This window comes from Dendrobates tinctorius, unplaced genomic scaffold, assembly GCF_039654945.1.
Source record: "Dendrobates tinctorius isolate UK_male_01 unplaced genomic scaffold, ASM3965494v1 ptg000099l, whole genome shotgun sequence".
In the NCBI taxonomy this organism is placed as follows: Eukaryota; Metazoa; Chordata; class Amphibia; order Anura; family Dendrobatidae; genus Dendrobates; species Dendrobates tinctorius.
Genome location: NW_027361767.1, coordinates 6,163,890 through 6,235,978, shown reverse-complemented (window position 1 = coordinate 6,235,978; position 72,089 = coordinate 6,163,890). Strand labels below are relative to the sequence as shown.

At 48.4% G+C, this 72,089-nt stretch overlaps 1 protein-coding gene across 1 annotated transcript; it reads left to right on the top strand.

The window, feature by feature from the left end:
* The first annotated feature begins 50,078 nt into the window (after positions 1 to 50,078).
* On the top strand, positions 50,079 to 62,888 carry CALR (calreticulin). Its single transcript, XM_073587502.1, has 9 exons — positions 50,079 to 50,241; positions 55,554 to 55,655; positions 55,845 to 56,048; positions 56,709 to 56,803; positions 56,905 to 57,114; positions 57,206 to 57,319; positions 57,784 to 57,927; positions 58,006 to 58,098; positions 61,561 to 62,888. Exons 1-9 carry the CDS (start codon positions 50,148 to 50,150, stop codon positions 61,762 to 61,764), a joined length of 1,260 nt encoding a protein of 419 aa, XP_073443603.1. The 5' UTR covers positions 50,079 to 50,147; the 3' UTR covers positions 61,765 to 62,888.
* Positions 62,889 to 72,089: the final 9,201 nt, after the last annotated feature.

The window sequence follows — 72,089 nt, the reverse complement described above, 5'->3', positions numbered from 1 at the left end:
AGTCTCCTGGATGATGCCTATGTTCAGAGCCGTGTTCACTCCCTTATCCAGCTTCATCTAGACAGGGTTGACTTCTATGACAACATGACCGACTGGTGCGAGGACGTCAAGGAGGATATCAGATCCCTCTTAAAGAGACTGTCAGTTAATAAAGGGAGGAATAAGTACAGCCAGTACCTGAAGCTGCGCAAAGAATTGGAGTCACTGTATTCGGCGGGCGGGGATGACAAAGTGAAGATCGACCGGCTGAAATCTGAAATAAAGCAGTATCAGTATAGCAGGTATACCTCCCTGGTTCTTGAACGGGATTATGGGTCCTTAGGGGCCCCTGATCCCTTTGAGAATTGCAGGGAGAGGGTGGCCAAAAAAATGGTCACGGGTCTCATCGACTCCCAGGGTGTATTGCAGGATTCACGGGAGGGTATCCTGGAGGTGGTGAGATCTTACTATGCTGACTTGTTTCAGAGGAAAGTTTTGGATAAAGATAAGATGACTCAATTCTTGGAGGCAACTCCAGTGCCTGATACTAATGATCTGGAATTCTCTCCTTTGACAGCAGAAATAACGGTGGAGGAAGTTAAGGAGGCTATTGATAAGTTGCATCTGAAGAAGGCACCAGGTCCAGATGGTATAACGGCAGAATTTTATAAGAAATTGAGAGACCTCCTGGCTCCAATTCTCGTGGATGTGTATAGAAATTGTCTAGAAAATCACCTGATGCCTCCATCCATGAGAGTGTCCTCGTTAATTCTGCTGTCTAAAGGTAAAGAGCCGAGCGACATCAAGAACTGGAGGCCGATTTCCCTCTTGAATGTGGACAGGAAGATTCTAGCAAAGATCCTATTTTCTAGATTAGTCTGTTTGTCCCCGGCACTGTTGGCAGGCTCTCAGTTTGGCACAGTAAAAGGGCGGAACATCTCTGGAGCAGTCATCTCGATACGAGAGATGTTTGAGAGATGTAAAGCTCTGCGGTGTGGGAGATATGTTGTTAGTCTGGACCAGGCTAAAGCCTTTGACAGGGTTGATCACGACTATCTGTGGGCGACTTTGTCAAAGTACGGTATTCCGGGACAATTTGTGGATTGGCTGAAGACGTTGTACAGAGAGGCGGTGAGCTTTCCTCTGATTAATGGTTGGCAGGGTGACACTTTTGGAGTTGGGGCGGGGGTGAGACAGGGCTGTCCAATGAGTCCGCTCCTGTATGTTTTTGCCCTAGACCCGTTTCTGAGGTCACTGCAGAAGTGCGATTTTCAGGGGGTGCCGGTCCCCCACTGCCCGCCTCTGAATGTTGTTGCCTATGCGGACGATGTGACGCTGGTGATCTCCAATCCTCGTGAGGTGCAGATGTTATCTGCGTCCATCAGAAGCTACTCAGAGGCCTCCGGGTCTCTTGTCAGCCTTGAAAAGAGTCAAGCTCTGTGGACATTAGATACTGAGCCCAGCTTTGATCTGCCGCAGTTTTCCAAAGCCTCCACCCATATTAAGATCCTAGGGGTTAAATTTGGGAGGGATGATAATGCCACGCTAAATTGGGAGGAGAAATTGGAAACCGGAAATGCAAAGGTTCAGCGATGGAAGAACTGGAGGCTGACCTACAGAGAAAGGGTCACAATGTTGAAGACGTACCTGGTCCCCGTTTTCTTGTATGTCTCTGTCATTTTCCCTTTGCCAGAATCTTTCTCAGCGAGGCTCTTCAGCCTGTTCTTCCAGCTCTTGTGGGGGAATAGGTTGAACCTAATAAAGAGGGGAATAACGTACCTACGGCGGAGAGAGGGTGGGCTGGATATGTTGAATCCAAGGGTTTTCTTTGACTCCTTGTTTCTAAAGGTGAATTTTGGGAACATGGACTCAAACAGTAGCTCCCTGTTGGTAAATAGTATCAGGTACTGGATATTGCCTTTTGCAGAATCTTGGGTGCGAGGCGGCAGTCTCAAGAGGAGGAGATGGACAGGTGACCACCTCCCCCAGTATCTGGACTATGGACTGAAGTGTGTTAGGAGGTGGGGATTGGAGAGGTCTTACATTGAGAGCAATACCAGAAGAGACCTGTATGCTCGTGTATGTAGGACTTTCTTCTATTCTCCACTGGCCCTGAGAGATTGTGTCACCACCACCCTGCAGGAAAGCCTTAGGTTCCTAAACGGGAAGCGGCTACCTCCTAAACTGTTTGATGTCACTTGGCTTTCACTGCATAGTCGGCTCTTTGTCAGAGGGAACCTGAAACATCTGTGTGTCTCTGATCGGAATTGTCCCCTTGGTTGTCAGCAGGAGGAGACTATGGAGCACTTCATATGTGATTGCTGGGGAGGGAGGAAGATCTGGGAGGAAGTGTCAGATAATCTAAAAATCCCCAGACTGCGGACCCTAAAGTATCCCGACATTATCTATGGTGTCCCCTCCACTGTTACTAACATCAACAGAGAGACGATGTACATTATAATCAGTGTCATCAAATACTATCACTGGCACATGAGAACCCGGGTGTCACTACACAATGAGCTGTTCGATCACACCGCTGGAGCCAATCAGGTTATGTCAGAACTCCGGTGGATAAAATCACTGGAAGTTGGAAGGAGTCCAAGAAACACAACGTTATGGAGAAACGTAAAATTCAGTTAGAAAATATGATTTTTTTTTTTTTTTTTCTAACTTTCTTTTTCTATCCCCAGGTGTGGACACTTTAATTTATTTATGAATATGATCTGACTATGTAATGCTGTGTATATATTACCTAAGTGGTTTGTGTTTTGTAATACTGGATGATTTTTGTTTTATTATAATTGTATTTATGTTTGGTTTATAATAAAAATTGCCCCTATGTACAAGAATATAACTACTATAATACTGCTCCTATGTACAAGACTATAACTACTACAATACTGCCCCGTATGTACAAGAATATAACTACTATAATACTGCCCCCTATGTACAATATAACTACTATAATACTGCCCCCTATGAACAAGAATATAACTACTATAATACTGCCCCCTATGTACAAGAATGTAACTACTATAATACTGCCCCCTATGTACAAGAATGTAACTACTATAATACTGCTCCTATATACAAGAATATAACTACTATAATACTGCCCCCTATGTACAAGAATACAACTACTATAATACTGCCCCTATGTACAAGAATATAACTACTATAATACTGCCTCTATGTACAAGAATATAACTACTATAATACTGCCCCCTATATACAAGAATATAACTACTATGATACTGCCCCTATGTACAAGAATATAACTACTATAATACTGCCCTCTATGTACAAGACTATAGCTACTATAATACTGCCTCTATGTACAAGAATATAACTACTATAATACTGCCCCCTATGTACAAGAATATAACAACTATAATACTGCCCCCTATGTACAAGAATATAACAACTATAATACTGCCCCCTATGTACAAGAATATAACTACTATAATACTGCCTCTATGTACAATATAACTACTATAATACTGCTCCCTATGTACAAGAATATAACTACTATAATACTGCTCTCTATGTACAAGAATATAACTACTATAATACTGCTCTCTATGTACAAGAATATAACTACTATAATACTGCTCTCTATGTACAAGAATATAACTACTATAATACTGCCTCTATGTACAAGAACATAACTACTATAATACTGCCCTCTATGTACAAGAATATAACTACTATAATACTGCCCCTATGTACAAGAATATAACTACTATAATACTGCCCCTATGTACAAGGGGGGCTTGGCACCTTCTGACAACAAACAGTGGACTCTCGACGGAGCGTCAGCATTGCTATGCAGTTTCCCTGGCCTATGCTCTACATGGAAGTTAAAATCCTGATGTGCTAGGAACCACCTGGTCACTGGGCATTGTTCCCTTTTTTTTTCTCTCATCCACCTCAGTGGTGCATGGTCTGACACCAGCCTAAACTTCCTGCCCAAGAGGTAGTACCTTAGAGTGTCCAATGCCCACTTGATGGCTAAATATTCCTTCTTCACTATGGAGTAATTTTTCTCGCAGGTAGACCACCTCTGGCTGAGATACATTATGGGGTGCTCTTCGCTGTTCACCTCTTGAGATAGGACAGCACATTGCCCGACATCCAACGCATCCGTCTGGACCACAAACTCCCTGGAGAAATCAGGTGCTACCAACACCGGCTGTTTGCACAGGGCCAGCTTCAGTTCCTGGAAGGCCGTCTCAGCCTCTGGAGACCACTTAGCCATAGCCGACTTAGTCCCTTTAAGGAGATCTGGGGCTTTATTTCATCCCTGCCTACAACATAGCCCATGTATCTCGCTTCCTCCATTCCCAAGGCACACTTCTTCGGGTTTATGGAAAACCTCGCCTTCAAATACTGCCTGGACCTTGCTCAGATGGCTTCCCCAATCCTGGCTGAATATCACAATATTGTCCAAATATGCTGCTGCATACCTCTTGTGGGGAGCTAGGATAAAGTCCATGGCTCGCTGGAACGTTGCTGGAGCGCCTTATAACCCAAACTGCATTCTAGTGTATTGGAAGCATCCATCTGGTGTTGAGAACGCGGTCTTCTCTTTGGCGCCCTGGGACATGGGGATTTGACCATATCCCTTTGTGAGGTCAAGGGTAGTAATGTACCGAGCCGGCCCTAGCCTCTCAATTAATTAAAAAACCCGGGGCATTGGGTAGACATCGGTCTTAGAAACCTCGTTCAGCTTCCAATAGTCATTGCAAAATAGCTATTCCCCATCTGGTTTCGGCACTAGGACTATTGGGCTGGACCAGCCACTCTTGGATTCCTCTATGACTCCCAGGCTCAGCATCTGCTTCACCTCCTTGGAGATCACCTCTTGGCGTGCTTCGGGAATCCGGTATGGCTTCAAGTTGACCCGGACATGAGGCTCCGTCAGGATGTCATGCTCTATGACCTTCATACAACCTGGAAGATCTGAGAACAGGTCTCTGTTACACTGCAGCAATTCTTAGGATTGCTGCTTCTGCAAGCAAGACATGGTGTCGGCCACCTTACCATCCTCTGCAACGACATCGGGCTTGGCCATCAGACAAGGAGCTTCCACGCGTTCTCTGTCCTGTCACGGTTTGATTACGTTCACGTGGTACACCTGGTAGGGCTTCCGCTTCGCCGGCTTGAGGACTTTGTAATTGACCTCACCAACTTTCTCCACCATCTCATAGGATCTCTGCCACTTGGCCAGAAATTTGGTCTCCACTGTGGGCACCAGCACAAGTACTCGATCCTCTGGGTTGAACTGTCTTACCCTGGCTGACCCATTATACACCCTGGACAGGGCTTCCTGAGCATTGAGGAGGTGCTCCTTCACAATGGACATAACGTTGGCAATCCTATCTTGCATCACTGTAACATGCTCTACCATGCATTTATAGGGGGTGGTTTCAGCCTCCCAGGATTCCTTTGCCACATCCAGGAGGCCTCGATGGTGTCGTCCATAGAGCAGCTCAAATGGGGAGAAGCCAGTGGAAGCTTGGGGAACTTCGCGGATGGAGAACAACAGGTAAGGAAGCAGACAGTCCCAGTCTCTGCTGTCCTTCTCCACTGCTTTCTTCAGAATAGCCTTTAAGGTTTTTATTAAACTTCTCCACCAGCCCATCAGTCTGGGGATGGTACACTGAGGTCCCTCTAGACCTTGGACATGAAGGGGGTCCCTTGGTCCATCAGTTTCTCCTCAGCAGCGCAGTTCGGGAGACTATATGGATCAGCTCCTTAGAGATACATTTAGCAGAAGCATTTCTTAAGGGTACCGCCTCTGGATACCGGGTAGCATAATCCAGGACCACCAGTATGTATTGATGCCTTCTTGCAGATATTACCAGGGGTCCCACCAGGTCCATCACTATCTGTTCGAATGGGACCTCGGTACCAGAGGACTGTGGTACCAGATAGGCAACGGTACCAGAGGACTGCGGAAGTGGGCCACTGGGGAGGTCAGCGGGCACGTGGGGGAGGGAAAACAGTAGTTCAGGAGTTCTCTGTAACACCCAGGCCAGTAGAACCTCTGCACAATGCACAGATGGGCCTTATCTGCCCCCAGGTTACCAGCCAACACATGGGAATGAGCCACATCTAACACCCTGCGTCAATAGGGCCCTGGCACTGTGAAGTACAGTATTCAGATGTACAAGATATCTTGTTCTTAAAGACTCCATTTTTGTGCTTGTGACGCCATTTTGTTGATTACCAGATACATTTTGTAACTTAACTAGGGAAAAGTTCACGGTTGTTATAAAACCAGACTGTTCCAGCTTGTACAAGATATGAGACCCTGAAGAATGTGCTATTGTTCTATTCTCTATGCCACGTAATTAGGGACATATTCCGATTTTCTTGCAATACTATTGGCTTATAAAGTAAATGTGTCACGACGATGCTATTGGTAGCTGAGTGCTTTGCATAACTAAGCAAAATACTATAAAAAAGGTGACATAATAAACAGGGTTAGTGATCTGCCTTGATCCTCCCATACAGAGGCACACGTCTCCGTCTGGTCATTCTCAGTTGCTAGCAACGCCTTTTGGATTAATTTGGAAATCACTTGGTCAACCGTGAAGGGTTAATTTAGCCCTCCCCACCAGTAACTGTTCTATCACCTCACCCCTTGGCTTGGTTATTCTATAAAGCAGTTCCCCAATTACAGCAAAATGAGGGAACCGATTGTCAGCCCCCGGCTCCTGAGGCACACCATTTAATACAGTAACATCCTCAAATGCCCCTTTACGAGTTAGGTCCCCGAGTTGGGCGGTTCAAAAATTTCCCCCCGGACACCTCCAGCTCAGGGACGTTGGCCTCAGTGGATGCTGCCTCATCTTCATCGCCAACAAGTACACAAAATGGAAACCTGTCATCCGCAGCCTGGGACGAGGTTTCTTCTGGAGCAACCTGGCTGTTGCCCGGACAACCAAACGTCCCCCCCTTATCCTTGCAAGTCTAAAAATAATACAAAGTCCCGCCCTATTATAATAGGGTGTAACAGGTCCTTGACTCCGCCGACGTCATGGGACTCCGTGCCAGTTTGTGTTGATGACCTCTTGGGCCACAGGATAGTCCTTAGCGTCGCCATGGATACAGCGGACGCCCACCCTTTTTCCAGGAAGAAGCCGATGGGGAATTGTGGCCCTCACGATGGTTACCAAACTCCCTGAGTCCAGCAGACCAGTCACATGCACCCCGTTTACTGTTACGGGACATGCTTGCGGCCCCTCTCTTGTTTGAGGGACAGCACTGCAGGCAGGGTATGCAAAATATGAGCAGTGCTGTCCTGTGCTGCAGTCCATTGGCTCGGTGGTCATGGGACAACGGGCGGTTATGTGGCCAGGGGTATGACACCTCCAACACATTATACTGTGGGAAGGGACCTTGGACACTAACTCCGGTGCTCTTGGCCGCCCCCCAGGTGTGGCTCTAGCTCCCCTCTTTTAGGTGTCAGCACCGCTTTGGGAACCCCAGCATGGGGATGCTACAACCCCTTGCTTCTCCATGGAACTCTCGACCGCCTGGTACCTCTCCACCAGATTCCCTAGGTCATAAGCATTATGGAGATCTCCCTGGGCAACCCAGGATTGCACTGGCCTCGGTAGGGAGTGTATTAATCTGTCCATAATGACACTCTCCACCACCTGTGCTGGTGAGGAAGATTCATGTTGCAACCATTTTTGGACCAGGTGTAGGAGGTCAAACGTTTGGAACCAGGTAAGTTTGTCACTGCGATAGGCCCACTGTTGCACCCTGACAGAGTCACTCCTAAGCGTGCCAATAGCTCAGCTTTAAATATGGCATACTCTGTAGCGTACTGCAAGGCCAGGCCATATTAGGTCTTCTGCGGTTCACTTGGTAAATATGGCGCCAGTACCTCCACTCACTGCTCCGGAGGCAATTTCTTCCGTTCCACCACCCTCTCGAAAACCGTCAGGAAGGCCTCAACGTCATCCCCCAGGGTCATCTTTTGCAACGCTCTTCTTACTGTCTGTCTGGCGTACAAGTCGTCACCTGGAGTTGGGGAGGAGACCTACGGCCTCCCACCAGCTGCTGCTGACTGGTCAGCTGTTGCACCTGAACCAAATGCTTTACAAGCTCCTCCATGCTGTCAGATTTCCCTCCTGCAGCCGCTTTCACCCAGGACATGCGGTATCGGCAGTCACACTGAATCTTGGGATTTGTGCCTGTGCTTCTAACACCAATTGTAGGAATCTATACTCTCTCGGCTGCGGATGAGGTAGGAGCAGGAAGCGGTATTGTTGAAATGTCCAGGCAAGTTTATTAACACTTCATAACCTGCTCTGGATAGCCAAAACAAACGAACAGCCTTTTGTCTTTAGTACACACACACTGAAGGTCTCCGCACCTCCAGCAACAGACACTGAATGAGGCAATTGGCCTCCATTTTATTAGCCAAACCATGCCTCTGGGGTGGGGATATGTGAGCGGTCATTCCCACCCATCTCTTACAACTACTTGTAAAACCCGGCCCTGGAATGGCCAAATAACTCTCTAAGCACAATAACGTGCTGGGGCATACTTCCAAGCTCACATCACCTCAGCTAATAGCCGCGATGACACGTATCTTACAATAGCTACTATAATACTGCCCCTATGTACAAGAATATAACTACTAAAATACTGCCCCCTATGTACAAGAATATAACTACTATAATACTGCCCCCTATGTACAAGAATATAACTACTATAATACTGCCCCTATGTACAAGAATATAACTACTATAATACTGCCCCTATGTACAAGAATATAACTACTATAATACTGCCCCCTATGTACAAGAATATAACTACTATAATACTGCTGCTGTGTACAAGAATATAACTACTATAATACTACCCCTATGTACAAGAATATAGCTACTATAATACTGCCCCCTACGTACAAGAATATAACTACTATAATACTGCCCCCTATGTACAAGAATATTACTAATACTGCCCCCTATGTACAAGAATATAACTACTATAATACTGCCCCTATGTACAAGAATATAACTACTATAATACTGCTCCCTATGTACAAGAATATAACTACTATAATACTGCTCCCTATGTACAAGAATATAACTACTATAATACTGTCCCCTATGTACAAGAATATAACTACTATAACTCTGCCCCTATGTAAAAGAATATAACTACTATAATACTGCCCCTATGTACAAGAATATAACTACTATAATACTGCCCTATGTACAAGAATATAACTACTATAACACTGCCCCTATGTACAAGAGTATAACTACTATAATACTGCCCCCTATGTACAAGAATATGACTACTATAATACTGCTCCTATGTACAAGAATATAACTACTATAATACTGCTCCTATGTACAAGAATATAGCTACTATAATACTGCCCCCTATGTAGAAGAATATAGCTACTATAATACTGTCCCCTATGTAGAAGAATATAACTACTATAACTCTGCCCCTATGTACAAGAATATAACTACTATAATACTGCCCTATGTACAAGAATATAACTACTATAACACTGCCCCTATGTACAAGAGTATAACTACTATAATACTGCCCCCTATGTACAAGAATATGACTACTATAATACTGCCACTATGTACAAGAATATAACTACTATAATACTGCCCTATGTACAAGAATATAACTACTATAATACTGCTCCCTATGTACAAGAATATAACTACTATAATACTGTCCCCTATGTACAAGAATATAACTACTATAACTCTGCCCCTATGTAAAAGAATATAACTACTATAATACTGCCCCTATGTACAAGAATATAACTACTATAATACTGCCCTATGTACAAGAATATAACTACTATAACACTGCCCCTATGTACAAGAGTATAACTACTATAATACTGCCCCCTATGTACAAGAATATGACTACTATAATACTGCTCCTATGTACAAGAATATAACTACTATAATACTGCTCCTATGTACAAGAATATAGCTACTATAATACTGCCCCCTATGTAGAAGAATATAGCTACTATAATACTGCACCCTATGTAGAAGAATATAACTACTATAACTCTGCCCCTATGTACAAGAATATAACTACTATAATACTGCCCTATGTACAAGAATATAACTACTATAACACTGCCCCTATGTACAAGAGTATAACTACTATAATACTGCCCCCTATGTACAAGAATATGACTACTATAATACTGCCACTATGTACAAGAATATAACTACTATAATACTGCTCCCCATGTACAAGAATATAACTACTATAATACTGCCCCCCTATGTACAAGAATATAACTACTATAATACTGCTCCCTATGTACAAGACTATAACTTCTATTTGACTATAACTTCTATTCTTTTGACTCTGCAAAAACTCTTACTGTTTCTCTTATTCATTCTCGTCTCGACTATTGTAACTCTCTTCTAATCGGTCTCCCTTTTACCAAACTCTCCCCTCTCCAATCTGTCTTGAATGCTGCAGCCAGGATCATATTCCTCACCAATCGTTACACCGATGCCTCTACCTTGTGCCAGTCATTACACTGGCTACCCATCCACTCCAGAATTCAGTATAAACTTATTACCCTCACCCACAAAGCCCTCCATGGCTCAGCACCACCGTACATCTCCTCCCTTGTTTCAGTATACCATCCTACCCACACCCTCCGTTCTGCTGATGACCTGAGGTTAGTATCCTCAATAGTCAGAACCTCCCACTCCCGTCTCCAAGACTTTACACGTGCCTCGCCAATTCTTTGGAATGCACTTCCCAGGTCAATACGATTAGTCCCCAATCCCCACAATTTTAAGCGTGTCCTGAAAACACATTTATTCAGACTGGCCTATCGCCTCAACACATTAACCTAATCTATCCTTGTGTGGCACAGCCAAAAGTTTTACCATAACCAGATTTCCCGCATCATGTTTGTGACGAACAGCCCACCGCCGTTCGTCTACTTACGGGCGACACTAACGGGAGTCCCGCTGCCACCAAAACGCGACGGACAGCGGACCCTGTGTCACCACTATGTCACAGTCCCACCACTGACACGGGTGTATCAGCGGACGGAGGGGCGTGACACAATGCCGGCACACGGCTATCACAGGCACCGTTGGGGCTTATCTTAGTTATCCCACCACTGGCACCATGTGACCAAAAATATCCAGCAAGCTAATCTCGCTCTACAATTTGCCGCAAGGGGAGTTTAATTTGGATGCCCCACCACTGCTATCAATCTTCCAAGTACTGCGGGGATTTATGTATATCCCACTTTCTCAGTTCCACTTTGGAACTCGCAGCTCTCCGGCGCCCCCCTTACCCTCAGGTCAGTCAGGGAACTGCACCTAGGATAATTGGTCGCCGGACGGGCTGCCTGTTGTGAACTGGCAATTAGGCTTCTGCAGTAAGGGAATTATCAATGCTGTGGCCGCAGCCCCCTTACTCAGCAATGTAAGACCCTTCTAGACTGCCAGCAAGCCGCAATAGCCGTGCACAACGCGCTGCCACCAGTCACGGTTACTTAATTCACAGTGTTAAATTAAGAGGGTCCGTGGCAAACCCCTCGAATTAGTAGCGATTATCTAACAAAGGCGTATAGTTCGAGTCTTAGAGCATAGAGACAGATCTAAATAATTATTTCATTTATTTTCCGAAAGAGGACAGTGATTACAGATAAAAGTTGCTATAAAATTGAGACATAAAATATGTACAGTACAGGTATAAAATAAAAGTGGAGAAAACAAAGAGATTACACTCACAGTTCCATATTGTTCCTTAGGCAGACCATGTGGCTTTAAGGTGGGTGGAGGCGGAGCTGCACTTCTCCGCTCATCTGAGTTCTTGTCAGCACGGACTCTGCAGCTGTTCTGAGCTGGTTTGCCCAGGAAATGCCTTATAGACTTTCCTATGTGACATCACAGAGAGGTGCATTCTGGGTTGATCCCACCTCTCTTATCCAAGTTATGTTTTGGCTACAAAACTTAGATTAGCTATAACTTTATGGGAGAAGCTGGTATGGACTCATCAGTGGTATCATGTTTCCCAGCGTAATGAGCCCATCAAGAAAACATCAAACATCTATGCGATATGACCGTCCATTTGGGCGCAAATCCTATCTCATGTTCTGGACAGGGTAGAACTTCGAAACATACGCGGTCTCGAAGCTGGGACCGCTCAGGTTACAAAAATATGATTTTCATATCTCTAGGGTATTTGGTTCTTATGGTATAGGCTCTCATAGTTTTATTCGTTTCAAACAAAGAAGTTTTTCCCGCACTTTTTTTCTTCTCTTTCAGCCGAGGCACATGAGAAGCCAAATGGGGTGACAGGAAATTGGTTTATGGCACTCGGGGGAAGGGAAGCTGCTGTAGTGTGCAATGTAACTGAGACACTGGCAGGCAGCTTCTCAAAAGAAAATGGAGGGTTTGTTAGCACATTGCAACAGAAAACATATCTTGCAGACATTGTACATCACACCTCCCCCCTTAAGAGGGCGCTAAGGAGGCATTACCTCTCGGTAATCGGCCATGCGCACCTCAGCGGGTTCGCCCCGGCGGGACAACCCATCGGCATTGCCGTTTTCACTGCCCTTCCTGTGTTTTACAGTAAAATCGTACTGTTGAAGGGCAAGGCTCCAGCGGAGCAATCTTCCATTGGTTCCGGACACTGTGTGCAACCAGCTCAGAGGGTTGTGGTCAGTTACCACCGTGAAGGCGCGCCCGTACAGGTAGGGCTGCAAACGCTGCAGTGCCCACACCATGGCCAGACACTCCTTCTCGATGGTCGAGTATGCCACTTCCCTCGGCAAAAGTTTCCGGCTCAGGTACAACACGGGGTGCTCTTGGTCCCCCGAGTCGACCTGGCTAAGCACAGCACCGAGGCCAAACTCGCTGGCGTCGGTCTGTACCAGAAACGGGCGACTGCTGTCGACTGCTCTCAACACTGGAGAGTTGCACAGGGCTGCTTTCAAAGCTTGGAAAGCCGCCTCACAGTCATCTGTCCAGTTGACTGTTTGGGGTAGCCTCTGCTTGGTGAGGTCAGTCAAGGGTTTGGCAAGGGCGCTATAGTCCTGTACGAACCGCCTATAGTACCCTGCAGTGCCCAAGAAGGACTTCACCTGTTTCTTGGTCCTGGGGGTGGGCCAGGACACGATTGCGTCCACTTTTTCTGGCTCCGGGCTCATGGAACCCCCGCCTACCCGGTGCCCCAGGTAGTGGACCTTGCGCATGCCTATCTGGCACTTCCCCGGCTTGATGGTCAGGCCTGCCTGGTGAAGACGCTTGAGCACCTCCTGGAGGTGCTGAAGGTGTTCCTCCCAGGTGGAACTGAAGACGGCAATATCGTCTAAGTACGCCACTGCGTACTCCTCCAGTCCCCGAAGCAGGTGGTTGACCATCCGCTGGAAAATGGCAGGGGCATTCTTCATGCCGAAGGGCATGACCGTGGACTCGTACAGTCCAAAGGGGGTGATAAAGGCGGATTTCTCCTGCGCCTCAGGGCTCAGGGGAATCTGCCAGTATCCCCGACTCAAATCCATGATGGATATGTAGTTGGCATTGGCAACCGCTCGAGCAGATCCTCGATGCGCGGCATTGGGTGGGCATCAGAGGTTGTGATGGCGTTGAGCCCCCTGTAGTCCACGCAGAACCGGGTGGTTCGATCCTTTTTAGGCACGAGGACTACAGGTGAAGCCCACGCGCTTTGTGACCGTCGAATCACCCCCAGCCTTAACATCTCATCGATCTCTTGGCGCATGACTTGTTGCACCGTCTCAGAGATCCGATAGGGTGTTCGCCGTAATGGGGCGTGATTCCCGGTGTCCACCTCATGAACTGCTAACTCCGTCCTCCCAGGACGGTTGGTGAACACGGGCCAGTAGAGTTCCAGGGTGGCCATCAACTGCAACCGCTGGGACACGGTGAGCGAACCACTTATCTCCATGTCCTCAATGGACCCATTGGCCTTGGCCTGGGCCAGCATGTCCAGGAGGGAATCTTCCTCCCCATCCTCTGGCAGATTGCAGACCGGTAGGATGCAAGCTTCACGTTCGTAGTGCGCCTTCAGCATGTTGACGTGAAAGGCCTTGCGCCTACCCCGAGCATGGTCAAGCGTGACCACGTAGGTGACCGGGTTGAGCTGTTGGTGGACGACGTACGGGCCTTCCCAGGCTGCCTGAAGCTTATCCGTTGGTACAGGGACCAGCGCCCACACCTTTTGGCCCACCTGGTAGGTCCGCTCCCGGGCGTTCTGGTCGTACCAGTGCTTCTGGTCAGCCTGAGCCTGCGTCATGTTGTCATGCACCAACTGCGTCAAGGTCTGCATCTTGTCACGGAAGCGCATGACATAATCCATGATGGACACTTCTGTGGGGTTTGGCTCATCTTCCCAGGATTCTCTTATCAACCCAAGGGGTCCCCGGACTCGCCTGCCATACAGGAGCTCGAAGGGGGAGAACCCGGTCGAGGCCTGCGGAACTTCTCTGTAAGCAAACAGCAGGTGTGGGAGGTACCGCTCCCAGTCGCGCCCTTGGGTCTCAACCAGTATGCGGAGCATCTGTTTGAGGGTACCGTTGAAGCGTTCACACAAACCATTAGTCTGTGGGTGATACGGACTCGATACCAGGTGCGACACCTGCATTTTCTCACAGAGAGCCTCCATTAGGCGAGACATGAATTGGGGCCCTTGATCGGTAAGCATCTCCCTGGGAAATCCTACCCTTGAAAAGATGGTCACCAGTGCGTCAGCCACCTTATCTGCCCTGGTTGAAGACAGAGCTACTGCCTCTGGGTACCGGGTAGCGTAGTCTACCACGGTGAGAATGTATCGCTTTCCGGAGCTGCTGGGGACGGACAGCGGTCCTACAATGTCCACCGCGATTCTCTGGAAAGGCTCCTCTATCACCGGCAAAGGAATAAGGGGAGCCTTAAGAGCAGGCCCCGCCTTACCCACTTTTTGACAGGTGGCGCAGGAGCGGCAGTAGTGTGTTACATCTGTCCCCATCTTGGGCCAATAGAAGTGTTGAGACAGCCGTGCCTTTGTTTTGCTGATCCCCAAGTGTCCAGCGAGTGGAATCTCATGGGCAATCCGCAACAACTCGGTTCTGAACCGATAGGGGACGACCAGCTGTCTTTCCCTCAACCACTCCTTTTTAGGATCTCCGGGTACTGTCTCCCGGTACAACCTTCCTCGTTCCCAGAACACCCTCTCCTTATCAGGCTTGGAGGTGGGCGTCTCGGCGAGACCTCTCAATTTCTCCAGGCTGGCATCTGAGTGCAGAGCAGCCTGGAACTCCATGCTGGAGGCTGCCAGAAGTGACGTCAGGGTACCTCCTTTACTGGGACCCTCTGGAACCGGCTCTGGGTTCACCTCTGGTTCAGTCTCTCCTGTAGCAGCAGAGGGTCCAGAAGACAGTGCGTTACCTGCGATCTGGGCACTCTGACTGCGTGTGACAGCTGCTATGTATGCTGTCTCCCTGGGGATTTCTACAGACCCACCAGCCGGTGCTGCCCTGGGCTCTCCCTCCCCATCCACCCCCAACACTTTAGGAGCAGTGCTACTTATGGGCCAGTTACCTTCCTCGGTGGCACTGGTCAGCTGCATGGCATTACCTTCCTCATGGTCCCCATGCACCTCCCCATTCTCTTGAGCACCGTTGCTTGCTCCTGCCAGGGGTTCCTCAGCCGTCTCACTCCGCAGAGTGACGGGGCTGAGCACCTCGGTACCTGTGGACACATTTACCGTTTCAAAGAAAGGGTTAACGGGTTCAGTCGGCACAGATACATCAACATCATCATTCCTAGGAAAAGAATGGTTATCAGTTTGCTTTGGTAAATTCACATCAGCATCATACCTTGGGAAAGAATGGTTGTTAGTTGCATCATTACTCATCAAGGCATTAGCAGGTAACACATTCGGTTTCCCATCATCAACATCATCAGGGTTAACGTTACCCTTATTATCAGTTTGGGGAAGGGTGTCAGGGACATAGTATGCAACCATCCTCCCCAAGTCAGTCCCCAATAAAACATCAGTGGGCAAATTTTCAGACACTCCCACCTCCCTCAACCCGCTCCCGGCACCCCAATCAAGAAAAACTCGTGCCACTGGCAAGGGACAACGGGTGCCTCCAATCCCGGTGACAGTCAGGGTTTTCCCCTCAACAAACTCTTCAGGGGCCGCCAGTCCAGGACGGATGAGGGTTCGTTCAGCCCCGGTGTCCTTGAGGCCTGTAGCAAGACGGGCCCCCACCTGAACAGGTTGAACGTTGTCGTCAGCCCTCCCAACCACACCTCCCACCAAAAGAACAGAGGCGTTGGGCCCGGGGGCCTTGGCTGGGGGGTTCTTCGGCCTATCCGGACAGGTGTAAGAGAAGTGACCAGGCCGCTTGCAGTGGTGACACAGGCGACTGTCAGTAGCCGGCCTGTTGTTGGCAACAGGGACAGGGCCTCCGGAGGGACGGCTAGCTGGGGCATTGGGGTTGGTTGCTGGCTTACCCCCTTTCCAGCTGGTGGCGACTGGCCTCCGCGTCTCGGGCTTCCGGTTGGCCTCGTGGTTGTCGGCGATCTGCGCCGCTTTGTCCGCGTTCGTTGGTTCGCGGTCCAGGATGAACTGTCGGACCTCAGCTGGGCAGAGATGCAGGAACTGGTCTTTGATCATCAGGTCCCGTAGCTGCTCAAAGGTTTCAACGGACAGTCCATGGATCCACTGGTCAAAGTGGGTCCTGAGTCCTTGCACCACATCACTGTAGCTATCATGTGGGCCACGTTGGAGGTGCCGGAACTTCTTTCGGTATACCTCAGGTGTCAGCCGGTATTTGGCGATCAGCGCCTGCTTTATGGCGACATAGTCGTCATCGGCTTCTGGCGGAAGAGAAGCAAATGCCTCCAGGGCTTTGCCTTTTAGCCCTGGGGTCAAGTACCTTGCCCATTGGTCTCTAGGCAGCTGGTACTGTCTGCAGGCTTTCTCAAAGGCTCGCAGGAACGTGTCCAAGTCCCCATCCTTTTCCATCACGGGAAAATGCTCTGGCCGGGGTTTAGGAGTCTGGACGCTGCTGGGCTCACGGCTTCGGGCTGTGGGGGCATTCCACCCCCGCTGGAGCATCTCCAGCTCATGGGCCCTCTGAGCTTCAGCTTGGCGCTCACGTTCGGCTTGGGCCTCCTGCCGATATTGCTGGATCAGCCTCACCCGCCCATCCCTGTCTTCGGCGGGGAGTTCGTCCAAGGCCATTTGCAGATAGGGGTCCACCCCGTTCTGGTTGGATGTGGGGCCAGCGCTCAGGAGTGGAGCCTCTGCTGCAGCCCCATTGCAACTTGGGCCAACTTCTGCGCTCGCTGGATTCTGGTCGTTGTCCAGCTGCACTAGAGCCGCGATCATTTGAGCTCTGTTTTTGTTCGTGGCGTCAAGGCCTTGGTACGTGCATAACGCAGCAAGAACTTCCTTTGTCTGCCGGTTGTACCAAAGTTCTCCTTTTGCCGCCATGGTTGCCAAATAAAAGATAGAAAAAGAAAAACGAAGAAACGGGAGGGGGATACTTGCAAGTACACACTAATGTCTCAGGACTAGTAACCACTGAGTCTGTTCTCCAAAACCTATGATGCAGGATTCCCGCAGGAACCGTGCAGGTTTTCAGTGAGAGGAATGATTGCTCAAACCAAATCACTAATGCTCTAGGATTATCCCACCGCTCTGCCACCAATATGTGACGAACAGCCCACCGCCGTTCGTCTACTTACGGGCGACACTAACGGGAGTCCCGCTGCCACCAAAACGCGACGGACAGCGGACCCTGTGTCACCACTATGTCACAGTCCCACCACTGACACGGGTGTATCAGCGGACGGAGGGGCGTGACACAATGCCGGCACACGGCTATCACAGGCACCGTTGGGGCTTATCTTAGTTATCCCACCACTGGCACCATGTGACCAAAAATATCCAGCAAGCTAATCTCGCTCTACAATTTGCCGCAAGGGGAGTTTAATTTGGATGCCCCACCACTGCTATCAATCTTCCAAGTACTGCGGGGATTTATGTATATCCCACTTTCTCAGTTCCACTTTGGAACTCGCAGCTCTCCGGCGCCCCCCTTACCCTCAGGTCAGTCAGGGAACTGCACCTAGGATAATTGGTCGCCGGACGGGCTGCCTGTTGTGAACTGGCAATTAGGCTTCTGCAGTAAGGGAATTATCAATGCTGTGGCCGCAGCCCCCTTACTCAGCAATGTAAGACCCTTCTAGACTGCCAGCAAGCCGCAATAGCCGTGCACAACGCGCTGCCACCAGTCACGGTTACTTAATTCACAGTGTTAAATTAAGAGGGTCCGTGGCAAACCCCTCGAATTAGTAGCGATTATCTAACAAAGGCGTATAGTTCGAGTCTTAGAGCATAGAGACAGATCTAAATAATTATTTCATTTATTTTCCGAAAGAGGACAGTGATTACAGATAAAAGTTGCTATAAAATTGAGACATAAAATATGTACAGTACAGGTATAAAATAAAAGTGGAGAAAACAAAGAGATTACACTCACAGTTCCATATTGTTCCTTAGGCAGACCATGTGGCTTTAAGGTGGGTGGAGGCGGAGCTGCACTTCTCCGCTCATCTGAGTTCTTGTCAGCACGGACTCTGCAGCTGTTCTGAGCTGGTTTGCCCAGGAAATGCCTTATAGACTTTCCTATGTGACATCACAGAGAGGTGCATTCTGGGTTGATCCCACCTCTCTTATCCAAGTTATGTTTTGGCTACAAAACTTAGATTAGCTATAACTTTATGGGAGAAGCTGGTATGGACTCATCAGTGGTATCATGTTTCCCAGCGTAATGAGCCCATCAAGAAAACATCAAACATCTATGCGATATGACCGTCCATTTGGGCGCAAATCCTATCTCATGTTCTGGACAGGGTAGAACTTCGAAACATACGCGGTCTCGAAGCTGGGACCGCTCAGGTTACAAAAATATGATTTTCATATCTCTAGGGTATTTGGTTCTTATGGTATAGGCTCTCATAGTTTTATTCGTTTCAAACAAAGAAGTTTTTCCCGCACTTTTTTTCTTCTCTTTCAGCCGAGGCACATGAGAAGCCAAATGGGGTGACAGGAAATTGGTTTATGGCACTCGGGGGAAGGGAAGCTGCTGTAGTGTGCAATGTAACTGAGACACTGGCAGGCAGCTTCTCAAAAGAAAATGGAGGGTTTGTTAGCACATTGCAACAGAAAACATATCTTGCAGACATTGTACATCACACCTCCCCCCTTAAGAGGGCGCTAAGGAGGCATTACCTCTCGGTAATCGGCCATGCGCACCTCAGCGGGTTCGCCCCGGCGGGACAACCCATCGGCATTGCCGTTTTCACTGCCCTTCCTGTGTTTTACAGTAAAATCGTACTGTTGAAGGGCAAGGCTCCAGTGGAGCAATCTTCCATTGGTTCCGGACACTGTGTGCAACCAGCTCAGAGGGTTGTGGTCAGTTACCACCGTGAAGGCGCGCCCGTACAGGTAGGGCTGCAAACGCTGCAGTGCCCACACCATGGCCAGACACTCCTTCTCGATGGTCGAGTATGCCACTTCCCTCGGCAAAAGTTTCCGGCTCAGGTACAACACGGGGTGCTCTTGGTCCCCCGAGTCGACCTGGCTAAGCACAGCACCGAGGCCAAACTCGCTGGCGTCGGTCTGTACCAGAAACGGGCGACTGCTGTCGACTGCTCTCAACACTGGAGAGTTGCACAGGGCTGCTTTCAAAGCTTGGAAAGCCGCCTCACAGTCATCTGTCCAGTTGACTGTTTGGGGTAGCCTCTGCTTGGTGAGGTCAGTCAAGGGTTTGGCAAGGGCGCTATAGTCCTGTACGAACCGCCTATAGTACCCTGCAGTGCCCAAGAAGGACTTCACCTGTTTCTTGGTCCTGGGGGTGGGCCAGGACACGATTGCGTCCACTTTTTCTGGCTCCGGGCTCATGGAACCCCCGCCTACCCGGTGCCCCAGGTAGTGGACCTTGCGCATGCCTATCTGGCACTTCCCCGGCTTGATGGTCAGGCCTGCCTGGTGAAGACGCTTGAGCACCTCCTGGAGGTGCTGAAGGTGTTCCTCCCAGGTGGAACTGAAGACGGCAATATCGTCTAAGTACGCCACTGCGTACTCCTCCAGTCCCCGAAGCAGGTGGTTGACCATCCGCTGGAAAATGGCAGGGGCATTCTTCATGCCGAAGGGCATGACCGTGGACTCGTACAGTCCAAAGGGGGTGATAAAGGCGGATTTCTCCTGCGCCTCAGGGCTCAGGGGAATCTGCCAGTATCCCCGACTCAAATCCATGATGGATATGTAGTTGGCATTGGCAACCGCTCGAGCAGATCCTCGATGCGCGGCATTGGGTGGGCATCAGAGGTTGTGATGGCGTTGAGCCCCCTGTAGTCCACGCAGAACCGGGTGGTTCGATCCTTTTTAGGCACGAGGACTACAGGTGAAGCCCACGCGCTTTGTGACCGTCGAATCACCCCCAGCCTTAACATCTCATCGATCTCTTGGCGCATGACTTGTTGCACCGTCTCAGAGATCCGATAGGGTGTTCGCCGTAATGGGGCGTGATTCCCGGTGTCCACCTCATGAACTGCTAACTCCGTCCTCCCAGGACGGTTGGTGAACACGGGCCAGTAGAGTTCCAGGGTGGCCATCAACTGCAACCGCTGGGACACGGTGAGCGAACCACTTATCTCCATGTCCTCAATGGACCCATTGGCCTTGGCCTGGGCCAGCATGTCCAGGAGGGAATCTTCCTCCCCATCCTCTGGCAGATTGCAGACCGGTAGGATGCAAGCTTCACGTTCGTAGTGCGCCTTCAGCATGTTGACGTGAAAGGCCTTGCGCCTACCCCGAGCATGGTCAAGCGTGACCACGTAGGTGACCGGGTTGAGCTGTTGGTGGACGACGTACGGGCCTTCCCAGGCTGCCTGAAGCTTATCCGTTGGTACAGGGACCAGCGCCCACACCTTTTGGCCCACCTGGTAGGTCCGCTCCCGGGCGTTCTGGTCGTACCAGTGCTTCTGGTCAGCCTGAGCCTGCGTCATGTTGTCATGCACCAACTGCGTCAAGGTCTGCATCTTGTCACGGAAGCGCATGACATAATCCATGATGGACACTTCTGTGGGGTTTGGCTCATCTTCCCAGGATTCTCTTATCAACCCAAGGGGTCCCCGGACTCGCCTGCCATACAGGAGCTCGAAGGGGGAGAACCCGGTCGAGGCCTGCGGAACTTCTCTGTAAGCGAACAGCAGGTGTGGGAGGTACCGCTCCCAGTCGCGCCCTTGGGTCTCAACCAGTATGCGGAGCATCTGTTTGAGGGTACCGTTGAAGCGTTCACACAAACCATTAGTCTGTGGGTGATACGGACTCGATACCAGGTGCGACACCTGCATTTTCTCACAGAGAGCCTCCATTAGGCGAGACATGAATTGGGGCCCTTGATCGGTAAGCATCTCCCTGGGAAATCCTACCCTTGAAAAGATGGTCACCAGTGCGTCAGCCACCTTATCTGCCCTGGTTGAAGACAGAGCTACTGCCTCTGGGTACCGGGTAGCGTAGTCTACCACGGTGAGAATGTATCGCTTTCCGGAGCTGCTGGGGACGGACAGCGGTCCTACAATGTCCACCGCGATTCTCTGGAAAGGCTCCTCTATCACCGGCAAAGGAATAAGGGGAGCCTTAAGAGCAGGCCCCGCCTTACCCACTTTTTGACAGGTGGCGCAGGAGCGGCAGTAGTGTGTTACATCTGTCCCCATCTTGGGCCAATAGAAGTGTTGAGACAGCCGTGCCTTTGTTTTGCTGATCCCCAAGTGTCCAGCGAGTGGAATCTCATGGGCAATCCGCAACAACTCGGTTCTGAACCGATAGGGGACGACCAGCTGTCTTTCCCTCAACCACTCCTTTTTAGGATCTCCGGGTACTGTCTCCCGGTACAACCTTCCTCGTTCCCAGAACACCCTCTCCTTATCAGGCTTGGAGGTGGGCGTCTCGGCGAGACCTCTCAATTTCTCCAGGCTGGCATCTGAGTGCAGAGCAGCCTGGAACTCCATGCTGGAGGCTGCCAGAAGTGACGTCAGGGTACCTCCTTTACTGGGACCCTCTGGAACCGGCTCTGGGTTCACCTCTGGTTCAGTCTCTCCTGTAGCAGCAGAGGGTCCAGAAGACAGTGCGTTACCTGCGATCTGGGCACTCTGACTGCGTGTGACAGCTGCTATGTATGCTGTCTCCCTGGGGATTTCTACAGACCCACCAGCCGGTGCTGCCCTGGGCTCTCCCTCCCCATCCACCCCCAACACTTTAGGAGCAGTGCTACTTATGGGCCAGTTACCTTCCTCGGTGGCACTGGTCAGCTGCATGGCATTACCTTCCTCATGGTCCCCATGCACCTCCCCATTCTCTTGAGCACCGTTGCTTGCTCCTGCCAGGGGTTCCTCAGCCGTCTCACTCCGCAGAGTGACGGGGCTGAGCACCTCGGTACCTGTGGACACATTTACCGTTTCAAAGAAAGGGTTAACGGGTTCAGTCGGCACAGATACATCAACATCATCATTCCTAGGAAAAGAATGGTTATCAGTTTGCTTTGGTAAATTCACATCAGCATCATACCTTGGGAAAGAATGGTTGTTAGTTGCATCATTACTCATCAAGGCATTAGCAGGTAACACATTCGGTTTCCCATCATCAACATCATCAGGGTTAACGTTACCCTTATTATCAGTTTGGGGAAGGGTGTCAGGGACATAGTATGCAACCATCCTCCCCAAGTCAGTCCCCAATAAAACATCAGTGGGCAAATTTTCAGACACTCCCACCTCCCTCAACCCGCTCCCGGCACCCCAATCAAGAAAAACTCGTGCCACTGGCAAGGGACAACGGGTGCCTCCAATCCCGGTGACAGTCAGGGTTTTCCCCTCAACAAACTCTTCAGGGGCCGCCAGTCCAGGACGGATGAGGGTTCGTTCAGCCCCGGTGTCCTTGAGGCCTGTAGCAAGACGGGCCCCCACCTGAACAGGTTGAACGTTGTCGTCAGCCCTCCCAACCACACCTCCCACCAAAAGAACAGAGGCGTTGGGCCCGGGGGCCTTGGCTGGGGGGTTCTTCGGCCTATCCGGACAGGTGTAAGAGAAGTGACCAGGCCGCTTGCAGTGGTGACACAGGCGACTGTCAGTAGCCGGCCTGTTGTTGGCAACAGGGACAGGGCCTCCGGAGGGACGGCTAGCTGGGGCATTGGGGTTGGTTGCTGGCTTACCCCCTTTCCAGCTGGTGGCGACTGGCCTCCGCGTCTCGGGCTTCCGGTTGGCCTCGTGGTTGTCGGCGATCTGCGCCGCTTTGTCCGCGTTCGTTGGTTCGCGGTCCAGGATGAACTGTCGGACCTCAGCTGGGCAGAGATGCAGGAACTGGTCTTTGATCATCAGGTCCCGTAGCTGCTCAAAGGTTTCAACGGACAGTCCATGGATCCACTGGTCAAAGTGGGTCCTGAGTCCTTGCACCACATCACTGTAGCTATCATGTGGGCCACGTTGGAGGTGCCGGAACTTCTTTCGGTATACCTCAGGTGTCAGCCGGTATTTGGCGATCAGCGCCTGCTTTATGGCGACATAGTCGTCATCGGCTTCTGGCGGAAGAGAAGCAAATGCCTCCAGGGCTTTGCCTTTTAGCCCTGGGGTCAAGTACCTTGCCCATTGGTCTCTAGGCAGCTGGTACTGTCTGCAGGCTTTCTCAAAGGCTCGCAGGAACGTGTCCAAGTCCCCATCCTTTTCCATCACGGGAAAATGCTCTGGCCGGGGTTTAGGAGTCTGGACGCTGCTGGGCTCACGGCTTCGGGCTGTGGGGGCATTCCACCCCCGCTGGAGCATCTCCAGCTCATGGGCCCTCTGAGCTTCAGCTTGGCGCTCACGTTCGGCTTGGGCCTCCTGCCGATATTGCTGGATCAGCCTCACCCGCCCATCCCTGTCTTCGGCGGGGAGTTCGTCCAAGGCCATTTGCAGATAGGGGTCCACCCCGTTCTGGTTGGATGTGGGGCCAGCGCTCAGGAGTGGAGCCTCTGCTGCAGCCCCATTGCAACTTGGGCCAACTTCTGCGCTCGCTGGATTCTGGTCGTTGTCCAGCTGCACTAGAGCCGCGATCATTTGAGCTCTGTTTTTGTTCGTGGCGTCAAGGCCTTGGTACGTGCATAACGCAGCAAGAACTTCCTTTGTCTGCCGGTTGTACCAAAGTTCTCCTTTTGCCGCCATGGTTGCCAAATAAAAGATAGAAAAAGAAAAACGAAGAAACGGGAGGGGGATACTTGCAAGTACACACTAATGTCTCAGGACTAGTAACCACTGAGTCTGTTCTCCAAAACCTATGATGCAGGATTCCCGCAGGAACCGTGCAGGTTTTCAGTGAGAGGAATGATTGCTCAAACCAAATCACTAATGCTCTAGGATTATCCCACCGCTCTGCCACCAATATGTGACGAACAGCCCACCGCCGTTCGTCTACTTACGGGCGACACTAACGGGAGTCCCGCTGCCACCAAAACGCGACGGACAGCGGACCCTGTGTCACCACTATGTCACAGTCCCACCACTGACACGGGTGTATCAGCGGACGGAGGGGCGTGACACAATGCCGGCACACGGCTATCACAGGCACCGTTGGGGCTTATCTTAGTTATCCCACCACTGGCACCATGTGACCAAAAATATCCAGCAAGCTAATCTCGCTCTACAATTTGCCGCAAGGGGAGTTTAATTTGGATGCCCCACCACTGCTATCAATCTTCCAAGTACTGCGGGGATTTATGTATATCCCACTTTCTCAGTTCCACTTTGGAACTCGCAGCTCTCCGGCGCCCCCCTTACCCTCAGGTCAGTCAGGGAACTGCACCTAGGATAATTGGTCGCCGGACGGGCTGCCTGTTGTGAACTGGCAATTAGGCTTCTGCAGTAAGGGAATTATCAATGCTGTGGCCGCAGCCCCCTTACTCAGCAATGTAAGACCCTTCTAGACTGCCAGCAAGCCGCAATAGCCGTGCACAACGCGCTGCCACCAGTCACGGTTACTTAATTCACAGTGTTAAATTAAGAGGGTCCGTGGCAAACCCCTCGAATTAGTAGCGATTATCTAACAAAGGCGTATAGTTCGAGTCTTAGAGCATAGAGACAGATCTAAATAATTATTTCATTTATTTTCCGAAAGAGGACAGTGATTACAGATAAAAGTTGCTATAAAATTGAGACATAAAATATGTACAGTACAGGTATAAAATAAAAGTGGAGAAAACAAAGAGATTACACTCACAGTTCCATATTGTTCCTTAGGCAGACCATGTGGCTTTAAGGTGGGTGGAGGCGGAGCTGCACTTCTCCGCTCATCTGAGTTCTTGTCAGCACGGACTCTGCAGCTGTTCTGAGCTGGTTTGCCCAGGAAATGCCTTATAGACTTTCCTATGTGACATCACAGAGAGGTGCATTCTGGGTTGATCCCACCTCTCTTATCCAAGTTATGTTTTGGCTACAAAACTTAGATTAGCTATAACTTTATGGGAGAAGCTGGTATGGACTCATCAGTGGTATCATGTTTCCCAGCGTAATGAGCCCATCAAGAAAACATCAAACATCTATGCGATATGACCGTCCATTTGGGCGCAAATCCTATCTCATGTTCTGGACAGGGTAGAACTTCGAAACATACGCGGTCTCGAAGCTGGGACCGCTCAGGTTACAAAAATATGATTTTCATATCTCTAGGGTATTTGGTTCTTATGGTATAGGCTCTCATAGTTTTATTCGTTTCAAACAAAGAAGTTTTTCCCGCACTTTTTTTCTTCTCTTTCAGCCGAGGCACATGAGAAGCCAAATGGGGTGACAGGAAATTGGTTTATGGCACTCGGGGGAAGGGAAGCTGCTGTAGTGTGCAATGTAACTGAGACACTGGCAGGCAGCTTCTCAAAAGAAAATGGAGGGTTTGTTAGCACATTGCAACAGAAAACATATCTTGCAGACATTGTACATCACAATGTTCCCACATGCTTTATGCATCCATTAGCCCTCTGTGTCTGTACTGTTACACACTTAACATTATGGCTGGTCCATACAATCAGGGCAACTGTTACCACCCACCTTTCATGTCTACCTCTTTCCTCATAGACTGTAAGCTTGCGAGCAGGGCCCTCATTCCTCTTGGAATTTGTTATAATCTACTGTATGTGATTATTGTTATGCTGTAATGTCTATTGTCTGTACAAATCCCCTCTGAAATGTAAAGTGCTGCGGAATATGTCGGCGCTATAGAAATAAAATTTATTATTATTATTCTATAATACTGCTCCTATGTACAAGAATATAACTACTAATACTGCCCCCTATGTACAAGAATATAACTACTATAATACTGCCCCCTATGTACAAGAATATAACTACTATAATACTGGCCCCTATGTACAGGAATATAGCTACTATAATACTGCCCCCTATGTACAAGAATATAACTACTATAATACTGCCCCCTATGTACAAGAATATAACTACTATAATACTGCCCCTATGTACAAGAATATAACTTCTATAATACTGCTGCTATGTACAAGACTATAACTACTATAATACTGCCCCCTATGTACAAGAATATAACTACTATAATACTGCCCCCTATGTACAAGAATATAACTACTATAATACTGCCCCTATGTACAAGAATATAATTACTATAATATTGCCCCCTATGTACAAGACTATAACTACTATAATACTGCCCCCTATGTACAAGAATATAACTACTATAATACTGCCCCTATGTACAAGAATATAACTACTATAATACTGCTCCTATGTAGAGTTGAGCGACTTTGGCAAAAAAAAGTCCGAGTTTCGTCCGAAACCCAACCCCAAAGCAAGTCAATGGGGAATAAATGTCGGCATTGAGTGGATGAATGCCGACTTTTATTTCCCATTGACTTGCATTGGGGTTGGGTTTCGGACGAAACTCCGACTTTTTTTGGCCATAGTCGGACCAGTTTCATCCGACTCAAATTTTGTTTCATTCGGGTTTCACGAAACCCGATCAGACCAAAGTCGCTAAACTCTACTCCTATGTACTAGAATATAATTACTACTAGCTATGAACCCGTTCTGCGCCCGGGTGGCGAGCATTTTAATTGGTATATGGTCTCCCATCCTGCTATGTTCTGCCACCCTCCTATCCTGGTACGCATGGCACCCCTCATCCCCCCATCCTGGTATGCATGTCACCCCATTCTTCATCCTGGTATGCATGGTCCCCTCACCCCCCTTTCGTGGTATGCATAGTCCCCTCACCCCCCAATCCTGGTATGCATGCTCCTCTCACACCCCTATCCTGGTATGCATGGTCCTCTGTCCTCTCACCCCCCCCTTTCCTGGTATGCATGGTCCCCTCACCCCCCAATCCTGGTATGCATGGCACCCCATTCTTCATCCAGGTATGCATGGTCCCCTCACCCCCCTTTCGTGGTATGCATGGCCCCCTCACCCCCCAATCCTGGTATGCATGGTCCTCTCACCCACCTATCCTGGTATGCATGGTCCTCTGTCCTCTCACCCCCCCAATCCTGGTATGCATGGTCCTCTGACCCCCCCAATCCTGGTATGCATGGTCCCCTCACCCCCTATCCGGGCATACATGGTCCTTTCACCCCCCCATCCTGGTATGCATGGTCCCCTCACCCCCTATCCTGGTATGCATGGTACCCCTTATCACCCAATCTGGTATGCATGGTACTCCCTCATCCCTATCCTGGTATGTATGGTCCCCTCACCCCCTATCCTGGTATGCATGGTACTCCTCATCCCTCAATCCTGGTATGCATGGTCCCCTCACCCCCTATCCTGGTATGCATGGTACTCCTCATCCCTCAATCCTGGCATGCATGGTACCCCTCATCCCCCAATCCTGGTATGCACTATAATACTGCCCCTATGTACAAGAATATAACTACTATAATACTGCCCCCTATGTACAAGAATATAACTACTATAATACTGCTCCTATGTATAAGAATATAATTACTATAATACTGCTCCCTATGTACAAGAATATAACTACTATAATACTGCCCCTATGTACAAGAATATAACTACTATAATACTGCTCCCTATGTACAAGAATATAACTACTATAATACTGCTCCCTATGTATAAGAATATAATTACTATAATACTGCCTCCTATGTATAAGAATATAATTACTATAATACTGCCCCCTATGTAACAAGAATATAGCTACTATAATACTTCCCCCTATGTAACAAGAATATAGCTACTATAATACTGCTCCTATGTACAAGAATATAACTACTATAATACTGCCCCCTATGTACAAGAATATAACTACTATAATACTGCCCCCTATGTACAAGAATATAACTACTATAATACTGCTCCTATGTATAAGAATATAATTACTATAATACTGCTCCCTATGTACAAGAATATAACTACTATAATACTGCCCCTATGTACAAGAATATAACTACTATAATACTGCTCCCTATGTACAAGAATATAACTACTATAATACTGCTCCTATGTATAAGAATATAATTACTATAATACTGCCCCCTATGTAACAAGAATATAGCTACTATAATACTTCCCCCTATGTAACAAGAATATAGCTACTATAATACTGCTCCTATGTACAATATAACTACTATAATACTGCCCCCTATGTACAAGAATATAACTACTATAATAGTGCCCCCTATATACAAGAATATAACTACTATAATACTTCCCCGTGTACAAGAATATAACTACTATAATACTGCTCCTATGTACAAGAATATAACTACTATAATACTGCCTCCTATGTAACAAGACTATAACTACTATAATACTGCTTCTATGTACAAGAATATAACTACTATAATACTGCCCCTATGTACAAGAATATAACTACTATAATACTGCTCCTATGTACAAGAATATAACTACTATAATACTGCTCCTATGTATAAGAATATAATTACTATAATACTGCCTCCTATGTAACAAGAATATAACTACTATAATACTGCTTCTATGTACAAGAATATAACTACTATAATACTGCCCCTATGTACAAGAATATAACTACTATAATACTGGCCCCTATGTACAGGAATATAGCTACTATAATACTGCCCCCTATGTACAAGAATATAATTACTATAATACTGCCCCCTATGTACAAGACTATAACTACTATAATACTGCCCCTATGTACAAGAATATAACTACTGTAATACTGCCCCCTATGTACAAGAATATAACTACTATAATACTGCCCCTATGTACAAGAATATAAGTACTGTAATACTGCCCCCTATGTACAAGAATATAACTACTATAATACTGCTCCTATGTACAAGAATATAACTACTAATACTGCCCCTATGTACAAGAATATAACTACTATAATACTGCCCCCTATGTACAAGAATATAACTACTATAATACTGCCCCCTATGTACAAGAATATAACTACTATTATACTGCCCCCTATGTACAAGAATATAACTACTATAATACTGCCCTCTATGTACAAGAATATAGCTACTATAATACTGGCCCCTATGCACAAGAATATAACTACTATAATACTGCCCTCTATGTACAAGAATATAGCTACTATAATACTGCCCCTTATGTACAAGAATATAACTACTATAATACTGCTCCCTATGTACAAGAATATAACTACTATAATACTGCCCCTATGTACAAGAATATAACTACTATAATACTGCCCCCTATGTACAAGAATATAACTACTATAACACTGCTCCCTAAGTACAAGAATATAGCTACTATAATACTGCTCCCTATGTACAAGAATATAACTACTATAATACTGCTCCTATATACAAGAATATAACTACTATAATACTGTCCCCTATGTACAAGAATATAACTACTATAATACTGGCCCCTATGTACAGGAATATAGCTACTATAATAGTGCCCCCTATGTACAAGAATATAATTACTATAATACTGCCCCCTATGTACAAGAATATAACTACTATAATACTGCTCCTGTGTAGAGTTGAGCGACTTTGGCAAAAAAAAGTCCGAGTTTCGTCCGAAACCCAACCCCAAAGCAAGTCAATGGGGAATAAATGTCGGCATTGAGTGGATGAATGCCGACTTTTATTTCCCATTGACTTGCATTGGGGTTGGGTTTCGGACGAAACTCCGACTTTTTTTGGCCATAGTCGGACCAGTTTCATCCGACTCAAATTTTGTTTCATTCGGGTTTCACGAAACCCGATCAGACCAAAGTCGCTAAACTCTACTCCTATGTACTAGAATATAATTACTACTAGCTATGAACCCGTTCTGCGCCCGGGTGGCGAGCATTTTAATTGGTATATGGTCTCCCATCCTGCTATGTTCTGCCACCCTCCTATCCTGGTACGCATGGCACCCCTCATCCCCCCATCCTGGTATGCATGTCACCCCATTCTTCATCCTGGTATGCATGGTCCCCTCACCCCCCTTTCGTGGTATGCATAGTCCCCTCACCCCCCAATCCTGGTATGCATGCTCCTCTCACACCCCTATCCTGGTATGCATGGTCCTCTGTCCTCTCACCCCCCCCTTTCCTGGTATGCATGGTCCCCTCACCCCCCAATCCTGGTATGCATGGCACCCCATTCTTCATCCAGGTATGCATGGTCCCCTCACCCCCCTTTCGTGGTATGCATGGCCCCCTCACCCCCCAATCCTGGTATGCATGGTCCTCTCACCCACCTATCCTGGTATGCATGGTCCTCTGTCCTCTCACCCCCCCAATCCTGGTATGCATGGTCCTCTGACCCCCCCAATCCTGGTATGCATGGTCCCCTCACCCCCTATCCGGGCATACATGGTCCTTTCACCCCCCCATCCTGGTATGCATGGTCCCCTCACCCCCTATCCTGGTATGCATGGTACCCCTTATCACCCAATCTGGTATGCATGGTACTCCCTCATCCCTATCCTGGTATGTATGGTCCCCTCACCCCCTATCCTGGTATGCATGGTACTCCTCATCCCTCAATCCTGGTATGCATGGTCCCCTCACCCCCTATCCTGGTATGCATGGTACTCCTCATCCCTCAATCCTGGCATGCATGGTACCCCTCATCCCCCAATCCTGGTATGCACTATAATACTGCCCCTATGTACAAGAATATAACTACTATAATACTGCCCCCTATGTACAAGAATATAACTACTATAATACTGCTCCTATGTATAAGAATATAATTACTATAATACTGCTCCCTATGTACAAGAATATAACTACTATAATACTGCCCCTATGTACAAGAATATAACTACTATAATACTGCTCCCTATGTACAAGAATATAACTACTATAATACTGCTCCCTATGTATAAGAATATAATTACTATAATACTGCCTCCTATGTATAAGAATATAATTACTATAATACTGCCCCCTATGTAACAAGAATATAGCTACTATAATACTTCCCCCTATGTAACAAGAATATAGCTACTATAATACTGCTCCTATGTACAAGAATATAACTACTATAATACTGCCCCCTATGTACAAGAATATAACTACTATAATACTGCCCCCTATGTACAAGAATATAACTACTATAATACTGCTCCTATGTATAAGAATATAATTACTATAATACTGCTCCCTATGTACAAGAATATAACTACTATAATACTGCCCCTATGTACAAGAATATAACTACTATAATACTGCTCCCTATGTACAAGAATATAACTACTATAATACTGCTCCTATGTATAAGAATATAATTACTATAATACTGCCCCCTATGTAACAAGAATATAGCTACTATAATACTTCCCCCTATGTAACAAGAATATAGCTACTATAATACTGCTCCTATGTACAATATAACTACTATAATACTGCCCCCTATGTACAAGAATATAACTACTATAATAGTGCCCCCTATATACAAGAATATAACTACTATAATACTTCCCCGTGTACAAGAATATAACTACTATAATACTGCTCCTATGTACAAGAATATAACTACTATAATACTGCCTCCTATGTAACAAGACTATAACTACTATAATACTGCTTCTATGTACAAGAATATAACTACTATAATACTGCCCCTATGTACAAGAATATAACTACTATAATACTGCTCCTATGTACAAGAATATAACTACTATAATACTGCTCCTATGTATAAGAATATAATTACTATAATACTGCCTCCTATGTAACAAGAATATAACTACTATAATACTGCTTCTATGTACAAGAATATAACTACTATAATACTGCCCCTATGTACAAGAATATAACTACTATAATACTGGCCCCTATGTACAGGAATATAGCTACTATAATACTGCCCCCTATGTACAAGAATATAATTACTATAATACTGCCCCCTATGTACAAGACTATAACTACTATAATACTGCCCCTATGTACAAGAATATAACTACTGTAATACTGCCCCCTATGTACAAGAATATAACTACTATAATACTGCCCCTATGTACAAGAATATAAGTACTGTAATACTGCCCCCTATGTACAAGAATATAACTACTATAATACTGCTCCTATGTACAAGAATATAACTACTAATACTGCCCCTATGTACAAGAATATAACTACTATAATACTGCCCCCTATGTACAAGAATATAACTACTATAATACTGCCCCCTATGTACAAGAATATAACTACTATTATACTGCCCCCTATGTACAAGAATATAACTACTATAATACTGCCCTCTATGTACAAGAATATAGCTACTATAATACTGGCCCCTATGCACAAGAATATAACTACTATAATACTGCCCTCTATGTACAAGAATATAGCTACTATAATACTGCCCCTTATGTACAAGAATATAACTACTATAATACTGCTCCCTATGTACAAGAATATAACTACTATAATACTGCCCCTATGTACAAGAATATAACTACTATAATACTGCCCCCTATGTACAAGAATATAACTACTATAACACTGCTCCCTAAGTACAAGAATATAGCTACTATAATACTGCTCCCTATGTACAAGAATATAACTACTATAATACTGCTCCTATATACAAGAATATAACTACTATAATACTGTCCCCTATGTACAAGAATATAACTACTATAATACTGGCCCCTATGTACAGGAATATAGCTACTATAATAGTGCCCCCTATGTACAAGAATATAATTACTATAATACTGCCCCCTATGTACAAGAATATAACTACTATAATACTGCTCCTGTGTAGAGTTGAGCGACTTTGGCAAAAAAAGTCGGAGTTTCGTCCGAAACCCAACCCCAAAGCAAGTCAATGGGGAATAAAAGTCGGCATTGGGTGGATGAATGCCGACTTTTATTTCCCATTGACTTGCAATGGGGTTGGGTTTCGGACGAAACTCCGACTTTTTTTGCCATAGTCGGACCAGTTTCATCCGACTCAAATTTTGTTTCATTCGGGTTTCACGAAACCCGATCAGACCAAAGTCGCTCAACTCTACTCCTATGTACAAGAATGTAATTACTACTAGCTATGAACCCGTTCTACGCCCGGGTGGCGAGCATTTTAATTGGTATATGGTCTCCCATCCTGCTATGTTCTGCCACCCTCCTATCCTGGTACGCATGGCACCCCTCATCCCCCAATCCTGGTATGCATGTCACCCCATTCTTCATCCTGGTATGCATGGTCCCCTCACCCCCCTTTCGTGGTATGCATAGTCCCCTCATCCCCCCTATCCTGGTATGCATGGCCCCCTCACCCCCCAATCCTGGTATGCATGGTCCTCTCACCCACCTATCCTGGTATGCATGGTCCTCTGTCCTCTCACCCCCCCTTTCCTGGTATGTATGATCCCCTCACCCCCTATCCTGGTATGCATGGTCCTCTCACCCTCCCAATCCTGGTATGCATAGCACCCCATTCTTCATCCAGGTATGCATGGTCCCCTCACCCCCCTTTCGTGGTATGCATAGTCCCCTCATCCCCCCCTATCCTGGTATGCATGGCCCCCTCACCCCCCAATCCTGGTATGCATGGTCCTCTCACCCACCTATCCTGGTATGCATGGTCCTCTGTCCTCTCACCCCCCCAATCCTGCTATGCATGGTCCTCTGACCCCCCCAATCCTGGTATGCATGGTCCCCTCACCCCCTATTCGGGTATACATGGTCCTTTCACCCCCCAATCCTGGTATGCATGGTACCCCTTATCACCCAATCTGGTATGCATGGTACTCCCCCATCCCTATCCTGGTATGTATGGTCCCCTCACCCCCTATCCTGGTATGCATGGTCCCCTCACCCCCAATCCTCGTATGCATGGTACTCCTCATCCCTCAATCCTGGTATACATGGTCCCCTCACCCCCTATCCTGGCATGCATGGTACCCCTCATCCCCCAATCCTGGTATGCACTATAATACTGCCCCTATGTACAAGAATATAACTACTATAATACTGCCCTCTATGTACAAGAATATAACTACTATAATACTGCTCCCTATGTACAAGAATATAACTACTATAATACTGCCTCCTATGTACAAGAATATAACTACTATAATACTGCCCCTATGTACAAGAATATACCTACTATATTACTGCTCCTATGTATAAGAATATAACTACTATAATACTGCCCCTATGTACAAGAATATAACTACTATAATACTGCCACTATGTACAAGAATATAACTACTATAATACTGCTCCCTAGGTACAAGAATATAACTACTATAATACTGCCCCTACGTACAAGAATATAACTACTATAATACTGCTCCCTATGTACAAGAATATAACTACTATGATACCGGCCCCTGTGTACAAAAATATAACTACTATAATACTGCTCCTATGTACAAGAATATAACTACTATAATACTGCCCCCTATGTACAAGAATATAACTACTATAATACTGCTCCTATGTACAAGAATATAACTACTATAATACTGCTCCTATGTACAAGAATATAACTACTATAATACTGCTCCCTATGTACAAGAATATAACTACTATAATACTGCCCCTATGTACAAGAATATAACTACTATAATACTGCCCCCTATGTACAAGAATATAACTACTATAATACTGCTCCTATGTACAAGAATATAACTACTATAATACTGCTCCTATGTACAAGAATATAACTACTATAATACTGCTCCCTATGTACAAGAATATAACTACTATAATACTGCCCCTATGTACAAGAATATAACTACTATAATACTGCCCCCTATGTACAAGAATATAACTACTATAATACTGCCACTATGTACAAGAATATAACTACTATAATACTGCTCCCTATGTACAAGAATATAACTACTATAATACTGCCCCTATGTACAAGAATATAACTACTATAATACTGCCCCTATGTACAAGAATATAACTACTATAATACTGCTCCTATGTATAAGAATATAATTACTATAATACTGCCCCTGTGTATAAGAATATAACTACTATAATAATGCCAACTATGTACAAGAATATAACTACTATGATACTGCCCCTATGTACAAGAATATAACTACTATAATACTGCCCCCGTGTACAAGAATATACAGTAACTACTATAATACTGCCCCAATTGCAAAAAGTATTAAGGAACTGAATATATCGCATTTAGAGCTGTATAAATGTGTCAGGATAGAAGCTGAGGACTCCCTCGGTGGCGGTTCTGCATGGCTGACCATCTGCTCCCCAGCTCCTCACCTCACACACATGTAGTCACTCATGTATGACAAGTATTGTTCAGGTTCTGAGTTCCTGTCCCGTATCCGCATTGAGAGCAGTATGTGCCCCCGCCATCTGTATACTTTTGTCCTATTATAGAGAAAAGAAGTTGGCAAATATTTCATACTGGGAACATTATATCAGACTCGTGAACATCACTAAAGGGGGATTTCTGTTATAAGAAGTTATCAGTGACAGGATAGGTGATCAATGGGGTCCAACCTGTGAGATTGCCACTAATCTAAGAGCATTAGGAATACCCCACAAGACCCACCATATACCAGGAACACCCCACAAGACCTGCCATATACCGGGAACACCCCACAAGACCTGCCATATACCGGGAACACCCCACAAGACCTGCCATATACCGGGAACACCTCACAAGACCTGCCATATATCAGGAACACCCCACAAGACCCACCATATACCGGGAACACCCCACAAGACCCACCATATACCGGGAACACCACACAAGACCCACCATATACAGGGAAAACTGCTCCTATGTACAAGAATAAAACTACTATAATACTGCCCCTACATACAAGAATAAAACTACTATACTACTGCTCGTATGTACAAGAATATAACTACTATACTACTGCTCGTATGTACAAGAATATAACTACTATAATACTGCTCCTATGTACAAGAATATAACTACTATAATACTGCCACTATGTACAAGAATATAACTACTATAATACTGACCCCTATGTACAAGAATATAACTACTATAATACTGCTCCTATGTACAAGAATATAACTACTATAATACTGCCACTATGTACAAGAATATAACTACTATAATACTGCTCCCTATGTACAAGAATATACAGTAACTACTATAATACTGCCCCCTATGTACTATAATACTGCCCCATATATACAAGAATATAACTGCTATAATACTGCTCCTATGTACAAGAATATAACTACTATAATACTGCTACCTATGTGCAAGAATATAACTACTATATATACCGGGAACACCCCACAAGACCCACCAAATACCGGTAATACCCCACAAGACCTGCCATATATCAGGAACACCACAGAAGACCCACCATATACCGGGAATACCACACAAGACCAACCAAATACCGGGAATACCCCACAAGAACTGCCATATACCGGGAACACCCCACAAGACCTGCCATATATCAGGAACACCCCACAAGACCCACCAAATACCGGGAATACCCCACAAGACCCACCATATACCAGGAACACCCCACAAGACCCGCTGTATACCAGGAACACCCCACAAGACCTAACATATACTGAGAACACCCCACAAGACCTGCCCTATACCAGGAACACCCCACAAGACCTGCCCTATACCAGGAACATCCCACAAGACCTGCCACGTACCGAGAACACCCCACAAGACCTGCAATATACTGGGAACACCCCACAAGACTCACCATATACCGAGAACACCCCACAAGACCTGCCATATACCGGGAACATCCCACAAGACCTGCCATATACCGAGAACACCCCACAAGACCCGCCATATACCGGGAACACCCCACAAGACCCGCCATATACCGGGAACACCCCACAAGACCCGCCATATACCGGGAACACCCCACAAGACCCGCCATATACCAGGAACACCCTACAAGACCCACCAAATACCGGTAATACCCCACAAGACCCACCATATATCAGGAACACCACACAAGACTCACCATATACCGGGAATACCCCACAAGACCCATCAAATACCCCACAAGACCTGCCATATACCGGGAATACCCCACAAGACCTGCCATATACCGGGAACACCTCACAAGACCCGCTGTATACCAGGAACACCCCACAAGACCTAACATATACTGAGAACACCCCACAAGACCTGCCATATACCAGGAACACCCCACAAGACCTGCCCTATACCAGGAACATCCCACAAGACCTGCCACGTACCGAGAACACCCCACAAGACCTGCAATATACTGGGAACACCCCACAAGACTCACCATATACCGAGAACAGCCCACAAGACCTGCCATATACCGGGAACATCCCACAAGACCTGCCATATACCGAGAACACCCCACAAGACCCGCCATATACCGGGAACACCCCACAAGACCCACCATATACCAGGAACACTCTACAAGACCCACCAAATACCGGTAATACCCCACAAGACCTGCCATATATCAGGAACACCACACAAGACTCACCATATACCGGGAATACTCCACAAGACCCCCCAAATACCCCACAAGACCTGCCATATATCAGAAACACCCCACAAGACCCACCAAATACCGGGAATACCCCACAAGACCTTCCATATACCAGGAACACCCCACAAGACCCGCTGTATACCAGGAACACAGCCTGCTTCATTATAACAGTTTTCATCCTGCACATGTTCGTGATGGTATACCTAAAGGACAATTTTATAGGATTAAGAGAAATTGTAGTGAGCAGAGTCAATTTCTACAAGCAGCCAGATCTTTATCCACTCGCTTTAAGGAAAGGGGCTATCCAAGACGGGTCATTGCACAAGCCTTCCAGGCATCTGAACGTAAGGAACGCAAGGAACTTTTGGAACCAAGACAGCGAAAGGAATTCTCCAGTACCAACATAATTACCACCTACAATAATCGTTGGACGGAAATTTGACATTCTTTATAAGAATTGGAACATTTTATTGAGCGAGTCGAAAGTTATTCCATTTGTTGGCGAACACCCTAGGTTGATTGCCAAGCGAGCTAGGAATTTGAGGGACTCCTTGTGTGTCAGCCATTTTAAACATCCTACAGAATCACTAGGGAGGGGCATAAAAACAATTGGGACATACCCCTGTGGGGGTTGCACAATCTGCCCTTATGTTGTTGCTAACAATGTACTGAATTTGTCAATTTTTCCGGGTTGTATTCGTACTACTTTTTATTCTAATTGTCGTACTCGAAATGTTATTTATATCATGGTGTGCAGTTGCCCAAAAATGTATCATGGTCAAACGAGCCAGGAGCTCCGCCGTCGTATTCAACATCATTTTCCAAACATTGCTTGTGCACGCAGGGACCATGGTTTGGGTAAACCCATTACCTCAGTGGCTAATCATTACTTATTGTGTCATAATGGCTCTCTAGGGCAAACCCGTATCATAGTTGTTGATAAGGTGGAGTCATCAATAAGGGGAGGTCGTTGTACTGAGGCCCTTTTGAGAAAGGAGTCCAGGTGGATCTTTGATTTAAAAAGTCTGGCACCAGCAGGTCTCAATGAAGAGTGGCTTTTCACTGGTTTTTACAAGAAATAAATTTCATGTCCAGTGACCCACTTAATGTACATTGTCCTTCTTTTTCTTTCAGGTCATGTGAGAGAAGGAATAAACTATTAAATTAATTTTTGTTATGACTGTCCGTGTCCCGGGGTATGGTGGTCATTTGTCCATTGACTGGTGACCACATGCCACTTGGACGGGGGAATTCATTATGGGGTCATAAAGGAGAACATGGTTCAACACACTAATAGAACCAGGGTTCTAAAAGAGCCATCTGGTTCAAGTGTACTAGGTGCAGGGAACATAGTTTGATATATATATTTATTTATTTTTTTTTCATTTATTATAGGACCATTGTGTTGTCTGTGCTTTTTGCACAGACACATTATTCCACTGTACAATTTTCATGTGTGTGGTTTTTCAAATATGTTAGTAGATGATGGTTTACCATCCCCCTTTGCTCTTATGGGGGCATCCTTTTCTTCCTTGTCCTCACTTTTTTGATAGGAATTGTTCTCTACTGAATAATTATATGTTTTTGTCAAGAACAAATTATTTACATAAAATATTTATCAGGCTTTGTGTGTTGCCTTGCTTTGTGTATATGACATTTACCATTCATTTTTATTTTTGCGCTATACATTTTGAATATTTCAATCTCGACTGTATGGTGTTATACAAATAATTTGTCATTTTTGCGCATAAGCATGTTTTTATGGTCTCTTTGATCTTTATCAACTATTATGCCTGTGCTACATTCTATTTTGAAGTCGTCATTGTGATTTTTTTCTTAATGCAGGGGCATCAGCTCTCTATATATGCTGGCTTTATTCTTCCCTTCCTTGAGCCTGCGCAGTAGCGTTCTTCTAATATTTGTTTTCAGCACGCCTGCGCTGACTTTCAGTCTCTAAGTTTCGGTTTCGATATCATCATAGCGCTTGCGCAGTAGCTATTTCCGGACGCTGACCTTATGCCCGCCGAACCATTTCACTATCTGTAAGTAGTTTATGATAATTTTGAGATATATAAAAGGGGCGCCGTTTGTGATAATGACTTACCTCCATTTCCCCTGAGGAAGCCACGCTAGAGGTGGCGATACGCGTGGGGTAATACCCCCCCTCCCATTTTAATTACATCTTGTGGGCATTTGACTTTATTATGATATTTCCATCTCACCCTCATGGGTGTGCAGCCTTTAGGTACTTAGAGGATTGGCATGTCTCTTATTGTGGAGACCTAACAAGCTTTTTGTTGAGGCCATAGCTTTCTATTGTGTGGTATATCTACACCCATGGCAACTGCATTTGTTCTTTTGACAATTGTCATATTCTCAGATATTTGATTCATTATTACCCTTATGGGTTCATAGCCTTTAGGTATTTAGAGTATTGGTATATTTTCTAACACAGATCATTAACAGGTTGTTTTTGAAGTCATGGTGTTCTATTGTGTGGTGTATTTATATATTTTGGGCAACTGCAACCATGCTCTATGGCTATTTATGATTATTGTACCTTGTTACATCATACTTATTGTGTTTTTTGTACTACATGTTTTTGGATAGACTGAGAGCTGCAAATTACGCATTGAGGTTTATATCTTGGTCTGCGTATACATGTATATATTATACCATTTTATAAGTCTCTGCCCACATTTATTGGAGGGGGCATGTATCAGGTTTTCATTTAAAGACCTGTTATTCTGGAGTGTCATTACAGGCCAAACCCCCTTTTTTGGCCTTTTTAATTGTTTTTAATCACTTGTGTGTCCTTTCTATATGTTTTCAATAAAAATTGATTATTAGTATATAATTTGCATTTATTTTGGGTTTTTTGCGTCCATATTGCACACTTCTTTCCCCTTTTTTTGTATACCAGGAACACCCCACAAGACCTGCCATATACCGGGAACACCCCAGAAGACCCACCAAATACTGGGAATACCCCACAAGACCTGCCATAAACCAGGAACACCCCACAAGACCCGCTGTATACCAGGAACATCCCACAAGACCCACCATATACCGGGAATACCCCACAAGACCCGCCATATACCAGGAACACCCCACAAAACCTGCAATATACCAGGAACACCCCACAAAACCTGCAATATACCAGGAACATCCCACAAGACCTGCCATATACCGGGAACACCCCACAAGACCTGCCGTATACCGGGAACACCTCGCAAGACCTGCCATATACCGAGAACACCCCACAAGACCTGCCGTATACCGGGAACACCTCACAAGACCAACCGTATACTGAGAACACACCACAAGACCTGCCCTACATCAGGAACATCCCACGAGACCTGCCATATACTGAGAACACCCCACAAGACCTGCCATATATCAGGAACACCCCACAAGACCCACCATATACCGGGAACACCCCACAAGACCCACCATATACCAGAAACACCTCACAAGACCTGCCATATATCAGGAACACCCCACAAGACCCACCATATAACAGGAACACCACACAAGACCCACCATATACAGGGAAAACTGCTCCTATGTACAAGAATAAAACTAATATAATACTGCCCCTACGTACAAGAATAAAACTACTATACTACTGCTCGTATGTACAAGAATATAACTACTATAATACTGCTCCTATGTACAAGAATATAACTACTATAATACTGCTCCCTATGTACTATAATACTGCCCCATATATACAAGAATATAACTACTATAATACTGCTCCTATGTACAAGAATATAACTACTATAATACTGCCCCTATGTACAAGAATATAACTACTATAATACTGCTACCTATGTGCAAGAATATAACTACTATATATACCGGGAACACCCCACAAGACCCACGAAATACCGGTAATACCCCACAAGACCTGCCATATATCAGGAACACCCCACAAGACCCACCATATATCAGGAACACCACACAAGACCCACCATATACCGGGAATACCACCCAAGACCAACCAAATACCGGGAATACCCCACAAGAACTGCCATATACCGGGAACACCCCACAAGACCTGTCATACATCAGGAACACCCCACAAGACCTGCCATATACCGGGAACACCCCAGAAGACCCACCAAATACCGGGAATACCCCACAAGACCTGCCATATACCAGGAACACCCCACAAGACCCGCTGTATACCAGGAACACCCCACAAGACCTAACATATACTGCGAACACCCCACAAGACCTGCCATACACCAGGAACACCCCACAAGACCTGCCCTATACCAGGAACATCCCACAAGACCTGCCATGTACCGAGAACACCCCACAAGACCTGCAATATACTGGGAACACCCCACAAGACTCACCATATACCGAGAACACCCCACAAGACCTGCCATATACCGGGAACATCCCAAAAGACCTGTCATATACCGAGAACACCCCACAAGACCCGCCATATACCGGGAACACCCCACAAGACCCACCATATACCAGGAACACCCCACAAGACCCACCAAATACCGGTAATACCCCACAAGACCTGCCATATATCAGGAACACCCGACAAGACCCACCATATATCAGGAACACCACACAAGACCCACCATATACCGGAAATACCCCACAAGACCCACCAAATACCCCACAAGACCTGCCACATATCAGGAACACCCCACAAGACCCACCAAATACCGGGAATACCCCATAAGACCTGCCATATACCAGGAACACCCCACAAGACCCGCTGTATACCAGGAACACCCCACAAGACCTGCCATATACCGGGAGCACCCCAGAAGACCCACCAAATACTGGGAATACCCCACAAGACCTGCCATATACCAGGAACACCCCACAAGACCCGCTGTATACCAGGAACACCCCACAAGACCTGCAATATACCAGGAACATCCCACAAGACCTGCCATATATACGGGGAACATCCCACAAGACCTGCCAGATATTGAGAACACCCCACAAGACCTGCCAGATATTGAGAACACCCCACAAGACCTGCCATATACCGGGAACACCCCACAAGACCTGCCATATACTGAGAACACCCCACAAGACCCACCATATACCAAGAACACCCCACAAGACCCGCCATATACCGAGAACACCCCACAAGACCTGCCATATACCGGGAACACCCCACAAGACCCGCCATATACCGAGAACACCCCACAAGACCTGCCATATACCGGGAAAACCCCACAAGACCCGCCATATACCGGGAAAACCCCACAAGACCCGCCATATACCGGGAACACCCCACAAGACCTGCCATATACCGGGAACACCCCACAAGACCTGCCATATACCGAGAACACCCCACAAGACCTGCCACATACCGGGAGCATCCCACAAGACCTGCCATATACCGAGAACACCCCACAAGACCTGCCATATACCGGGAACACTCCACAAGAACTGATATATACCAGGAACACCCCACAAGACCCACCATATACCGGGAACATGCCACAAGACCTGCCGTATACCGGGAACACCTCACAAGACCCACCGTATACTGAGAACACCCCACAAGACCTGCCCTACACCAGAAACATCCCACGAGACCTGCCATATACCGGGAACACCCCACAAGACCTGCCCTATACCAGGAACATCCCACAAGACCTGCCATGTACCAAGAACACCCCACAAGAACTGCAATATACCGGGAACATCCCACAGGACCTGCCGCATACCGAGAACACCCCACAAGACCCACCATATACCGGGAACACCCCACAAGACCTGCCATATACCGAGAACACCCCACAAGACCTGCCACATACCGGGAACATCCCACAAGACCTGCCATATACCGGGAACACTCCACAAGAACTGATATATACCAGGAACACCCCACAAGACCCACCATATACCGGGAACATGCCACAAGACCTGCCGTATACCGGGAACATGCCATAAGACCTGCCGTATACCGGGAACACCTCACAAGACCCACCGTATACTGAGAACACCCCACAAGACCTGCCCTACACCAGGAACATCCCACGAGACCTGCCATATACCGGGAACACCCCACAAGACCTGCCATATACCGGGAACATCCCACAAGACCTGCCATATACTGCGAACACCCCACAAGACCCACCATATATTGAGAACACCCCACAAGACCTGCCATATACCAGGAACACCCCACAAGACCCGCCATATACCGAGAACACCCCACAAGACCCGTCATATACTGGGAACACCCCACAAGACCTGCCGTATACCGGGAACACCTCACAAGACCAACCGTATACTGAGAACACACCACAAGACCTGCCCTACATCAGGAACACCCCACCATATATCAGGAACACCACACAAGACCCACCATATACCGGAAATACCCCACAAGACCCACCAAATACCCCACAAGACCTGCCATATATCAGGAACACCCCACAAGACCCACCAAATACCGGGAATACCCCACAAGACCTGCCATATACCAGGAACACCCCACAAGACCCGCTGTATACCAGGAACACCCCATAAGACCCGCTGTATACCAGGAACACCCCACAAGACCTGCCATATACCGGGAGCACCCCAGAAGACCAACCAAATACTGGGAATACCCCATAAGACCTGCCATATACCAGGAACACCCCACAAGACCCACCATATACCGGGAATACCCCACAAGACCCACCAAATACCGGGAATACCCCACAAGACCCACCATATACCAGGAACACCCCACAAGACCTGCAATATACCAGTAACATCCCACAAGACCTGCCATATATACGGGGAACATCCCGCAAGACCTGCCATATACCGAGAACACCACACAAGACCTGCGAGATACTGAGAACACCCCACAAGACCTGCCATATACCGGGAACACCCCACAAGACCCACCATATACCAAGAACACCCCACAAGACCCGCCATATACCGAGAACACCCCACAAGACCTGCCATATACCGGGAACACCCCACAAGACCCGCCATATACCGAGAACACCCCACAAGACCTGCCATATACCGGGAAAACCCCATAAGAGCCGCCATATACTGAGAACACCCCACAAGACCTGCCATATACCAGGAACACCTCACAAGACCTGCCCTATACCAGGAACATCCCACAAGACCTGCCATGTACCGAGAACACCCCACAAGAACTGCAATATACCGGGAACATCCCACAGGACCTGCCGCATACCGAGAACACCCCACAAGACCCACCATATACCGGGAACACCCCACAAGACCTGCCACATACCGGGAACACCCCACAAGACCTGCCACATACCGGGAACATCCCACAAGACCTGCCATATACCAGGAACACCCCACAAGACCTGCCATATACCGGGAACACCCCACAAGACCCGCTATATACTGAGAACACCCCACAAGACCTGCCCTACACCAGGAAAATCCCACGAGACCTGCCATATACTGCGAACACCCCACAAGACCCACCATATACTGAGAACACCCCACAAGACCTGCCATTTATCAGGAACACCCCACAAGACCTGCCATATACCGGGAACACTCCACAAGAACTGATATATACCAGGAACACCCCACAAGACCCACCATATACCGGGAACACGCCACAAGACCTGCCGTATACTGGGAACACCTCACAAGACCCACCGTATACTGAGAACACCCCACAAGACCTGCCCTACACCAGGAACATCCCATGAGACCTGCCATATACCGGGAACACCCCACAAGACCTGCCATATACCGGGAACATCCCACAATACCTGCCATATACCGAGAACACCCCACAAGACCTGCCATATACCGAGAACACCCCACAAGACCTGCCATATACTGAGAACACCCCACAAGACCCACCATATACCAAGAACACCCCACAAGACCCGCCATATACCGAGAACACCCCACAAGACCTGCCATATACCGGGAACACCCCACAAGACCCGCCATATACCGAGAACACCACACAAGACCTGCCATATACCGGGAAAACCCCATAAGAGCCGCCATATACTGAGAACACCCCACAAGACCTGCCATATACCAGGAACACCTCACAAGACCTGCCCTATACCAGGAACATCCCACAAGACCTGCCATGTACCGAGAACACCCCACAAGAACTGCAATATACCAGGAACATCCCACAGGACCTGCCGCATACCGAGAACACCCCACAAGACCTGCCATATACCGGGAACACCCCACAAGACCTTCCACATACCGGGAACATCCCACAAGACCTGCCATATACCGAGAACACCCCACAAGACCTGCCATATACCAGGAACACCCCACAAGACCTGCCATATACCAGGAACACCCCACAAGACCTGCCATATACCGGGAACACCCCACAAGACCTGCCATATACCAGGAACACTCCGCAAGACCCGCCATATACTGAGAACACCCCACAAGACATGCCCTACACCAGGAAAATCCCACGAGACCTGCCATATACCGAGAACATCCCACAAGACCTGCCATATACCGAGAACATCCCACAAGACCTGCCATATACCGAGAACACCCCACAAGACCTGCCATATACTGAGAACACCCCACAAGACCCACCATATACTGAGAACACCCCACAAGACCTGCCATTTATCAGGAACATCCCACAAGACCTGCCATATACCGAGAACATCCCACAAGACCTGCCATATACCGAGAACACCCCACAAGACCTGCCATATACTGAGAACACCCCACAAGACCCACCATATACCGAGAACACCCCACAAGACCCGCCATATACCGAGAACACCCCACAAGACCTGCCATATACCGGGAAAACCCCATAAGAGCCGCCATATACTGAGAACACCCCACAAGACCTGCCATATACCAGGAACACCTCACAAGACCTGCCCTATACCAGGAACATCCCACAAGACCTGCCATGTACCGAGAACACCCCACAAGAACTGCAATATACCGGGAACATCCCACAGGACCTGCCGCATACCGAGAACACCCCACAAGACCCACCATATACTGGGAACACCCCACAAGACCTGCTATATACCGGGAACACCCCACAAGACCTGCCACATACCGGGAACATCCCACAAGACCTGCCATATACCGAGAACACCCCACAAGACCTGCCATATACCAGGAACACCCCGCAAGACCCGCCATATACTGAGAACACCCCACAAGACCTGCCCTACACCAGGAAAATCCCACGAGACCTGCCATATACTGCGAACACCCCACAAGACCCACCATATACTGAGAACACCCCACAAGACCTGCCATTTATCAGGAACACCCCACAAGACCTGCCATATACCGGGAACACTCCACAAGAACTGATATATACCAGGAACACCCCACAAGACCCACCATATACCGGGAACACGCCACAAGACCTGCCGTATACTGGGAACACCTCACAAGACCTGACATATACCGGGAACACCCCACAAGACCTGCCACATACCGGGAACATCCCACAAGACCTGCCATATACCGAGAACACCCCACAAGACCTGCCATATACCGGGAACACCTCACAAGACCTGCCATATACCAGGAACACCCCGCGAGACCCGCCATATACTGAGAACACCCCACAAGACCTGCCCTACACCAGGAACATCCCACGAGACCTATACCGGGAACACACCACAAGACCTGCCATATACCGGGAACACCCCACAAGACCTGCCATATACCAGGAACACCCAGCAAGACCCGCCATATACTGCAAACACCCCACAAGACCCACCATATACTGAGAACACCCCACAAGACCTGCCATATACCAGGAACACCCCAGAAGACTCGCCATATACCGAGAACACCCCACAAGACCCGTCATATACTGGGAACACCCCACAAGACCTGCCGTATACCGGGAAAACCTCACAAGACCAACCGTATACTGAGAACACACCACAAGACCTGCCCTACACCAGGAACATCCCACGAGACCTGCCATATACTGCGAACACCCCACAAGACCTGCCATATACCAGGAACACCCCACAAGACCCGCCATATACCGGGAACACTCCAAAAGAACTGATATATACCAGGAACACCCCACAAGACCTGCCGTATACCGGGAACACCCCACAAGACCTGCCATATACCGGGAACACTCCAAAAGAACTGATATATACCAGGAACACCCCACAAGACCTGCCATATACCGGGAACACCCCACAAGACCTGCCATATACCGGGAACACCCCGCAAGACCCGTCAGTATTTTCCGGGACTGTTAGAATTATCTATTGGCTTTTCCGGATCTATGAAGGATTTTGCGCTGTTCTCGCTGATGTGTGTCTGACCGGTTTTGAGGCCCTCGCTTCCATCCTGTGCTTCGTCCTTTACCCTCCAAAACTCTATTCCTCACCACTCGTCCCGCACAACACTGCCACTGCCTCCCTCCCGTTGGCCCGTCATAGCACTGCTGCAGCCCCTTCACCGCTTTCCCTCACAGCACTGCTGCAGCCCCTCCACCGCTTTCCCTGCTGTCTCTCAGAGCACTGCTGCAGCCCCACCGCCACTTTCCCTGCTGTCCCTCACAGCACTGCTGCAGCCCCCCCACCGCTTTTCCTGCTGTCCCTCACAGCACTGCTGCAGCCCCTCCTCCGCTTTCCCTGCTGTCCCTCACAGCACTGCTGCAGCCCCTCCACCGCTTTTCCTGCTGTCCCTCACAGCACTGCTGCAGCCCCTCCACCGCTTTTCCTGCTGTCCCTCACAGCACTGCTGCAGCCCCTCCACCGCTTTCCCTGCTGTCCCTCACAGCACTGCTGCAGCCCCTCCACCGCTTTCCCTGCTGTCCCTCACAGCACTGCTGCCCCTCTCTCCCTCACAGGGCTACCGCTGTCCCGCTGCCGCTCTCCTCGCTGCCTCCTCATATGGGGGACACCTGATGGCTGCAGACACAGAGGACACGGCAGTGACCCCGCCGCTGACACACACAGGATCTCAACCTCCTATTGTCATAATGGCAGTTCCTATTCAGTGACAATAAGCAGCGGGACTGACGATGGGAAAAAGAACGACGCACAGACTATATCGGAAAGTTGCGGTCACCTTGTGGCGGTGCCCACAGTCAGTAATCGCTGCGGGTTGGACGCTGTGGACTTATGTACAGTCAAACCCACAGCAGATGTTACAGCATAGTGGATGGGATTTCAAGCAATCCGTGCACCGCGGCCCGCTGATCCCCGGCGGACCTCTCCAGACCGCTGTATGGCCATTGGACGCGGTTCAGTGATCACACGCGGAGTCACCTGCGTACACTGTGTGGCAGGGGACAAGCGCTGCCAGTTACTGACTGTGTGCACAGATCAGGCTCGGCCTGGCCCATAGGGTAACAGGGCAATCCCCGGTGGGCCCCTGTGCAGATCTTGGCCCCCAACTGTATGTGCAGTTCTTGGCATAATTCACTCTGTACAGAAGAATGCAGCCACTCATCATTCACTAACCAATCTAGTGTATTATTATGTAGAGATGTAAATATATTTGTGAACGAGGGTCCTGTAATAATTCCATACAAGTGAAAAGTGGGCCCCAAAGTCAATGTTACTGGTGGGCCCTTGGCACCCCAGGCCAACACTGGCACAGATCTCCCCTACCATGCGATGGATCCATGAGATCACTACACACATGCTCAGATTTAAAGGGCAAGTCCAGCTGAGCGCACACAGGCGGAATACCGGGGGTGGGAGCTCCTCACATCCCTTCTCTATAACGATCACGCATCACGCTTCTAAGTAGCGGCTCCGGTAATGACGGTCAGATAGTTCCCGAGACTACAGGCCACGCCCCCACAGCCGGAAGACATCACGTGGTCCGCTCCTCCCTGGCCCGGTACCATGTGACCCATCCGCAGCTTTCCTTCATGTGCACACACCCGCAAGCCAATCATCAGCCGACTAGTAGGAGGCCCCTGCGTGGTGATTTCTTATTGGTCAATCACCGGTCCAATCAAAACTAGCCATCTGGGTGCCTTGAATGGCAGAAAACGCTGTCCAATCAACTGCGGACACCGGTACTGGCTCAACCAATAGAAGCGCCTAGGTGGGGCGGGAGCGCTGACAGCATATAAGAGCAGCGTCGGGCGACCGCTGGGCGCTCAGTGTATCTTAGACGGTCGCTGCTGTTGACGGGTCTCAGGGCAGCATCATGGCTCTCTTCGCTGTCCTCGTCCTCCCGCTGCTGGCGGCTCTGTGCGCCGCTGATCCCACCATCCACTTTACTGAAGATTTCGCTGATGGAGGTAAAGCAATGCGTTGTCTGTATTATGGCGCTGAACTACAACTCCCAGCGTGCTTTGCCATGTATCTGTATGGTAGGGAATTCTGGGATTTGTAGTTTGTTTTTGCTCTTAAATCGTTTTTCCTGCTAAATGACAGGGTGCTGTGTCCCGGGAGGGCGGTGTGGGTAATTAGCGGTGTGATTCCTGCTAATGTGTCATTACTTAGTGTACATATTGTCTGCTAGAGGCTTAACCCTTCGCTATTAGTCCTGTACCTAGACTTGCATTGCTGCAGTGCAGCAACCACTGCATCACTCCTCCATTACGTTTATGGCTGCTCTAGTCACCACCAGAGCTGCAAACACCTGTATAAACCAGCCCTGGTAGATGGCTCTAATGGCTGGTGTCTTTCCTTGGTGATGTGTTATTAGTTGGGTGTAACTGTCTGTCCCTAATCTGCTGTGCCTGTCATATGCTGCAGTGCTGTCCCAGCATGGGGCAATTTCGCCCTACAGCCAGTGTCGGGCTGGCCCCATTGTCTGGGGTTGCTCCTGACTCATTCTCGCTCTCCTCCTCCTTCCTGACCGCCATGCAGATGTATGGAGCAGTATTGAATCTTCTGGAAGCAGGCGGGGGAGGGAGGGATGAATCGTGTCTCCCCCTCCTCCCTCCATAGATAGACGTGTTGTGTGCAGCGATGGTGGCCTGTCAGCCGGTGAGGTGATGGACACCTCACATGTAGGGGTTGCGAATGATCGTATTCTGCTCTGCAGACTACTCATGTCCAGACTAACCTGAAAGATTCCCAATAGATCACATTTCCATATTGCCAGAGTAACAGCCAAGGTGTTGTAGGGTTTCCCTCGTACTAAAGCCCCCATCGTGTCCAGACTCCCAGGGTGTGATTTGTAGGATTCTTAAACTGTGTAAAAATGATACACCCCATTGGGCAGGATCCTAAATCCTGAGAACCAGTGTAAGTCAACTCCCATCATGCCCAGACTTCCAAGATGTGATCTGTAGGGTGTCCCTTATATTACAACCCCCATCATGCCATAACTAACCTCCAGGATGTGATCTGTAGGGTGTCCCTTATACTACAACCCCTGTCGTGCCATAACTAACCCCCAGGATGTGATCTGTAGGGTGTCCCTTACACTACAACCCCTGTCGTGCCATAACTAACCCCCAGGATGTGATCTGTAGGGTGTCCCTTAAGGTACTGTCACACTTAGCGATGTACCAGCGATCCTGACCAGCGATATGACGCTAGTGAGCTGCCACACAGGCGGATCTCACCAGCGACATCGCAGGGGACGGGGGTCGCAACTTACCTGTCACACCAGGCGATCCTGACGTCCTCCCGCCCGCGTCCACGCTCGTCTCTCCACAGGAAGCGCCGCAGGAGAAACGGTCCAGGACGTTCTCGCGCGATCAGCGATAACCAGCGGGGGAGCCGGTTGTAGTTAAGTATCGCATCGCACACAGCGATATCGCTAGCAATATCGCTATAACATCACAAGTTATAGCGATATTGCTAGCGATATCGCTTAGTCTGACAGGCCCTTTATACTACAACCCCCGTCATGCCATAACTAACCCCCAGGATGTGATCTGTAGGGTGTCCCTTATACTACAACCCCCATCATGCCATAACTAACCTCCAGGATGTGATCTGTAGGGTGTTCCTTATACTACAACCCCCATCATGCCATAACTAACCTCCAGTATGTGATCTGTAGGGTGTCCCTTATACAACCCCCGTCATGCCATAACTAACCTCCGGGATGTGATCTGTAGGGTGTCCCTTATACTACAACCCCCATCATGCCATAACTAACCTCCAGTATGTGATCTGTAGGGTGTCCCTTATACAACCCCTGTCATGCCATAACTAACCTCCAGGATGTGATCTGTAGGGTGTCCCTTATACTACAACCCCCATCATGCCATAACTAACCTCCAGGATGTGATCTGTAGGGTGTCCCTTATACAACCCCCGTCATGCCATAACTAACCTCCAGGATGTGATCTGTAGGGTGTTCCTTATACTACAACCCCCATCATGCCATAACTAACCTCCAGGATGTGATCTGTAGGGTGTCCCTTATACAACCCCCGTCATGCCATAACTAACCTCCAGGATGTGATCTGTAGGGTGTCCCTTATACTACAACCCCCATCATGCCATAACTAACCTCCAGGATGTGATCTGTAGGGTGTCCCTTATACTACAACCCCCATCATGCCATAACTAACCTCCAGGATGTGATCTGTAGGGTGTTCCTTATACTACAACCCCCATCATGCCATAACTAACCCCCAGGATGTGATCTGTAGGGTGTCCCTTATACTACAACCCCCATCATGCCATAACTAACCCCCAGGATGTGATCTGTAGGGTGTCCCTTATACAACCCCCGTCATGCCATAACTAACCTCCAGGATGTGATCTGTAGGGTGTCCCTTATACAACCCCCGTCATGCCATAACTAACCTCCAGGATGTGATCTGTAGGGTGTCCCTTATACAACCCCCGTCATGCCATAACTAACCTCCAGGATGTGATCTGTAGGGTGTTCCTTATACTACAACCCCCATCATGCCATAACTAACCCCCAGGATGTGATCTGTAGGGTGTCCCTTATACAACCCCCATCATGCCATAACTAACCTCCAGGATGTGATCTGTAGGGTGTCCCTTATACTACAACCCCCATCATGCCATAACTAACCCCCAGGATGTGATCTGTAGGGTGTCCCTTATACTACAACCCCCATCATGCCATAACTAACCCCCAGGATGTGATCTGTAGGGTGTCCCTTATACAACCCCCGTCATGCCATAACTAACCTCCAGTATGTGATCTGTAGGGTGTCCCTTATACAACCCCCGTCATGCCATAACTAACCTCCAGGATGTGATCTGTAGGGTGTCCCTTATACTACAACCCCCATCATGCCATAACTAACCCCCAGGATGTGATCTGTAGGGTGTCCCTTATACAACCCCCGTCATGCCATAACTAACCTCCAGGATGTGATCTGTAGGGTGTCCCTTATACTACAACCCCCATCATGCCATAACTAACCTCCAGGATGTGATCTGTAGGGTGTTCCTTATACTACAACCCCCGTCATGCCATAACTAACCCCCAGGATGTGATCTGTATGGTGTCCCTTATACAACCCCCGTCATGCCATAACTAACCTCCAGGATGTGATCTGTAGGGTGTCCCTTATACTACAACCCCCATCATGCCATAACTAACCTCCAGGATGTGATCTGTAGGGTGTTCCTTATACTACAACCCCCGTCATGCCATAACTAACCCCCAGGATGTGATCTGTAGGGTGTCCCTTATACTACAACCCCCGTCATGCTATAACTAACCCCCAGGATGTGATCTGCAGGGTGTCCCTTATACTACAACCCCCGTCATGCCATAACTAACCTCCAGGATGTGATCTGTAGGGTGTCCCTTATACTACAACCCCCGTCATGCCATAACTAACCTCCAGGATGTGATCTGTAGGGTGTCCCTTATACTACAACCCCCGTCATGCCATAACTAACCTCCAGGATGTGATCTGTAGGGTGTCCCTTATACTACAACCCCCGTCATGCTATAACTAACCCCCAGGATGTGATCTGCAGGGTGTCCCTTATACTACAACCCCCGTCATGCCATAACTAACCTCCAGGATGTGATCTGCAGGGTGTCCCTTATACTACAACCCCCGTCATGCCATAACTAACCTCCAGGATGTGATCTGTAGGGTGTCCCTTATACTACAACCCCCGTCATGCTATAACTAACCTCCAGGATGTGATCTGTAGGGTGTCCCTTATACTACAACCCCCGTCATGCCATAACTAACCCCCAGGATGTGATCTGTAGGGTGTCCCTTATACAACCCCCGTCATGCCATAACTAACCTCCAGGATGTGATCTGTAGGGTGTCCCTTATACTACAACCCCCATCATGCCATAACTAACCTCCAGGATGTGATCTGTAGGGTGTTCCTTATACTACAACCCCCGTCATGCCATAACTAACCCCCAGGATGTGATCTGTAGGGTGTCCCTTATACTACAACCCCCGTCATGCTTTAACCCCCAGGATGTGATCTGTAGGGTGTCCCTTATACTACAACCCCCATCATGCCATAACTAACCCCCAGGATGTGATCTGTAGGGTGTCCCTTATACAACCCCCGTCATGCCATAACTAACCTCCAGGATGTGATCTGTAGGGTGTCCCTTATACAACCCCCGTCATGCCATAACTAACCTCCAGGATGTGATCTGTAGGGTGTCCCTTATACTACAACCCACATCATGCCATAACTAACCTCCAGTATGTGATCTGTAGGGTGTCCCTTATACAACCCCCGTCATGCCATAACTAACCCCCAGGATGTGATCTGTAGGGTGTCCCTTATACTACAACCCCCGTCATGCTATAACTAACCCCCAGGATGTGATCTGCAGGGTGTCCCTTATACTACAACCCCCGTCATGCCATAACTAACCTCCAGGATGTGATCTGTAGGGTGTCCCTTATACTACAACCCCCGTCATGCCATAACTAACCTCCAGGATGTGATCTGTAGGGTGTCCCTTATACTACAACCCCCGTCATGCTATAACTAACCCCCAGGATGTGATCTGCAGGGTGTCCCTTATACTACAACCCCCGTCATGCCATAACTAACCTCCAGGATGTGATCTGTAGGGTGTCCCTTATACTACAACCCCCATCATGCCATAACTAACCTCCAGGATGTGATCTGTAGGGTGTCCCTTATACTACAACCCCCATCATGCCATAACTAACCTCCAGGATGTGATCTGTAGGGTGTCCCTTATACTACAACCCCCGTCATGCCATAACTAACCTCCAGGATGTGATCTGTAGGGTGTCCCTTATACTACAACCCCCGTCATGCCATAACTAACCTCCAGTATGTGATCTGTAGGGTGTCCCTTATACAACCCCCGTCATGCCATAACTAACCCCCAGGATGTGATCTGTAGGGTGTCCCTTATACTACAACCCCCGTCATGCCATAACTAACCCCCAGGATGTGATCTGCAGGGTGTCCCTTATACTACAACCCCCGTCATGCCATAACTAACCTCCAGGATGTGATCTGTAGGGTGTCCCTTATACTACAACCCCCATCATGCCCACACTTGCCTCCAGCATATGAGTACACCTTAGTCCTGTAGATACCTGTGGGATAGTCATGGTTTGCATCGTCTTGCCTGTTGGTTATTACAAGGTGGGGACGTTTACGAGCTCGTCTGACGCCTTGTATCTTTCAGATGACTGGACACAACGGTGGGTCGAGTCAAAGCACAAGTTGGACTACGGCCTGTTCAAGATTAGCGCCGGCAAGTTCTACGGCGATGCAGAACTGGACAAAGGTGAGTGGTGACGCTGCAGAGGAGGCCGCCTGCAGCTTTCCAGCTGTTAAACTACAACTCCCAGCATGCCTTGGTAGCTGGAGGCCCCCAGACTGTAGCGCTTTATCTTAGGGGGATTAACTTGCACCCAGCTGCCATATTGGACTTCTTCCAGGCTGATCGCACTGATGTTGCTTTCTCCCTGTTCAGGTCTGCAGACCAGCCAGGATGCCCGCTTCTACGCCCAGTCTGCCCGATTCAACTCCTTTTCCAATAAGGGTAAAACGTTGGTTGTCCAGTTTACAGTGAAGCATGAGCAGAACATTGACTGCGGAGGTGGTTACATGAAGATCTTCCCCAGTGGGCTGAACCAGGCGGACATGCACGGAGAGTCCGAGTACATCATCATGTTCGGTAGGTGGAGTATCCGGACCTGCCAGTGGGGGGCACTATTAATGATCCTTGATGGCTGGTGCCTTTACATTACATGGATACAGGACAGGAGCCATGTAACCTCTACAGTCACTAGTTGGGGCATTGGTAGCAGCTAAGCCATGATTGTGAGGGTAGATTTTGGTTTCCACAGACAAAGGAGCTTGGTGTCCTTAGTTGGTGTCTTCCAGGGCACATTGCATAATTTCAGGGAGGCTTGGATGGTGTATCTGGATTTTCAGCACATGCTTGGGTTATTGTGACTTCTCTGCCCAGAGGCTCCTCCTGCCAACTAATATACAGCTTAGTACTTATGGTCATATAGCTTGTGACATCCTTCAGTCTTCTGCAGCATTTTTCACTTTTCATGTTGACTACTGACTAAGCCAACACATTAGTGCCGAGGTTGCACCAAACATTGTGAGACCATCGTACAAGCTAAAGGTGGAGATTTGATAGAAGGCTGGTCTCTTTCAGGTGGCAAATGCCCTTCAGTAACTCCCAGCCTAACACTTGTTAGAGGGGTTTCCTCTGAATCCCTTTAGGCATACTTTTCCCCTCATTAATGGTTCAGGGATCTCGGGGGAATTGGTGTTGGGTGTCTTTTATAATCTTGATTAATCTCCTAATTGTGCGTCTCAGGTCCTGATATTTGCGGTCCTCCCACCAAGAAGGTTCACGTAATCTTCAACTACAAAGGAAAGAACCTGCAGATCAACAAAGACATCCGCTGTAAGGTAAGGAGATGAGGACTGAGGGTGGGAATGTGCACCGACCAGCGTGCTAATGTCTGCCGTCACTGACTAGTGCAGCGTTCTCACCATCGTTCTCGCCACAGGACGACGTTTACACTCATCTGTACACTCTGATCGTCCGGCCTGATAACACATACGAGGTGAAGATTGACAACAGCAAGGTAGAATCCGGCAGCTTGGAAGACGACTGGGACTTCCTTCCCCCCAAGAAGATCAAGGACCCTGAAGCCAAGAAGCCCGATGACTGGGACGAGCGCCCCAAGATCGATGACCCAGAGGACAGCAAACCAGAGGTGAGTGCCGGACTCCATGGTCAGTAACGTTATAGGTTCTCCTTGTGTCCTTCCTGCAGCAGAAATTTCATGTCTCATCCAACCCTTGTAGGACTGGGACAAGCCCGAGCACATCTCTGACCCAGATGCAGTGAAACCTGAAGATTGGGATGAGGAGATGGATGGCGAGTGGGAGCCCCCTGTGATCCAGAACCCTGAGTACAAGGTGAGATGAGGGGTGGCATTGTGGCCTGTATATTACATGGGGTGGGCATGTCCAGCATCCTTCCTGGTACAGGAGCTGGCATTATCTCGGGGTCTTGGCTCATACAGATACATGACAGTTGTGGGGCCACTGGTGGGTATTGTGGTGGGTTCAGAGTGCCTTGGGCACCTACATGGGTTGCTGTCCTTGACTAGAACTAGTGCAACCCTTTGTGCCCATAAGCTTGGCAGTAGTGGTCAGCCTGTGGTTTGCAGTAGAAGTACAATCCCAACACTCGGATGTTTTTTGGGCGCTTACAGGGAGTAGCATCATGGGAGTATAATGCATAGTGTTTATTTGCAAGTCATAAACTGTCCACCTGCTGGGAGTTGTAGTTTCACACCAGCTGCCGGTTTCTGACCCTATGACCACTGAGAAATCTAACATGGCAGCTAGTACTAATCGTATGATCTTTGTCCCAACAGGGAGAGTGGAAACCCCGTCAGATTGACAACCCTGACTACAAAGGAAAGTGGGTCCACCCTGAGATCGACAACCCAGACTACACCCCAGACCCCAACCTGTATGCCTACGATGACATTAGTGTGATCGGCTTTGATCTGTGGCAGGTAAGGATAGACCTAAATAATCATGGCTGCCTCGCCTGACCGGCACCGAACCTCTTCTGAAGAATTATCTGCTCACAGGTGAAGTCTGGAACCATCTTTGACAACATCTTGATCACAGATGATGAGAAACACGCAGAAGACCACGCCGCAAAGACCTGGGGTGTCAGAAAGGTAATGTGGCTATGCCATGGCGAGTGCTCATTAGATGGGGAGTTTTGGGCTTCTATGGCTTATGGTGGGTCAAGTGGTCGGGGCCCCCTCAGAAGACAAGGGAGGAATACGGCTAAGCAACAGCACATGTGAAAGACTTGGGTATACTAATAGATCACAGACTGAATATGAGTCAACAGTGTGATGCAGCAGCAAAAAAGGCAAATGCAATTCTAGGATGTATTAACAGAAGCATACAGTCTAGATCACGTGAAGTCATTATTTCCCTCTACTCCTCTTTGGTCAGACCTCATCTGGAATACTGTGTCCAGTTTTGGGCATCACATTTTAAAAAAGACATCAACAAACTGGAGCAAGTTCAGAAAAGAGCGACCTGAATGGTGACCGGTCTGCAAACCCTGTCTTATGAGGAAAGGTTGCAGGATTTGGGAATGTTTAGCTTGCAAAAGAGAAGACTGAGAGGAGACTTAATAGCTGTCTACAAATATTTAAAGGGCTGTCACATTGTAGAAGGATCAACTTTATTCTCATTTGCACAAGGAAAGACAAGAAGCAATGGGATGAAACTGAATGGGAGGAGACACAGATTGGATATTAGAAAAAACTTTTTGACAGTTAGAGTGATCAATGAGTGGAACAAGCTGCCACGAGAGGTGGTGAGTTCTCCTTCAATGGAAGTCTTCAAACAGAGGCTGGACAGACATCTGACTGGGATGATTTGGTGAATCCTGCATTGAGCAGGGGGTTGGACCAGATGGCCAAGGAGGTCCCTTCCAACTCTACGATTCTATGAATAAGGGTGAAAAAAATGGTGACTCTAGTAAATGCTCATTTCTATGGAGTGCTGCCTATATGATTAACCTTAAAATCAGTGACTAGTCCTCAATGGCTGACTATATGGCAATTGTTGGCTCTGTAAAGAGGACATTTTCTCAAGTTTTAGTGTCTTAAACTGGCTGCCACATGGCATAGCGGCTGTAGAGCTGAACAAAACTTGAATTTTTTTGTGGTGTTTTTGTCCACCTTTTTCCCCCTATAACCCCTTCATGACCGCCTATACGTATATTTACTGACCTGAGATATAAGGGAATATCATCCCCATACAGGTGACAATCCAGCAGCTGTCGGCTGTCCACTATATCTGACAACTTTCTGTATCACAAATGATCGGTGTTGGCACCATCCATATCTGTTTAACCCCTTAGTTGCTGCTGTCAAGTGACTACATCAAATAAATGGTTAATAGATTGTGGGGGCTTGCACTTTAATCTAATTGACACACCGAGATCATGTTTGTGTGGTCCTGATGTTTGCCATAGCAGTTTATGGCCAAATAGCGTACTTAGAGGCTCCCGGCTACAGTGGTCAGTTCAGAAGTTAGTGACATTTAGGTGGTAAACAAGCACTTTTTCATTCCGGCTATACCACTTTGCATTAATTCCTGAAAATCACCTGAAGGGTTAATAAACTACCTGACAGCAGTTTTCAATATGTCAGGGGGTGCAGTTTTTAAAATAGTATCACGTTTGGGGTTTTCCAATATATAGCACTGCTAAAGTCACTTCAAACCTGGATAGGTCCCTCAAAAAATACATTTTGTACATTTCCTTGAAAAATTGAAAAATTATTGCTACATTTTTAAACCTCCTAAAAGGCTAACAAAATAAATTAGCGTTTTAAAAATGGTGCTGATGTAAAGCCGACATGTGGGAAATGTTATTTATTTTTCTGTGGTATGACTATCTGGATTAAAGGGATAATCATTTAAAGTTTGAAAATTGCAACTTTTTTTTACATTTTTGTCAAGTTTCTGATATTTTTTATAAACAAACACAAAATATATCTATCTAAATTTACCACTATCATAAATTCTAATGTGCCACGAAAAAACAAACTCAAAATCACTGGGATTTGTTGAAGCATTCCAGAGCTATGACCACATAAAGTGACATTGGTCAGAATTTAAAAAATTGGCCCGGTCACGAAGGGGTTAATCTCCTTTGTGGAGGTTAGATAGGAAAGCTTACATTGTTTCCAATGTAAGTCATGAGGCATTTGCTTTACTTATGATTGGTCAATGTCACAGACAGCATCATGCAGGGAAAATGCTATCAGCAGATCTGTCATTTAAATAAACCTTTCTGAATCTATCCTAGTCATCAGGGAATAATCCAGAGTGGTGTATGTGACAGCAGCTCCCATCTCACGGCTTTGACAGTGCTGTTGGATGAGAGCTGCAGCATCTTCCTGCTCCGCAGCAGTGTCGGCTATCGGGGCCTGGAATACATGCAGAGTGGTGTTGGCACATGGCTCTGCGCTCCTTGTAATCAGAACAATGAGATCTTTGTGACTTGGGGAGGAAAACTGAGGTTGACAGTGCTGAGTGATTAGAGCTGCAGTGTCGCATACACCTTTCTGGGTCAGGGATGGCCATCAGGGCATTTTTCTTTGAATACATGCAGAGGTTTGTGATCCTCACCTTCCATACTTGTAATAGGTGCCAGCAGTGAGATCTGTATGACCTGGGGAAGAGTGGAGCTGTCATTACTTAGACCACCTCTGGGGGTGTCATATATATATTTTCCCCTGCATGATAACAATCTCACCCAGAAAAAAATCTCTAATCCCTGCCTGATTATACTGGAAACTGATGTATATACCGTATTTTGCAGATTATAAGATGCACCCCAAATTTTGAGGAGAAATATTTTAATAAAATGGTGGTGCCTCTTATAATCCATGCGTCTTACTGCTTACTGAGGGTGGTGCAGGGTCGGTCCCAGGGTCGCTGCTGGAGGAGGCAAGAGTGGCACGTTGCTACAGGCTGGGATGAGGGGGTGTTCTGTTCCAGGTGATAATGGCTGTAGTGAGGGGGGCTCCGCCGGCATTTCGTGAAAACCAGAGCCCCCTGCACATCAATTACTGCGATGTAGTGGCCTCCAGAAAAATGGCTGCTGGGGGCATCGTATGCTCAGATTGAGATCTCAGGTGCTGAGATCTTATCTCCTGAGGTCTCGACCTGATCGCTTGATTGTTATATGGCAGAAGTGGTGGCTGACCAAACTACTGTGTATGGGAGTGTTGGTGTTGTGGAGAATGGCGACTAGTGGGTACTACAGTATTTGGATAATGTGTGGTGGGGTTTGGCCATTATATGGTGGTATTTGGGTAATTATATAGGGCTGTTTTTGTGCCTAGAAATGGTCCCTGTGGGTGTACTAGACAGTGGTTTGTCACCCATGGGGTCCAATTCTACAAACGTATGTCATGTGTGTATACTGGTGTGCTGAGGCAGCTACGCTTTGTAGCCCTGGATCAGCACGTCAGGGGTCCGCCATAAAAAACATGCGGGCTGTGGTGTGGATGGTCTAGTTAGGACTGTGCAGCTTAGACACCAAAAACGAAGCCAGATCTTTAGGAAGTTCCTCTTTGCTGACTCTTCTTTTTCTTCCCCCTCATCAGGATGCTGAGAAAAAGATGAAGGAACAGCAAGATGAGGAAGAACGCAAGAAGCAGGAAGAGGAGGATAAGAAGAGGAAAGAGGAAGAGCCGCAGGAAGAGGAAGCCGATGATGACGATGAAGATGACGATGAGGAGGAAGGGAAGGAGGAAGAGAAGGAAGAAGACGATGAGGAGGAAGAAACGCCCCTAAAGGATGAGCTTTAAAGACGAAGGCTTGGTTCTGTCCTCCCTACCAGCGCTCCCCTTCCCTGGGCTTCACGTCTTAGATAGGAGAGGGGAAATGGGATCGTTCTGTCTCTATGAGACTCTAAATTTATATATTTTTACAGTTTTTGTTTTAACCCTTTATTTGGAAGATGGTCTGTCAATCTTCTCCCCTTGCCCATCTCCTCTCTCCTGACCCTTCCGTCTAGTTCTCCTACGCCAGTCTCCATAGTGTCACCGCTGCAGTACCTGGTTCTGATGACTTCTGGTCCATAGGAACCACACTCGTTACCCATCCATACCTTCTTATTTTACCTGTCTGAGGGCTTGTGAGGTGCATAGACCGGTCCGGGCACCTGGCGTGCGCTGCCAAAGTCCTTACACTCTTCCAAGACCCGGCTCATCCATTGCAGTATCGGACTATTCAGTGTTCTGCCCTATATGCTGAAGGCATTTGTTGGGCTGACCCTGCGCCCTCCACCTTCACTGAGGAGGCTGTTCTGTGCCGTGATGCAAGTCTGACACATCGATGCACTAGTACCCAGTGAGGACTGGTTTAACAGCCCTAGAACAGTCCTGCCAATTAAGTGATGGGTCAGATCCAGTGTTCCTGACTGTTTAGGTAGAAGAGCCTATCCTGTTGGCATGTGGTCCACCTAGGAGCCCATCCTCTGTAGGCTTGGCATTTGGTCCACCTTCAAGCCTGTCCTCTTGTCACAACTTGGCATTTGGTCCACCTTTGAGCCTGTCCTCTCTTGGCATTTGGTCTGCCTTCGAGCCTGTCCTCTCTTGGCAGGCTTGGCATTTGGTCCACCTTCAAGCCTAGCCTTTGTCGTCATGAATGTCGTTCCTGTTGTGAACTTTTTTCTTTTGATCTAGACTTGCCACCTCCTGACATCTGACCACGAGTGTTTAAATTGACTTTGCCAACACATGCCCCTCAGTGTCCTGTGATGTGGTGAAATGGGCCTCGGCCCCTCTGAGAATCCCCCCCACCCCCCTGCTTCAAGCTGTATGCTTCTAATTTATATTGATGCAGGGCTTTTCGCCAGGATGTATGAATCGATGGGTTATGTTTTGGGATGTACAAATGTCAAATTTCTAATTAAATACATTGTGTCCAACCAGCGTCTGAATTATTTGACTTTGTAGAATGGAAGCTCAAATGAATGAAATGCGTTGAGGCCAGGAAGTACAGCGAGACACACCAGCAGCAGCACTTAATCCACTATCGCAGCAGCTGTAAAGTGATGCTGCATTTTGCCAGCACTGTGGTGGCTTGGAAAGTTCACATCCTTGATGTCTGTGCCATTCACTTGGGATGGGACTGCTGGAGGAAGTGGAGTACGGTGCTCCAGTTTCAAGCAATCCTAAACACTAGGAATGGTGTGTTAAGGGTTGAGGTCCTCATCCACAACCAATCAGGTTATTCCATGTGCTTTTGATTAAAAGGCTATTAATGCCCCTTAAACTTCTGTCCTTTCCCTGCTGCCTAGGTGTGGGCTAAAGTATCAAGAGCAACTAAATTTTTTGTTTAATTTTGATACAGGGGCTTTAATTTGGGGGGTCTTGATTCTGAGCCACCCCACTGTTTTGCTCAAAACTAATGACTAAAACTTGGGACCAGACATAACCATGCCCAATAACCCTGTATACCCAACCTTGACCCTTTAGGTGACCGACTGCTGTGGTTTCTCAGTAGCTGGAAAATTCACAGTGTGTCCAACTGGATTGCCAAAATACTAGGAGTCACATTGTTTCCACCTCCACTTGGAGGCTAAGGCCATGTTCCCATTATCAGTATTTGGTAAGTATGTGCCCTCCTGATTGTGGCTTACAAATAGGTAAAAATCAGAAAGTATAATGTATTCCTATTGCCTCTTCTGTATCACCCACCCCTGGTTATGGTTTACAAATACTGATGTAAAATACTGTGTGAACATGGCTTGTAGTGCTGGGGTCCTGGGTTCAAATCCCACCAAGGACGACATCTGCAAGGAGTTTGTGTGTTCTCCCTGTGGTTGCGTGGGTTTCCTCCCACATTCCAAAGACATACTGATAGGGAATTAAGATTGTGCCACCCTAATGAGGGGATAATGTCTAACCATCCAGCCACTGTAGACCAAAAGCAGATGGTGGTAGAAGGCATAGAGGTGATCTATGATGAGGGTGTGGATAGAAGCTCATGTTGACTTGGAGAAACAGCCTTGAGGGCTGTCTGCCCTGTGACTACTTTAAGAAGATTTGTCTTTAACCTCACAGGCTTGTAGAAAAGCCAACCTGATCTATTAGAAGAAGTTTGTGTTGACTGAAAAACCTTTGCATGGTCCAAAAAGGATCACAAAAAAAAAACAAAACGAAGTCTTCAGCAACCAAAAGATGGACCCTAATGACTAACCAGATCTAGATCGATGGACTGGAGGTAGGTAGAAGAATGGGAATACACTGTCATGATTGTGGAAAGCCCAACAACCCTTGCTAGAGAGGATGGCACTGTACATAAATGTCACCTTGTTGTGATGGAGACAAAGGAAGACAGGAAGGACAGGGCCTAAAAATTTCAACTGTGGGACATGGCCACCAAAAAAAGTCACTTTCCATGAAAGAATCTTTGGGGAGCTGCTAAGAAGGAGTTCATCAAGGGAAGACTCTGGGAGCACAGACAGAACAGGATGGGTGTTTCAAGAGTCCATCGGATCCTTGGAAGAACGATCAGCCGCCCTCTGCAGGAAGGTCTTATCCTGTGTGTGAAAAATCAGTGTATAATAAAAAATGGCAAGGTCAGAAAACCCTGTCCCTGCAGTGATGCAAATCTGAGGACAAAGTAAAGATATGTAGGAGTGGAGAACACCCATGTGGTGGAAGTCCATCTGTTCACCCCCAAATGAGGGATCTCCCGATTACAATGGTAACCCGTAGGAGATTGTGGTTTATGAGCCGTCCCTATGGTCTGGACAACCAACCCATGCTAGAAGGTCAATTACTAAGGGGTGCATGGAGTGACCTCCCTGCAGAGAAGTAAAAAAATCAGTCATCCACCAAAATTACCTCAGAAAAAAACTGGAGATATCATGTCCCATGAACACAGCGCTAGATCTGAACTTCCTGGAGTTTGAGGAAAGGGTATAGTCCACCATCAGCCAACACTTTCCCCCAGTGATGAGCCTCAGTGCTGCAGGGCCTATACCCACCATGTTCCCCAATACTAATAATAAAAACAACAGTGCGGCACACGCTCTGCCACAAAGGTAACAATTACGACTGAGAGCAGGAGGAATTTTACACCCGAAAATTAATATAGACCTCAGACCAGAGAGGAAAAAAAACATTCAGTCCTCCAAGTAACTGACTTACATCTCCTCACCTGTAGGGGCGCCATTACATCAGTTCCTCCGCTTCAGAGTTCACCCAGTAGATAACAGCCTATTTAAAAGCAATAAAATAAATGTATGATTTCCGGGTTTCTGGTGGATGTGAAGGAGAATATTCCCTTTATTGACATGAGACTGGCATAAGTGGAGAAGGGGCCTGATGAAGAGGGGGAATGGCGGATATTAACCTCAGAAACCCTCGTAATGCCGGTGTCCACCAGTGTTATTTGGGGTAAATTCATGACTTGGATTTAGTGAAACCTGCATCACACAATTGGCATCAGCCCACAGTGGCCATCAGATACGAGTTAGCTCGCTGCCGCCTGGTGGGCCCATGCGGTACTTCACCTACCATTTTGACACAACATATCACGTGCTCCTTGAGCCCAATCCAAACTAGCAGCACACAATGGCTAAAGGGGAGCAGGGGTTAAACGTCACTCCGGCATCCTGTGACTGAGGGGGCGCTTCACCAATGACTGAAAGAAAAATGATAGCATTATGAATGGCACTGCCAATAAGGACTACACTTAGGCTATGTGCACACGCTGCGGTTTTTGCTGCAGTTCCGCTACGGTTTTGGCCGCAGCAGTTCTGCAGACAGTGTACAGTAGCATGTTATCCTATGGGATTTACATTCTGCTGTGCACACACTGCGGATTTTTAACTGCGAAAAAGCTCCGGTTTTGAATCCGCAGAAAGAATTGACATGTGACTTCTTTTCTGCGGATTCTGCTGCGGTTTACCATCTATTCCATTGTAGAGATGAAAAACCGCAGGCCAATCCGCAGGTAAAGCCGCAGGTCATTTTACCTGCGGTTCCGCAGATAAAAAATCTGCAGCGTGTACACATAGCAAAGAACTAATGTATAAAATGGAGCTGATTGTGATGACAGGGGTAACGCGAAACTATTACACACCAACCTAAAGCACTTACATGGCACATAGTCTATAGGGCACCAAGGGCATAGGAGGCTCAGTCTGGCTATGTTACTGCTACCTCTGCACTCTGGGGTGTGACTGCTACCTCTGCACTCTGGGGTGTGACTGCTACCTCTGCACTCTGGGGTGTGACTGCTACCTCTGCACTCTGGGGTGTGACTGCTACCTCTGTACTCTGGGGTGTGACTGCTACCTCTGCACTCTGGGGTGTGACTGCTACCTCTGTACTCTGGGGTGTGACTGCTACCTCTGCACTCTGGGGTGTGACTGCTACCTCTGCACTCTGGGGTGTGACTGCTACCTCTGCACTCTGGGGTGTGACTGCTACCTCTGTACTCTGAGGTGTGACTGCTACCTCTGCACTCTGGGGTGTGACTGCTACCTCTGCACTCTGGGGTGTCACTGCTACCTCTGCACTCTGGGGTGTCACTGCTACCTCTGCACTCTGGGGTGTCACTGCTACCTCTGCACTCTGGGGTGTGACTGCTACCTCTGCACTCTGGGGTGTTACTGCTACCTCTGCACTCTGGGGTGTGACTGCTACCTCTGCACTCTGGGGTGTGACTGCTACCTCTGCACTCTGGGGTGTGACTGCTACCTCTGCACTCTGGGGTGTGACTGCTACCTCTGCACTCTGGGGTGTGACTGCTACCTCTGTACTCTGGGGTGTGACTGCTACCTCTGCACTCTGGGGTGTGACTGCTACCTCTGTACTCTGGGGTGTGACTGCTACCTCTGCACTCTGGGGTGTGACTGCTACCTCTGCACTCTGGGGTGTGACTGCTACCTCTGTACTCTGGGATGTGACTGCTACCTCTGTACTCTGAGGTGTGACTGCTACCTCTGCACTCTGGGGTGTGACTGCTATCTCTGCACTCTGGGGTGTTACTGCTACCTCTGCACTCTGGGGTGTTACTGCTACCTCTGCACTCTGGGGTGTTACTGCTACCTCTGCACTCTGGGATGTGACTGCTACCTCTGCACTCTGGGATGTGACTGCTACCTCTGCACTCTGGCATGTCACTGCTACCTCTGCACTCTGGGGTGTCACTGCTACCTCTGCACTCTGGGGTGTCACTGCTACCTCTGCACTCTTCGATATGACTGCTACCTCTGCACTCTGGGATGTGACTGCTACCTCTGCACTCTGGGTTGTGACTGCTGCCTCTGCACTCTGGGGTGTCATTGCTACCTCTGCACTCTGGGGTGTCACTGCTACCTCTGCACTCTTCGATGTGACTGCTACCTCTGCACTCTGGGATGTGACTGCTACCTCTGCACTCTGGGGTGTTACTGCTACCTCTGCACTCTGGGATGTGACTGCTACCTCTGCACTCTGGGATGTGACTGCTACCTCTGTACTCTGGGGTGTCACTGCTACCTCTGCACTCTGGGATGTGACTGCTACCTCTGCACTCTGGGATGTGACTGCTACCTCTGCACTCTGGGGTGTCACTGCTACCTCTGCACTCTGGGATGTGACTGCTACCTCTGCACTTTGGGGTGTGACTGCTACCTCTGCACTCTGGGGTGTGACTGCTACCTCTGCACTCTGGGGTGTGACTGCTACCTCTGCACTCTGGGGTGTGACTGCTACCTCTGCACTCTGGGGTGTGACTGCTACCTCTGCACTCTGGGATGTGACTGCTACCTCTGCACTCTGGGGTGTGACTGCTACCTCTGCACTCTGGGATGTGACTGCTACCTCTGCACTCTGGGGTGTGACTGCTACCTCTGCACTCTGGGATGTGACTGCTACCTCTGCACTCTGGGATGTGACTGCTACCTCTGCACTCTGGGGTGTGACTGCTACCTCTGCACTCTGGGGTGTGACTGCTACCTCTGCACTCTGGGATGTGACTGCTACCTCTGCACTCTGGGATGTGACTGCTACCTCTGTACTCTGGGGTGTCACTGCTACCTCTGCACTCTGGGATGTGACTGCTACCTCTGCACTCTGGGATGTGACTGCTACCTCTGCACTCTGGGGTGTCACTGCTACCTCTGCACACTGGGGTGTCACTGCTACCTCTGCACTCTGGGATGTGACTGCTACCTCTGCACTCTGGGGTGTGACTGCTACCTCTGCACTCTGGGGTGTGACTGCTACCTCTGCACTCTGGGATGTGACTGCTACCTCTGCACTCTGGGGTGTGACTGCTACCTCTGCACTCTGGGATGTGACTGCTACCTCTGCACTCTGGGGTGTGACTGCTACCTCTGCACTCTGGGATGTGACTGCTACCTCTGCACTCTGGGGTGTGACTGCTACCTCTGCACTCTGGGGTGTGACTGCTACCTCTGCACTCTGGGATGTGACTGCTACCTCTGCACTCTGGGATGTGACTGCTACCTCTGCACTCTGGGATGTGACTGCTACCTCTGCACTCTGGGGTGTGACTGCTACCTCTGCACTCTGGGATGTGACTGCTACCTCTGCACTCTGGGGTGTGACTGCTACCTCTGCACTCTGGGGTGTCACTGCTACCTCTGCACTCTGGGATGTGACTGCTACCTCTGCACTCTGGGGTGTTACTGCTACCTCTGCACACTGGGGTGTCACTGCTACCTCTGCACTCTGGGGTGTCACTGCTACCTCTGCACTCTGGGATGTGACTGCTACCTCTGCACTCTGGGATGTGACTGCTACCTCTGTACTCTGGGGTGTGACTGCTACCTCTGCACTCTGGGATGTGACTGCTACCTCTGCACTCTGGGGTGTTACTGCTACCTCTGCACACTGGGGTGTCACTGCTACCTCTGCACTCTGAGATGTGACTGCTACCTCTGTACTCTGGGGTGTGACTGCTACCTCTGCACTCTGGGGTGTTACTGCTACCTCTGCACACTGGGATGTGACTGCTACCTCTGCACTCTGGGGTGTTACTGCTACCTCTGCACACTGGGGTGTCACTGCTACCTCTGCACTCTGAGATGTGACTGCTACCTCTGTACTCTGGGGTGTGACTGCTACCTCTGCACTCTGGGGTGTCACTGCTACCTCTGCACTCTGGGGTGTGACTGCTACCTCTGCACTCTGGGATGTGACTGCTACCTCTGCACTCTGGGGTGTCACTGCTACCTCTGCACACTGGGGTGTCACTGCTACCTCTGCACTCTGGGGTGTGACTGCTACCTCTGCACTCTGGGGTGTGACTGCTACCTCTGCACTCTGGGGTGTTACTGCTACCTCTGCACACTGGGGTGTCACTGCTACCTCTGCACTCTGGGATGTGACTGCTACCTCTGCACTCTGGGGTGTGACTGCTACCTCTGCACTCTGGGGTGTGACTGCTACCTCTGCACTCTGGGGTGTCACTGCTACCTCTGCACTCTGGGATGTGACTGCTACCTCTGCACTCTGGGATGTGACTGCTACCTCTGCACACTGGGGTGTCACTGCTACCTCTGCACTCTGGGGTGTCACTGCTACCTCTGCACACTGGGGTGTCACTGCTACCTCTGCACTCTGGGATGTGACTGCTACCTCTGCACTCTGGGGTGTGACTGCTACCTCTGCACTCTGGGGTGTGACTGCTACCTCTGCACTCTGGGGTGTGACTGCTACCTCTGCACTCTGGGGTGTGACTGCTACCTCTGCACTCTGGGGTGTGACTGCTACCTCTGCACTCTGGGGTGTGACTGCTACCTCTGCACTCTGGGGTGTGACTGCTACCTCTGCACTCTGGGGTGTGACTGCTACCTCTGCACTCTGGGGTGTGACTGCTACCTCTGCACTCTGGGATGTGACTGCTACCTCTGCACTCTGGGGTGTGACTGCTACCTCTGCACTCTGGGGTGTGACTGCTACCTCTGCACTCTGGGGTGTGACTGCTACCTCTGCACTCTGGGGTGTGACTGCTACCTCTGCACTCTGGGGTGTGACTGCTACCTCTGCACTCTGGGGTGTGACTGCTACCTCTGCACTCTGGGGTGTGACTGCTACCTCTGCACTCTGGGGTGTGACTGCTACCTCTGCACTCTGGGGTGTGACTGCTACCTCTGCACTCTGGGGTGTGACTTCTACCTCTGCACTCTGAGGTGTGACTGCTACCTCTGCACTCTGGGGTGTGACTGCTACCTCTGCCCTCTGGGATGTGACTGCTACCTCTGCACTCTGGGGTGTGACTGCTACCTCTGCACTCTGAGGTGTGACTGCTACCTCTGCACTCTGGGGTGTGACTGCTACCTCTGCACTCTGGGATGTGACTGCTACATCTGCACTCTGGGGTGTGACTGCTACCTCTGCACTCTGGGGTGTGACTGCTACCTCTGCACTCTGGGGTGTGACTGCTACCTCTGCACTCTGGGGTGTGACTGCTACCTCTGCACTCTGGGGTGTGACTGCTACCTCTGCACTCTGGGATGTGACTGCTACCTCTGCACTCTGGGGTGTGACTGCTACCTCTGCACTCTGGGGTGTGACTGCTACCTCTGCACTCTGGGGTGTGACTGCTACCTCTGCACTCTGGGGTGTGACTGCTACCTCTGCACTCTGGGGTGTGACTGCTACCTCTGCACTCTGGGGTGTGACTGCTACCTCTGCACTCTGGGGTGTGACTGCTACCTCTGCACTCTGGGGTGTGACTGCTACCTCTGCACTCTGGGGTGTGACTGCTACCTCTGCACTCTGGGATGTCACTGCTACCTCTGCACTCTGGGGTGTGACTGCTACCTCTGCACTCTGGGGTGTGACTGCTACCTCTGCACTCTGGGATGTGACTGCTACCTCTGCACTCTGGGATGTCACTGCTACTTCTGCACTCTGGGGTGTGACTGCTACCTCTGCACTCTGGGGTGTGACTGCTACCTCTGCACTCTGGGGTGTGACTGCTACCTCTGCACTCTGGGATGTGACTGCTACCTCTGCACTCTGGGGTGTGACTGCTACCTCTGCACTCTGGGATGTGACTGCTACCTCTGCACTCTGGGATGTGACTGCTACCTCTGCACTCTGGGGTGTGACTGCTACCTCTGCACTCTGGGGTGTGACTGCTACCTCTGCACTCTGGGGTGTGACTGCTACCTCTGCACTCTGGGGTGTGACTGCTACCTCTGCACTCTGGGGTGTGACTGCTACCTCTGCCCTCTGGGATGTGACTGCTACCTCTGCACTCTGGGGTGTGACTGCTACCTCTGCACTCTGGGATGTGACTGCTACCTCTGCACTCTGGGATGTGACTGCTACCTCTGCACTCTGAGGTGTGACTGCTACCTCTGCACTCTGGGGTGTGACTGCTACCTCTGCCCTCTGGGATGTGACTGCTACCTCTGCACTCTGGGATGTGACTGCTACCTCTGCACTCTGGGGTGTGACTGCTACCTCTGCACTCTGGGGTGTGACTGCTACCTCTGCACTCTGGGATGTGACTGCTACCTCTGCACTCTGGGGTGTGACTGCTACCTCTGCACTCTGGGGTGTGACTGCTACCTCTGCACTCTGGGGTGTGACTGCTACCTCTGCACTCTGGGGTGTGACTGCTACCTCTGCACTCTGGGGTGTGACTGCTACCTCTGCACTCTGGGGTGTGACTGCTACCTCTGCACTCTGAGGTGTGACTGCTACCTCTGCACTCTGGGGTGTGACTGCTACCTCTGCACTCTGGGGTGTGACTGCTACCTCTGCACTCTGGGGTGTGACTGCTACCTCTGCACTCTGGGGTGTGACTGCTACCTCTGCACTCTGGGGTGTGACTGCTACCTCTGCACTCTGGGGTGTGACTGCTACCTCTGCACTCTGGGGTGTGACTGCTACCTCTGCCCTCTGGGATGTGACTGCTACCTCTGCACTCTGGGATGTGACTGCTACCTCTGCACTCTGGGGTGTGACTGCTACCTCTGCACTCTGGGATGTGACTGCTACCTCTGCACTCTGGGGTGTGACTGCTACCTCTGCACTCTGGGGTGTGACTGCTACCTCTGCACTCTGGGGTGTGACTGCTACCTCTGCACTCTGGGGTGTGACTGCTACCTCTGCACTCTGGGGTGTCACTGCTACCTCTGCACTCTGGG

Coding starts and splice junctions, on each gene's coding strand:
- CALR (XM_073587502.1), top strand. CDS start 50,148: ATGGCTCTCTTCGCTGTCCTCGTCCTCCCGCTGCTGGCGGCTCTGTGC. Junction 56,804..56,904: donor ACAAAGACATCCGCTGTAAG/GTAAGGAGATGA, acceptor TTCTCGCCACAG/GACGACGTTTACACTCATCT. Junction 57,115..57,205: donor CAGAGGACAGCAAACCAGAG/GTGAGTGCCGGA, acceptor CAACCCTTGTAG/GACTGGGACAAGCCCGAGCA.